This window comes from Ziziphus jujuba, chromosome 11 (assembly GCF_031755915.1).
Source record: "Ziziphus jujuba cultivar Dongzao chromosome 11, ASM3175591v1".
Classification (NCBI taxonomy): Eukaryota; Viridiplantae; Streptophyta; class Magnoliopsida; order Rosales; family Rhamnaceae; genus Ziziphus; species Ziziphus jujuba.
The window spans coordinates 4,127,045-4,199,133 of record NC_083389.1 but is presented as its reverse complement, the minus strand read 5'-3'; the positions used below and the strand labels follow the sequence as shown (position 1 = coordinate 4,199,133).

The 72,089-nt window shown below is 34.6% G+C and overlaps 6 pseudogenes; 2 read left to right on the top strand and 4 right to left on the bottom strand.

Annotated features, from left to right (window-relative positions):
- Window positions 1-17,602: 17,602 nt before the first annotated feature.
- LOC132799865 (acetyl-coenzyme A carboxylase carboxyl transferase subunit beta, chloroplastic-like) lies at window positions 17,603-19,169 on the bottom strand (annotated as a pseudogene).
- A 9,214-nt stretch (window positions 19,170-28,383) lies between these two features.
- Window positions 28,384-29,148, bottom strand: LOC125420211 (small ribosomal subunit protein uS2c-like; annotated as a pseudogene).
- A 217-nt stretch (window positions 29,149-29,365) lies between these two features.
- On the bottom strand, window positions 29,366-34,943 carry LOC125420209 (DNA-directed RNA polymerase subunit beta''-like; annotated as a pseudogene).
- LOC132799943 (DNA-directed RNA polymerase subunit beta''-like) lies at window positions 34,944-37,781 on the bottom strand (annotated as a pseudogene).
- Window positions 37,782-39,481: 1,700 nt separating this feature from the next.
- Window positions 39,482-41,048, top strand: LOC132799942 (large ribosomal subunit protein uL2cz/uL2cy-like; annotated as a pseudogene).
- A 29,127-nt stretch (window positions 41,049-70,175) lies between these two features.
- On the top strand, window positions 70,176-71,614 carry LOC125419371 (large ribosomal subunit protein uL2cy-like; annotated as a pseudogene).
- The last annotated feature ends 475 nt before the right edge of the window (window positions 71,615-72,089 follow it).

The window sequence follows — 72,089 nt, the reverse complement described above, 5'->3', positions numbered from 1 at the left end:
AATAAATTCAAATATGAACAAGAATGAAAGAGAACAAAAATATAGAAAAGTGTTGGTTGTTGTTATTGTAATTCAAGTTTTGTATCAAATCCTTTCACTAATTTTAATCCAGATAATTTAAGCACCCAAAATTCAAATATCCAACAAAATAATTCTCCATAAAATCAAAATATCACAAATCAAATCTCCAAATCAAACAAGTTCCCAAACTCAAATTTCAGCACCCAATTCAACAAACCCGAAATGTTTTTTTTTTCAGCTTTACCTCTTCTTTTTTTTTTTTTTTTCTTTTTCACTCACAGAACATAAACAACTGAAGTAGCAAGAAAAATCACCAAAATTGCAATTCCAACTCCAAAACAAACACCAAACCCATGACCTCCCAATAAAAAATTCAAATGTGCGATTTGTTTTTTTTTTTTTTTTTCAATGTTGCCGTGAACTTTTTGTTTTTTTTTTAATAGATGAATGAAAATATTCAAGACTAAAATAGCAAAGAAAAATTAACAATAACCAAATTAAAAGAACAATGATGAAAGACAACCAACAAACTAGGAACAAAAAATACATTAAAACTAGGAAATCCTAATTCAACTAGGAATGAATTTTTTTTTTTTTTTTTAAAGATGCAGAACGTGTATGGGATGGATGCAACCTTAACCTAATGCTAAAATTGTAGAATAAGATAAAAACAAATAAAGCAAATAAAGATAGATGAAACTTGAACAAAATTTGGCTCTGATACCAAACGATACGAACCTAGGACGACCCGCTCCTAAACCCGTATTATGTTAGTCCGGATCTAATTATGTTCAAGTTCTAATGGTCACCTCAACCCCTAACCAGCCTATGATTAGAAATCTTTGTATATAATGAAGATGCCACAATAGGTCATGGATGTCCTGTTTATAAGTCAAACTAAAACACTCATTCACTAATGGTGTTTAGGTGTTCAAAGAGAACAAAGAGAATTCATTCTCACAATTAATTATCTGTATAAAATTCAAGCTTGATTTCTCTTTCAAAATAAGCCTTTAAATAGGCTAAGATTACAAAGCAAAAACCCTAAAAAAATTTAATTCAAAACCGGACTCAAAGTGTGGAGAAAACAAAAGCAGAGAAAAGGAAAGTGCCTAATTTTTCCTAGTTTCCTAAACTAATTTGGATTAATTAATTCCTTTATTTTGAATTAGGAATTAATTAATTTACAATTGAAATACTAAAATGATAACTTTCCTAAACTTATTTTTTCAACAAATAAATAAAACAAAATCCAATTAAAAGACTAATTTCCTTAAACAAAAAGTCAAAATCAAATTAGGAAACTAAAATACTAGCTTTTTGACTAAGTTTACTTGACCATTCTTTGACCAATTTGAGCTTCAAATCAACTTCAATATGCTTTGTAGGATGCCAAATAATCTGACCATGAAGTCCCACACGTTGCCTTTGCTTGGAAGAAAGAGAAAAAGCCAACTCAGCAAAATACAGTAAAGCCTGCACAAAATACAGTAAAAAATAGGCCAAATTTGAAGCTGTCCGTACAACCCCTTTCTGAATGCCTTTGAAGCTGAATTGACTTGATTCCATATCCTACTAGACATATGTATTGAATCCATAAAGATTTGGAACCATTTCATGCTGCTCGGTGTCCATATTTGCACCAAAATCGCTACCCAGGTCCGTATCGGCTTCCACCACTTGGATGCTTAGGATAGGTCTTGGCTCTTCGGATATGGACAAGCCCTTTTGAGTATGAATTATTCCCTGGATAAAAGCAGCAATATTTTCCTTAAACTTCTTAGTTTGAGCCTTAGTGATCGACCTGCTCCTAAACCCATATTATATTAGCCCGGATCTAATTATGTCCAAGTTCTAATGGTCACCTTAACCCCTAACCAACCTGTGATTAGAAACCTTGATATATAATGAAGACGCCACAATAGGTGATGGAAATTCTATTGATAAGTCAAAACCAAAACACTCATTCACAAATGGTGTTTTAGGTGTTCAAAAGAAAAAAGAGAATTCAATCTCACAAATACTTTTCTGTATAAAATTCAAGCTTTTTTTTTATTGAAGAATAAGCCTTTAAATAGGCTATAAAGCCATGAAATAAAACCCTAAAAACAAAGGGAAAATCGGCTATACAAACTAGTTTCTCATGGTGGCCGAAATTCTAACTCCTTTACTAATTTAATTTGGATTAATTAATTCCTTTATTTTGAATTAGGAATTAATTAATTTACAATGAAAATAATAAAATATTAACTTTCCTAAACTTATTGTTCCAGAAAATAAAAAAAAAACTAAAAAGTAATGGTAATTTCCTAAAACAAAATGTAGAATCAAATTAGGAAACTATAATACTAGCTTTTTGACTATGTTGACTTTGACCAATCTTTGACCAAATTGAGCTCCAAATCAGCTTCAATATGCTTTCTAGGATGCAAAATAAGCTGAATATGAAGTCCCACACGTTGCCCATGCTTGGAAGAGGAAGAAAAAGCTAACTCAGCAAAATATAGTAAAGTCAGCACAAAATACAGTAAAAAACAGGTCAAATTTGAAGCTGTCTGTACAATCCCTTTTTGAATGCCTATGAAGCTGGATTGACCTGATTCCATATTCTCTTAGACATATGTATTGAATCCATAAAGAGTTGGAACCATTCCATGCTGCCCGTTGTCCATATTTGCACCAAAATTGCTACCCGGGTCCGTATCGGCTTCCACCACTTGGATGCTTAGAATAGGCTTTGTATCTTCAAGTATGGAAAAGCTCCATTGAGATTGATTACCTCCTGTATAAATGCTCCCAGGTTGTCCTTAAATCTCTTAATTTGAGCTCTTGTGATTGGCCTAGTCTTCATCCGTGTCGGGTCAACACCCCAGCGGGTTATCGGTTGAGCGGGCTCAGGCAGAATCACATCATTGCCCTCCTCTTGAAAAGGATTTGTCCCCAAATCAATATCATCACCTGTAGCAAAAGGAGTTAAATCAGCAACATGAAATGCAGTACTAACACTATACTCACCTATTAAATTAAGTTTGTAGGTATTATCGTTAATCCGCTCCAAAACTTGAAAAAGTCCATCCATAGGCAGCATGAGCTTTGACTTTCTTTGTTTAGGAAACCTTTCCTTTTGTAAGTGCAACCAAACCGATTCTCCTAGGTCAAACAGTATTATAACAAAATCTAGAAATACATGCTCATTAGGGTAAAAATTACACTTTTTAAAGTTAGCAAACAATATTTCCCAAATTTTCAAATTTCCACTAAGTAAAGCTCTCAACAATGCAGAGAAAGTTCTATGCAACAAAAACATTTTTATATAAGTATCTTTAAAATTCATGACCAGCAATGATTTCTTTTTCATAATCATTTCATTAACATCACCAAAGCTGACATAAAAATTTATATTTTTCATCTTTTTTCTTTCTTTTCCTTTCTCACTCATGGATTCATTGAATTTTGCATCTCTCTCAGCTTTTGCTCCAATTTTCTTACTCTCGGATTTGTTTAATTTTTTCCACTCCACTTGGGTTTTATAGGACTTACCTTGGACAGCAAGCTCACCTTTCTCCTTTTGAATGGATGGTGGAACCGTTGGTGCCATACTAGCCTTCTCCTTGAGCCTCTCGGCTTCCCTCATTTGTTGCATTTGAAGTTGATCGCTAAATACTTCCTTTAGAGTTAATGGCTCCAGCTTAAACTTTTTCCCTTCAAATTTAAATACAATGCTATTCTCTCTACCATAATGGATAGCATCTCTATCAAATTTCCATGGCCTACCTAGCAAAATATGACCCACATGCATAGGAACAACATCACACAATACAACATCCACATATGTATCAATGCTGAATTTTACTTTGGCTTGTTTATTTACTTTATCTCACCACTATCATTTAGCCATTGTAATCTATATGGTTCTGGATGTTTAATAGTTGTTAATCCTAATTTATCAACTACCATGCTACTAATTACATTTGCACAACTTCCACTATCTATAATCATACTACATATGTTACCCTGAATTTCACATCGGGTGTGGAAGATGTTTTCTCTTTGAATTTGTTCCTCATCTTTGTATATAGTAAGGACCCTCCTTGTAACCATGCTCAAGCCATCCCTTGAAGGTTTGAGTGTTTTAGGTTCCTCATCTTTGACTTCTCAATCTTCAATTTCAGTTTCAGCGTCACTCTCTTCACTTTTGGATTCTAGTTCGCCGTTACCTTCCAACACCATAATCCTCCTATTCAGGCATTGGCTAGTGATGTGTCATTGTCCCTGGCACTTAAAACGCACAATTTCATGAGTTTTAGAAGGCTTAGGGTCATATTTACCTTCACTTTTGTGTGCTTGGACAGACTCGGTTCTAGTATCTCTCCTTGGCCAATTTGAACTTTCTTCTCGCACTTTTGGCTTTGGGTTGTTTTCAAAGGTAGGATTGTTTCTCCAGCCACTTGGAATCGATCTTCCACTGTTGGAAACTCCTCCTAACCACGAGCATACACCCGTCCTCTTGAATTGATGCTCCAATTTAATAGCCACATGCAACATCGCCTCCAATTCCACATATTGTTGCAATTCTAGTTGGTTGGCTATCTCAAGATTCAAGCCACCAAGAAATCTTGCCATGGTTGTGCATCTATCCTCAGTCATGTTGAACCTCATCATAAGCATCTCCATCTCCTTGTAATAATCCTCCACGGACATACTTCCTTGAGATAGGGATTGAAGCCTTTGATGCAGTAACCTATGATAATGTGATGGATTGACTTGAATTCCTTTTTGAATTCCTTTGAAGCTGGATTGACTTGATTCCATATCCTCTTAGACATATGTATTGAATCCATAAAGAGTTGGAACCATTTCATGCTACCCGTTGTCCATATTTGCACCAAAATTGCTACTTGGGTCCGTATCGGCTTCCATCACTTGGATGCTTAGAATAGGCTTTGTATCTTCATGTATGGACAGGCTCCGTTGAGATTGATTACCCCCTGTATAAATTGATACGAACCTAGGACAACCTGCTCCTAAACCCGTATTATATTAGCCCGGATCTTAATTAAGTTCAAGTTCTAATGGAATGGACCTCAACCCCTAACCAACCTGTGGTTAGAAACCTTGGTATAATGTAGACGCCACAATAGGGGATGGAAAACCTATTGATAAGTCAAGCTAAAACAACCAATTCTCTAATGGTGTTTTAGGTGTTCTCAAAGAACGAAGATATAATTAATCTCATAAGTGTTTTCTTAATCAAATCAAAGTTGTATTCTTAATGAAAAATAAGCTGTTAAATAGGTTACAAAGCCACAAAATAAAACCCTAAAACATAAAGAAAACCGGCCACCACACATAAAGAAACCTAGTTGGCCGAAACTATACTTCCTTTCCTAATCTAAGTTTGATTAATTAATTCCTTTATATTAAATTAGGAATTAATTAATTTACAATGGAAAGAATAAAATAAAAACCTTCCTAAAGTTATTTGTCCAGAAAATAAATAAATAAAAGCCAAAAAATAATGGTAGTTTCCTAAAACAAAAAGTAAAAACAAATTAGGAAACTAAAAATGCTAGCCTTTTGATCAAGTTGACTTTGATCAATCTTTGACTTCTTTCAGCTCCAAATCAGCTTCTAGATGCTTTTTAGGATGCCAAATAAGCTGAATATGAAGTCCCACACGTTGCCCATGCTTGGAAAAATAAGAAAAGGCTAATACAGTAAAATACAGTAAAGTCAGCAAGCAATACAGCAAATTCGGCCAAATTGTTGATGCTGTCCATAAAATCCCTTTTTGATTGCATTTGAGGCTGATTTAACTTGATTCCATGACCTCTTAGGCATATGCATTGAATCCATAAAGATTTGGAACCATTTCATGCTGCCCGTTGTCCATATTTGTGATGGAATTTGGTGTAGGTTTATGTTGTTGTACCCTAGAGCACAATCATTCAAGGTGTTAGTCAAGAATGATTGTTGTTGGTTCTTGGTTCTTGATTTTATTTTTTTGGGTTTGTTAACTTTTTTTCTGGTTTTAATGGAGGTTTCGGGTTCTTGAGAAGGTTGTTAGCTTTTAGGAAAAAGAAGAAAACAAAATGTAGTAGTTGAGAGAGGGAGAGCCAAAAATGTTGTTTTTCAAAATCTGTTTTTTTAATATTTTCTTTCTCAACGTTTTTCATTACAATTTTCATACTTTTAAATACATCAAAAAGACAATAAGGCATGCTTCCATATTGAGCAATAAATACAAAAGCATTAAAAGTAACCAACCAAGCCAAACTACCTCAACTAACTCTAATCAATGTGCTGGCCATGCAAGAAACGTTCTTTAATGGGCAGTTAAGCTTGTCTAAGGCATTTGAATTTGAAACCCAGCTCCATTTGACTTGAAAATTGGAGGGAAGCCTTTTTGAATATTAAAATATGTTCTAGCCTAAAACAAGATAAACCAAAGTCCATTTACCCATTCAAAAGTAATCAAACCCGAGGCAGTTTTGCCCAGTTTCCTGGGCAACAAAACTGCACAAGGGTCAGATTGTTTTGGGCTTAACTCAGCCTTCCCAGCTCCAAATTGGGCCATTCGTTTTTCTACTGCTTCATCTCCATATCTACTTTATTGTATCCAAAATTTAGATCAAAATCCAAAACCTATTTCAAAAGGCATCCAAGGAAGTGGACTTATGTTGCTGGAAATACAATTCCAGCAACTAGACAAAAAGGCCTTAAGCTATATAACAAGCTTAGGGCATTACAAAAAGGATATTGTTCTTAAATATTAGAAGATAAAATAAAATGCATAAACATAAATAATGTTTGGTCTTTGATGTTGCAAAACAAAGAGTGCAAGTGTAACCGAACTACCTTGCACATTGTGGCAAGATCACCAAATTTCAACACTCCTCCTTGGTGTTCTTGCTTGAAATATTTTGAAGCTTCCTCAAGGTCTCAAATCTTGCTTTTGGAAATTGCTTGGTGAAGAAATCTGCAAGGTTATCTTAGGTCTTGATATATTCCAAGCTTACTACTCCATTTTTTTCAAACTCCCTCAAAGAGTGATACTTCACCGATATGTGTTTTGTCCTTCCATCTTGAACGGGGTTCTTGGCTATTGATATGGCTGAAGTGTTATCACATTTGATGATGGTTGAACCCTCTTGAGGATAACCAAGGTCCTCCAATCATTTCCTAAGCCAAATGCATTGATTTGTACATGAAGAGCAAGCAATGTACTCGGCTTTGGCGGTGCTTTGAGCGGTTATTGCTTGCTTATTTGCATTCCATGAGAATAGTCCACTACCAAGTGAGAAAAGATACCCCAAAGTGCTCTTCATATCATCCAAGCATCCAGCCCAATCACTATCCGAGTAGGCCATTAATCTCATCACATCTTGCCTATCATACCATACTCCAAAGTCTTGTGTTCCTTTTAAGTATCTAAGAATTCTTTTGGCACCTACAAAATGGTTTTGGGATGGTGCTTGCATATATCTAGACAAAACACATGTGGCATGCATAATATCTGGTCTTGATGAACATACATAGAGCAAACTTCCTATCGTGCTTCTATATAGGGTCGGGTTTACCTTTGGTGTGCCATCCTCCTTCTTGTATTTGTCTCCTTGGCTCATTGGTGTTGACATTGGCTTGCATTCATCAAGGTTGAACTTTTTCAAAAGATCTTTGATGTATTTCTCTTGAGATATGAAAATACCCCTAGAGCATTCCATCACTTCCACTCCAAGGAAGTAATTCATTTCACCAAGGCTTGACATGTCAAACTCCTTTTCAAGTTCATTTTTCAAAACTTCCACATTCTTTTCATTTTCACCCATGACCAACAAATCATCCACATAGAGTGAGATAACAATCATGCCTTCTTCATTCTTTATGTATAGTGTTCGCTCATTTGGACTCCTCCTAAAACCTTGGTAGGTCAAGTAACCATCAATCTTGCCATACCAAGCCTTAGGTGCTTGCTTTAACCCGTAAAGTGCCTTGTGTAGATGGTAGACTTTGTCCTCATGTCCTTGAACAATGAAGCCCTCGGGTTGCTTGACATAAACCTCCTCTTGAAGCACACCATTCAAGAACGCTGACTTTACATCAAGGTGGTACACCTTCCATGACATTGAGGCCGAGATGGATAGGATGAGCCTTATGGTCTCCATTCTTGCAACCGGTGCAAACGTCTCTCCATAATCTACACCCGCTTGTTGTGCATAGCCTTTTGCCACAAGCCTTGCCTTATGCTTGCATATTGTTCCATCCGGGTTGAACTTGGTCCTAAAGATCCACTTTACACCAATTGGTTTCTTGTTTCTAGGTTTAGAAACCAAAGACCAAGTTCCATTCTTTTCTATCATATCCATTTCGGTTTGCATGGTCTCCGTCCACTCTTTCTTTTGCATAGCTTCTTGAGCATTGGTAGGATCACTCAAGGCAACATTGCACCTTTCATATATTTCGGACAATGGCCTTTCTCCTTTAACACCATCTCCAATCTCGAATTCAGCTCCAATGGTCTTAAGTGCATCCTCCTCATCATTTTCATTTTCTTCATTGTCATTGTCATTGATTTCTTCTTCTACATCATCCAACCGAGCATTATCTTCATGGACAAGAAGCTCCTCCTTTGTCCAATCCCAAACAGCATCTTCATCAATCCTCACATCCCTTGTTACCACAAGTTTCTTGGTTTCCAAGTTGAAAACCCTAAAACCTTTGGTAACCTCACTAAAGCTGACCAAGATGCCCACATTTGCCCTGTTGTCAAGCTTGTCTCTCATGTGTGGATGAACATGAAGAAAACAAACACTTCCAAAGATTTTTATGTTGTCCAAAGATGGTTTTTCTCCATACCATATCTCGTAGGGTGTCTTGGACTCATTGGCTTTGGTGTATGCTCGGTTTTGGATGTAGCTAGCCGTGTATATGGCTTTGGCCCAAAACTTCTTTGGCATGTTCTTCTCATGTATCATGCACCTTGCCATCTCCATCAAGGTCCTATTTTTCCTCTCACAAACACCATTTTGTTGTGGTGTGTATGGTGTTATGAATTGATGCACCATTCCATTTTCTTTGCAAAAATCCTCCATAGCCAAGCTTGTATATTCTCCACCATTGTCGATTCTCAAGCACTTCATCTTTGCATTACTTTGGGTTTCCACCATCTTCTTGAATTCCATGAACTTCTCAAGCACTTGTGACTTGGTTGTTAGAAAATATACCCATCACATCCTTGAGTAGTCATCAATGACGGTTAGGAAGTATTTACATCCTCCAATTGATGACAAACTCATCGGTCCACACACATCCGAATGGACTAGCTCAAGATTCTCCTTAGCTCTCCATGAACCAGCTTTATGGAACGGAAGTTGTGTGGATTTCCTTAGTTGGCATACATCACATAGGCTTCTCACCTCCTCAATCTTTGGCATGTCCTTCACAATGGCACTGGTGTTTTTCATGGCACCATAGCTAGAATGCCCAAACCTTTTATGCCAAAGTTGAGAAATGGACTCCACTTTGGTTTTTAAGGTTTGTTCATTCTTAACTACGTCCAATCTATAGCTTTGGTCCTTCAATGGTACCTTGAATAGCTCATTACCACAAGCATCATATATAATACATCCATCTTTTGCAAAATTTAAAGCAAAGCCTCTTTCTACCAATTGTGCTACACTAAGCAAGTTTTCACATAAACTAGGAATATATAGCACATCTTTTATAATTTTGGTACCTTCTTTGGTGTTCAAACACACATCTCTTTTGCCTTCTACTTCCATGAACCGGCCATCACCAATCTTCACTTTGGTTTTGTAGTTTCGGTCAAGCTCCATAAAGCCATCCTTTTGGAAACTCATGTGGTGTGAGCAACCACTATCCACAAGCCAACCAAGACCACTACTTGTGGCCTTAAGGCATGTGGCCACAAATAGGTTCTCGGCTTCTTCATTAACCACATTGGCTTGTTGTCTCCTTTTCTTGCATACTTTGGCAATGTGGCCTTTTCCTCCACATCTTTCAGAAGATGCATCCAGCCTCCAAAAACACTTGGATGGTGGATGTCCAAGCTTTTTGCAATGAGGGTAAGGTGGATGCCCTCCTCGGTTTTGATGGCTTTTTTGTTGTTGTTGTTGATTCCATCCACTTTTGTTGTTGTTTGTGTTGTTGTTAGTTGTAAAACCGGTTTGGTTGGTGTTGTTGCTCTTCCTTCCTTTATTATTCTTTTTGTTGCCGTGGCCACCATAGAATGCACTCTCTATGGTCTCCTCCTTTCTAATGGCTCTCCTTTGTTCGGTTACTTGAAGAGCATTGATGAGCTCACTCAAGGTTATTTCACTAAGATTTCTAGATTCTTCAAGGGAGAAAATCTTAGCTTCAAACCTTTCGGGTAAGCTCACCAATACTTTCTCTACTACCATTTGATCGGTTAATTGCTCACCAAGGACCCGAATTTGATTTACCACTTTGAGCATCCTTTCTGTGAAATCCTTGACAAGCTCATTCTCCTTCATCTTCAAAGTCTCAAACTCTATTCTTAGGTTTAAAACTTGCATTTGCATAGTTCTAGTATTTCCATAGAACTCCTCTTGAAGCTTTATCCAAACCTCTCTAGCACCTGTGCATGACATTATCCTTGTAAAAATGGATCACTCATGGAGGAGTGCAAGGCAGTGAGGGCCTTGAACCCCTTGGCAACTTCGGCCTCATATGCATTTCTTTGAGCTTGGGTTGCATTAGCTCTCAACTCTTCCACTACATAACCTTCTTCTATGACTTCCCATAAACCAAAGGCTTGAAGGTAGGCTTTCATTTTTATACTCCAAATGGAATAGTTTTAGCCTTCAAACTTAGGTGGTGTTGGGGTTGCAAAGGATTGTGAGGCCATTTGAAAAAATGGTTTTTGAAAAGTTTTGAAAAATGGACACAAGAACAAGCTCTCAAGTGGTGGTGTTTTGGTGAGTTTCAACTAGTCTTTTTAGGAGGTTTTGGTTTCGGTTGGAAGGCTTTAGGTGGGGGATCCTCTCACAAAAAAAATGGTCTAATGGTCTAGGTTGAAAGCTCACAAGGTCCTAAGAAATTACACTATGCTCTGATACCATGATGGAATTTGGTGTAGGTTTATGTTGCTGTACCCTATAGCACAATCATTCAAGGTATTAGTCAAGAATGATTGTTGTTGGTTCTTGGTTCTTGATTTTATTTTTTTGGGTTTGTTAAGGTTTTGTTTCTGGTTTTAATGGAGGTTTAGGGTTCTTGAGAAGGTTGTTAGCTTTTGTGAAGAAGAAGAAAACAAAATGTAGTAGTTGAGAGAGATTGAGCCAAAAATGTTGTTTTTCAAAATCTATTTTTATAATATTTTCTTTCTCAACGTTTTTCATTACAATTTTCATACTTTTAAATACATCAAAAAGACAATAAGGCATGCTGCCATATTGAGCAATAAATACAAAAGCATTAAAAGTAACCAACCAAGCCAAACTACCTCAACTAACTGTAATCAATGTGCTGGGCATGCAAGAAACCTTCTTTAATGGGCAGTTCAGCTTGTCTAAGGCATTTGAATTTGAAAATGAGCTCCATTTGATTTGAAAATTGGAGGGAAGCCTTTTTGAATATTAAACTATGTTATAGCCAAAAATCAGATGAAACAAAGTCCATTTACCCATTCAAAAATAATCAAACCCGAGGCAATTTTGCCCAGTTTTCTGGGCAACAACACTGCACAAGGGTCAGATTGTTTTGGGCTTAACTCAGCCTTCCCAGCTCCAAATTGGGCTATTCTGTTTGCTGCTTCTTCCTCTGCATATCCAAAATTCAGATCCAAATCCCAAACCTACTTCAAACGGCATCCAAAGAAGTGGACTTATGTTGCTGGAAATACAATTCCAACAACTACACAAAAAAGACCTTAAGCTAGATAATGAGCTTAGGGCATTACAAAAATGATATTGTTCTTAAACATTACAAGATAAAATAAAATGCATAAACATAAATAATGTTTGGTCTTTGATGTTGCAAAACAAAGAGTGCAAGTGTAACCAAACTACCTTGCACATTGTGGCAAGATCACCACATTTCAACAATTTGCACCAAAACTGCTACTCAGGTCCGTATCGGCTTCCACCACTTGGATGCTTAGAATAGGATTTGTATCTTCAAGTATGGACAAGCTCTGTTAAGATTGATTACCCCCTGTATAAATACTCCGAGGTTGTCCTTAAATCTCTTAATTTGAGCTCTTGTGATTGGCTTAGTCTTCATCCATGTCGGGTCAGTACCCCAGTAGGTTATCGGTTGAGCGGGCTCAGGCGTAATCACATCATTCCCCTCCTCTTGAAAAGGATTTGTCCTCAAATCAACACCATCACCTGCAGAGAAAGAGAACAAATTAGCAACATTAAATGCAGCACTCATGTTATACTCACCTAGTAAATCAAGCTTGTAGACATTCTTGTTATTCCGCTCCAAAACTTGAAAAAGTCCATCCATAGGCAGCATGAGCTATGACTTTCTTTGTTTGCGAAACCTTGCCTTTCATAAGTGCAACCAAACCAATTATCCTAGGTCAAACATTATTACAAAAAAATCTGGAAATACATGCTCATTATGGTGAAAATTACACTTTTTAAAGTTAGCAAACAATATTTCCCAAATTTTCAAATTTCCACTACGTAAAGTTCTCAACAATGCAGAGAAAGTTCTAAGCAACAAAAAAAAAATTTATATAAGTATTTTTAAAATTCATAACCAGCAATGGTTTCTTACCCAAGATAGCTTTATTAACATCCCCAAAACTCAAATAAAATTTTTTACTTTTTCTTTCTTTTCCTTTCTCTCTCTTGGTTTTCTCATCATTTCTCTCGGGTTTGCCACTTTCATTCCCCTCTCTTTCAGTTTTTCCTTGATCTTTCCACTCAATATGAGTCTTAGAAACCTTACCTTGATCAGCAACCTCATTCTTACCTTCTTGAAAGAATGGTGAAGCCGTTGATGCCATACGTACGCTTTCCTTGAGCTTTTCTGCTTCTCTCCTTTGTTGCATTTGTAATTGGTTATTGTAAACCTCTTTCGGAGATAATGGTTCCAGCTTGACCTTCTTCCCATTAAACCTGAAAACAATACTATTATCTCGATCAAATTTCCATGGCCTACCTAATAGTATATGTCCAGCAATCATGGGTACAATATCACATAAAACTATATCCTCATATCTTCCTATATTAAATTTTATTTTGGCTTGTTTGTTTACTTTCATCTCACCACTATCATTAAGCCATTCTAATCTATATGGTTCAGGATGTTTTATTGTTTTTAAGCCCAATTTATCAACTACAAGGTTACTTATTACATTAGTACAACTCCCACTATCTACAATCATGCTACAAATTTGACCTTGTATTTCACAACGAGTGTGGAAGATGCTCTCTCGTTGAATTTGTTCTTCATCCTTGTAAACAGCAAGTACCCTCCTTTAGACCAAATTTAGCTCAACATTTGATGTGTTTAATGGTTTGGTCTTATCATCAAGTCCTTCATCTGCTTGTTCGATTTCAGTCTCACTAGCCTCACTTTCGGATTCAACCTCTCCATTACACCTAATTACCATTATCCTTCTATTCGGGCATTGGCTGCCTATGTGTCCTCTTTCTTGGCACTTGAAACAAATAATTTCTCTTGACTTTTGAGGTTTAGGTTCAGATTTTACCTCACCTTTAATGGCTTGGGCAGATTCAGTTTTAAATTCTCTTCTCGGCCGGTTGGTAACTTCTTCACCAAGCTTCGGCTTCAGCTTGCTTTCATAAGTGGAATTGTTTTTCCAGCCATTTGAACTTGTCCTTCCACTGCTAGAAACTACTCCAAACCGTGTGCTAACACCCCTCCTCTTGAATTGGTTCTCAAGCTTAATTGCTACATGCAACATCTCCTCTAATTCCAAGTATTGTTGATTCAACCTGGTTGGCAATGTCACGGTTTAACCCTTCAAGAAATCTTGCCATTGTTGCCTCCCTATCCTCATTCATATTCAGCCTCATCATGAGCATCTCCATCTCTTTGTAATAATCCTCCATGGACCTAGTTCCTTGAGATAAAGATAGAAGCCTTTGATGCAGCAACCTATGGTAATGGGATGGCACAAACCGTTTCCTCATGGCTCCTTTCATTAAATCATCACCAACTCTCCTTCGAGTATTTTGCTCATTAGTCCACCATTGGAGTGCGTAATGACCAAACTCCATTGCTGCCATCTTCACCTTCTTGGCCTCCGAATAATGATGACAATCGAAAATCATCTCCATTCTTTCTTCCCATTCCAAATATGCTTCCGGATCACTTTTACCCATGAATGGTGGGATGTTTACCTTGATGTTGCCAAGATCATCATCTTCATTCCTTGCTGGTCTCCCATGGATTAGCCTTTCTTGAGGTTCAAAAATGTCATCAAACCCTTCATCCAAGTCATTTCCATAGTTACTTCCCCCGAATTCCTCTCTTAGTCACCCTCGGCCTCCTAGACCTTGACCTCCCTGAGCATCTAACCTTATGTTGGGCACTCCTTGGGATGTTTCTAACCTGTCCATCTTTTGATTTAACTGCTCAAATTGGGCATTTATCCGCTGTAATTGCTCCAATATAGCCCTCATGTCCGTTTGCTCACCACTCCCGGTAGCTCGTGGATCACCATGAAATCCTACGGACTCTTCTTCATTAATTCTCAGTGGTGTGTCTCCTCTTCTTATTCTAGAATCTGCCATGTTAGTAAAATACTGCAAAAATAAAATAAATCCTCACAATATTCACTCCCTCACGTGTTTCACTCAAATAAAGTCTCGATACTCGTGTTTGCACACTAGCTTCGGCTTTTACTCTCTTTTAAGCTCACACTCTCTTGTCTTTTTCCTCTCCATGAATTATCTCAAAGTTCTAATTAAAAAACCCAGAAAACAGCAATTAGATCACAAGTATGTCTTAATTTAACTTATCAACAAAACAGTAGCAAAAAGTAGGCAATACCGAAAGAACTCAACAAAACCTAGTTTTCATCTTTTCTAGGCAAAATAAAGCGAATTAATGGGAAAATTTTGGAATTTTGAAGAACTGGACCATATGGTAATAGATTATGAGTTCAAGAATAAAATTCTAGAAAAATAAACTCAAATACGAACAAGAATCAAATTGAATAAAAATATAGAAAAGTTGTTGGTTGTTGTTCTTTGTAATTCAAGTTTTTGTATCAAATCGTTTAACTAATTTTAATCCAAGTAATTTAGCACTCAAACTCAAATATCCAGCAGCAAAAATAACTCTCCAAATACTCCAAATATGGAATAAATAACCAACAAGGCAGCAGTTAAAAGAAATTTCCAGCAACAAACTTCAACACCAATTTTCAACAAACTGATATATATGTATATATATTTTTTATATTCAGCCTTCTTCTTTTTTTTTTCTTTTTCTTTTTTTCCTTCTTTTTACTCACAGACCATAAAACAATTGCAGTAGCAAAGATAAACACCAAAAATTGCAATTCCTCACCAAAAATCCACCAAACCCGTGGCCTCCAACAAAAACAAAAGTGTAGTTTCTTTTTTTTTTTTTAATATCTGTTTGAATTTTCTTTTCTTTTCTTTTTTTTTTAATATATGAATGAAAATATTGAAGACTAAAACAGCAAAGAAAAATCAACAAAAACCAAAATTAACAAGAACAATGATTAAAAAAAAAACAACCAATAAACTAGGAAACAAAAATACGATAAAACTAGGAAATCCTAATTCAACTAGGAATCAATTTTATTTTATTTTTAAATGCAGAACGTGTATGATGATAGAAGCAACCTTAACCTAATGCTAAAATTGCAGAATAACACAAAAACAAATAAAGCAAAAAAAGATAGATCAAACCTGGACAAAACTAGGCTCTGATACCAAATGATACGAACCTAGGACGACCTGCTCCTAAACCCGTATTATATTAGCCTGGATCTTAATTAAGTTCAAGTTCTAATGGAATTGACCTCCACCCCTAACCAACCTATGGTTAGAAACCTTGGTATAATGTAGACGCCACAATAGGGGATGGAAAACCTATCGATAAGTCAAGCTAAAACAACCAATTCTCTAATGGTGTTTTAGGTGTTCTCAAATAACAAAGAGATAATTAATCTCACAAGTATTTTCTCAATCAAATCAAAGTTGTATTCTTATTGAAAAATAAGTCTTTAAATAGGCTACAAAGCCATGAAATAAAACCCTAAAACATAAAGAAAACCGGCCACCACACATAAAGAAACCTAGTTGGCCGAAACTATACTTCCTTTCCTAAATTTATTTTTAAATAATAAAAGCCAAAAAGTAATGGTAGTTTCCTAAAACAAAAATTAAAAACAAATTAGGAAACTAAAAATGCTAGCCTTTTGATCAAGTTGACTTTGATCAATCTTTGACCTCTTTCAGCTCTAAATCAGCTTCTAGATGCTTTTTAGAATGCCAAATAAGCTGAATATGAAGTCCCACACATTGCCCATGCTTGGAAAAATAAGAAAAGTCTAATACAGTAAAATATAGTAAAGCTAGCAAGCAATACAGCAAATTCGGCCAAATTGTTGATGCTGTCCGTACAATCCCTTTTTGATTGTATTTGAGGCTGCTTTAACTTGATTCCATGACCTCTTAGGCATATGTATTGAATCCATAAAGATTTGGAACCATTTCATGCTGCCCGTTGTCCATATTTGCACCAAAACTGCTACCCGGGTCCGCATCGGCTTACACCACTTGGATGCTTAGAATAGGCTTTGTATCTTCAAGTATGGACAAGCTCTGTTGAGATTGATTACCCCCTGTATAAATGCTCCCAGGTTGTCATTAAGTCTCTTAATTTGAGCTCTTGTGATTGGCCTAGTCTTCATCCGTGTCGGGTCAGTACCCCAGCAGGTTATCGGTTGAGCGGGCTCGGGCGAAATCACATCACTAAGTACTTATATAATATAATTAATGTAAATCAAAAGTGTAAATATGTAAATAAAATAAGTAAATAAATTGGGTTATTCATCTTTCTACATGCAATATATGTATGATAATTCACTTTTTTATTATTTTCTTTATTCTTCATTTTTGGTTTTCCCCTCACGAAAAAATTCATTATAATACGATCCGACAAAAGAGATTCTTAGTAAAAATCGGGGATTTTTTAGGGATATAGAAAGATGCAGGACCCCCTCATCCAATTTCATGGACGAAAGAGACAGAATTTGCTCTTTTTATTTTGTTTGAGTGAGATTTCCTGACCTGATTAGTAATCAGGGCTATCAATAAAAAAAAAAGTATCCGCATGTATTTTTTTTCCCATTCAATATTATGTTACCAAAGAAAAATCCATTCTTGAAAATTTGACTTTGCTTCCTAGAAACTAAATAACTACTTGGTTACCACAAAACAAGTAATAAATTTTTGAATTTATTAAATTTAATAATTTATTGAATATTAAATTAAGGATAAAATTAAGGATAAAGATATATGGCTCTCCTTAATTTTATTTTTGATTTCATTTTTTTATTCAAAGGAAAGAAAGCATGTAGCTAAAATAACTCGCTCTTAACACCTTTTAAAGGATTACGTTGTATGATTGGATCAAATAAGCACTTATGGAATAAATATTCAGCCGCTTGTGCACCCTCGGGTATTGTCTTATTCAATGTTTGTTCAATTACTCTTTTACCCACAAATGCAATGTAGGCATTTGGTTCAACAACAATGACATCTCCCAACATACCAAAACTAGCTGACACCCCACCCGTAGGAGGAGATGAAAGGATTGATACATAGAATAACTTATTATTTGATTGATAATAATATATAGTAGAAGATATTTTAGCCATTTGCATCAAGCTCAAACTTCCTTCTTGCATACCTACTCCTCCAAAAGCACACACTAGAATAAGAGGTAAAAATTTATTGGTAGCATGCTCAATCAAACATGTGATTTTCTCACCCACTACCAATCCCATACTACCCCCCATACACTAAAAATCCATGACCCCGATTGCTATAGGAATACCATTTAGTCAACCTATGCTTGTTTGAACAACATCAGTTAATCCTGTCGTTCTTTGATTAAAATCAATACAATCTTTATAAGGTTCATCCTACGAATGAAATTTTATGGGATCCTTAGAGACCATGTCTTCATTCAGAGGCTCCCACGTACCTAGATCAACGAACTTTCTATATGAACTAGTCATTTTCAAATGGCATCCACAATGTTCACAAATATTCATTTGAAGTTTAAAAAATTTCTTATAATTTAATCCATAACAATTTTCGCATTGCACCCATAAATATTTGTATTTTTTAGTTATCTCTAAATCACTTTTTCTGTCTCTTATTTCAGCTAGAGCTTTCTTTAATTTGTTTTCTTTTAAAATTTTATTTACTTTTAATTTGTTTTCTTTTACTTGAGTTAGAGCTTTCTCTAAATCCCTTTTTCTTTTTCTTATCTCTGTTAGAGCTCTCACGAACTCTCTTTTTCTTAGAGTTTTTGCATTATCATCTGTACTGGTTCGTATACTGGAACTTCCACTTTTACTACTCTTATCGCTTTCACCACGAATGTAAATATAAATGTAACTATCAATGGAATTGACACCACTACTTAAAATATAATGCTCAGTACTGATTTGAGAACAAACATAACTGTCAATGCAATTAATAATGTGATTATTCCAACTATATTTAGTATCATACATGTAACGATAATAGTGAGGATTGTCACTTTTAGATATAGAATTCGCATAACTATAAAAAGAACTTTTTGGAAAAGAATGATCGGTGTCGGTCTCAAAAATTTTGATTTTCAATATCAACATATATGGAATAATGGTCCCTATTACTATCCCTAAAGAAAGAAGTTTCATCAGATATGAAATTTCGAATGTACCTCCTGACACCCACTAAATTATCAACATTACTATAACTATTAATTCCATTAGGAATTTTTTTATTCATATGATCTATAATCGGATCTTTATTTACACGGGTATTTTCATTTTCAAAAGGACCACCAAAACTATCCATTGATTTACTTAACCCACACCTATATTCTAACCCTCTCCTAAACAACATCGAATCGAAACGACATTTTTCCATAGAGCTTTCTTGCCGCTATTTACATGAAAATACAATAAATGAATAGTCATTTGATAAAAATCATTTGAATATTTCGATTAGAATTTAGAATCAGAATAAGCATATAAATCCAATCGGTAGGATTATTAATTAGTAACAAGTAGATATTGAAAAAAAAAAGTGATTATCCCTTGCAAGAATCCATAATATCTCTTCTCTATATATGATAAAATAGGATGAAATCTTTTTTCAATTCAAAATAATTGAAAAATGCTTTTTTTATATTATAAATAGCAAGTAGCGGGTTCTTCCATGTTGTGTCAAATTCACATCAGAAAAAGAAAAAGTTTTTTCTCGTATGAATATGAAGAACCCTTTTTTGTAAAATCTGGCCTACTGATCAATTTCTATTCCAACATAGAATGAAAAGGACAATATATAGGATGGGTAGAAGAAATTGTGATACTCGACTCGATCCATGATCTAAAACGGCAAGTATGATAATATATAAACAAGATATAATAATATTTAAAATAAAAATATAATTACAAAAATGATAATTAAAATACATAATATAAAAAATAAAAAGATGCACCTATCCTAAGGATCCATAGGATTAATTGTGGATCCAATACAACAATAGAAATGTTTAAGTTGTTTCGCCTTATATTTTGTATTTAAGATCTTGTATATCTAGATGGGTCTGTATCTATCAAAAGTTGATAAAATCTTTGTATTTGGCTAAATCCTTTTACTAAAAGATTAGGTTGAGTTTAATTTCAATTACAATTAAGAGAATGAACAGCAAGTAATTAGTGGATTACAAAGTATCCATTGCTTTGAATTCAAATTTGAACTCCTTCCATACTTCACAAGCAGCAGCTGGTTCATGACTCCATTTACTAGCCTCACGAATAATCTCATTACCCTCACGAGCAAGATCACATCCCTCATTACGAGCTTGTACACATGCTTCTAAAGCTACTCCATTAGCTACGGCACCGAGCGCAATTCCCCAATGGTTTCCTAAAGTTCTTCCTCTGAACTGTAGTATGGAATCATCTCTAAAGATCTTGGTTAGAGCGGGCATATGCCAAACATGAATACCGCCTAAAGCCATAGGGATAACACGTGCCAGAGAGACCTAATGATATGAACCTAGGACGACCTGCTCCTAAACCCATATTATATTAGCCCGGATCTCAATTAAGTTCAAGTTCTAATGGAATGGACCCTAACCCCTAACCAACTTGTGGTTAGAAACCTTGGTATAATGTAGACTCCACAATAGGGGATGGAAAACCTATTGATAAGTCAAGCTAAAACAACTAATTCTGTAATGGTGTTTTAGGTGTTCTCAAATAACAAAGAGATAATTAATCTCACAAGTATTTTTTAATCAAATCAAGGTTTTTTTTTCTTATTGAAAAAATAAGCCTTTAAATAGGCTTTGAAAGAAACAAAATAAACCCTAGAAACCCTAGGAAAAACCTGCCACACACATAAAGAAACCTAGTTAGCCGAAACTATACTTCCTTTCCTAATCTAAGTTTGATTAATTAATTCCTTTATATTAAATTAGGAATTAATTAATTTACAATGGAAAGAATAAAATAAAAACATTCCTCAAGTTATTTGTCCAGAAAATAAATAAATAAAAAACCCAAAAAGAAATAAAATCAATCGCAAATTAGGTAACGAGTTGACTTTGACATCTAGGCTGAATTATGTCTTCAACCGAGCTAACTTATGTCTGCCTGATGTCCAAGCTAACTTATGGCCTATCCTAGCTAACTGATGTCTGCCCGAGCTAAGTTGTGTCTGGCCGAGCCAGCTGGTGTCTGTCCGAGCTAAGTTACATCCGATGTCCGAAGTCTGAGATCAGATGTCCGAGGCAAGGCTCCGATGTCCGAGGCAAGGGTCCGGTATAAAATGTCCGGTGTATGGGTATCCGATGTATCAGCCTCCACCACTTGGATACTTAAAATAGGTCTTTTATCTTCAGGTATGGACAAGCCCTTTTGAGAATGAATTACTTTTTAGATAAAGGCAGCAAGGTTATCCTTAACCCTCTTAGCTTGAGCCCTAGTGATAGGTCCAGTCTTCATCCGTATCGGATCAGTACCCCAACGAGTTGTCGGTGGTGTGAGCTCGGGCGGGTTCGCATCATTCCCCTCCTCTTGAAAAGGATTTTTCCTCAAATCGAAGTCATCACCTACAGCAAAAGGAGATAAATCAGCAACATTAAAGGTGGCACTAACACTATACTCACCCGGTAAATCAAGTTTGTAGGCATTGTCGTTTATCCTCTCCAAAACTTGAAAAGGACCATCGCCTTAAATGCAGCCACACCCAATCTCCAGGTTCAAACACTGTTGATTTTCAGCCTTGATTAGCCACCTTTGCATATTGCTCGGTCCTCCTCTCAATATTTGCTCGTGTCTTCTCATGAATCTGCTTTGCAAAATTAGCTTTTTGTTTTCCATCTAGATTAGCACGCTCACTTAAAGGTAAAGGTGTTAAATCTAATGGAGTAAAAGGATTAAAACCATAAACAATTTCAAATGGAGTAAATTTAGTTGCTGAATGTAAAGACCTATTATATGCAAATTCAACATGAGGCAAACATTCTTCCCAAGTTCTTAAAATTCTAGTAATTAATGCTCTTAACAATGCAGACAAGGTTCTATTTACTACTTCGATTTTTCCATCAGTTTGTGGATGACAAGTAGTTGAAAATAAAAGCTTAGTATCTAATTTAGCCCACAAAGTTTTCCAAAAATAGCTTATGAACTTAGCATCCCTATCTGAAACAATAGTTCTTGCCATTCCATGCAATCTCACAATTTCCTTGAAAAATAAATTAGCAATATTGGATGCATCATCAGTTTTATTAAATGCAATAAAATGTGCCATCTTAGAAAACCTATCTACTACAACAAATATTGAATCCTTACCTGTCCTTGACCTAGGCAACCCAAGAATAAAATCCATAGACAAATCTACCCAAACACCCAAGAATATGCATCAATGTTGATTTTGTTTTTCGGCACTTTAAACATCTTTCACAAATTCTCTCAACATCTCTCCTCATGTTAGGCTAATAAAAATATTCTTGTAGCAAGGATAAAGTTTTTAAAACACCAAAATGACCCATTAAACCACCCCCATGTCCTTCCCGAACCAATAATTCCCTAATACTACAATTAAGCACACAAAGTTTGTTTTCCTTAAACAAATATCCCTCAAATATGTAAAATTTATTAAATCCATGTTTCAAACAGGTTCTAAAGATTTCTGCAAAGTCACTATCATGCTTATAAAGTCCTTTCAATTGTTTAAATCCAAGCAATCTAGCATCTAAGGTAGAAAAGAGTACATACCTTTGGGATAATGCATCGGCAACCACATTTTCTTTACCTTTTTTGTAGCGGATCACATATGGAAAGGTTTCAATAAATTCAATCCACTTGGCATGCCTTTGGTTGAGCTTTCCTTGACCCTTGATATGCTTCAAAGACTTATAATCCGTATGAATCATAAACTCCTTTGGCATGAGATAATGCTGCCACGTCTCCAAAGCCTTCACCAAAGCATACATCTCCTTGTCATAAGTCGGGTAGTTTAGGGAAGCTCCATTTAATTTTTCACTAAAGTGGGCTATGGGTCTTTCTTCTTGCATTAAGACAGCTCCAATACCTACACTCGAAGCATCACACTCAATTTCAAATGTCTTAGAAAAATTTGGCAAAACTAACAAAGGTGTATTGCACAATTTTTCTTTCAACAAATTAAAAGATTTTTCCTGTACTTCCCCCCATTTAAAGCCGACATTCTTCTTAACAACTTCATTCAATGGTGCTGCTATGGTACTAAAATCCTTGACAAATCTTCTATAAAAGCTTGCCAAGCCATGAAAGCTCCTCACTTGGGTGATAAAAGTAGGAACCGGCCACTCTTGAATTGCTTTCACCTTAGCTTGGTCAACTTTGATTCCTGCAGCACTTACTACAAATCCTAGAAACACAAGCTCATCTTTTCAAAATTCACATTTTTTAATGTTAGCAAACAATCTTTCCTTTCTAAGAACTTGTAAAACTTGCCTAAGTTGCTCCATATGGTCATCCAAATTTCGGCTATATATTAGAATGTCATCAAAATAAACAACCACAAATTTACCAATAAATGGACGCATTACATGATTCATGAGCCTCATGAAACTACTAGGTGTATTCGGTTTGTCCATCAGTTTGTAGATGACAAGTAGTTGAAAATAAAAGCTTAGTACCTAACTTAGCCCACAAAATTTTCCAACAGTAACTTAAGAACTTAGCATCCCTATCCAAAACAATAGTCCTAGGCATTCCATGTAACCTCACAATTTTTTTGAAAAATAAATTAGCTACATTAGATGCATCATCAGTTTTATTACATGCAATAAAATGTGTAATCTTAGAAAATCTGTTTACAATAACAAAAATTGAATCCTTACCTATCCTTGACCTAGGCAAACCAAGAATAAAATCCATAGACAAATCTACCCAAGGATGTGAAGGAATCAGCAAAGGTTGGTACAATCCGTGCGGCTTCAATGTGGACTTAGTCTTTCGCCATTTCAAACACCTTTCACATATTTTCTCAACATCTCTCTTCATGTCTGCCAATAAAAATGTTCTTACAATAAGGATAAAGTTTTAAAAACACCAAAATGTCCCATTAAACCACCCCCATGACCTTCCCGAACTAATAACTCCCTAATGCTACATAGGCACAAAAAGTTTGTTTTCCTTAAACAAATATCCCTCAAATATGTAATATTTATTAAATCCATGTTTGTAACAGGTTCTAAATATTTCTCCAAAGTCACTATCATGCTCATAAATTTCCTTTAATTGTTCAAAATCCAGCAATCTAGCATCTAAGGTAGAAAAGAGAACATACCTTCGGGATAATGCATCGACAACCACATTTTCCATACCTTTCTTGTAGCAGATCACATATGGAAAAGTTTCAATAAATTCAGTCCACTTGGCATACCTTCAGTTGAGCATTCCTTGGCCTTTAATGTGCTTCAAAGATTCATGATCCATATGAACATGAATTCTATTGGCATGAGATAATGCTGCCATGTTTCTAAAGTCTTCACCAAATCATACATCTCCTTGTCTTATGTCAGGTAGTTTAATGTAGCTCCATTTAATTTCTCACTAAAATAGGCTATAGGCCTTCCTTCTTGCATTAATATAACTCCAATACCTACACCCGAAGCATCACATTCAATTTCAAAAGTCTTAGAAAAATTTGGCAAAACTAATAAAGGTGCATTACATAATTTTTGTTTCAACAAATTAAAAGATTTTTCTTATACTTCCCCCCATTTAAAGCCAACATTCTTCTTTACAACTTCATTCAAAAGTGCTGCGATGGTGCTAAACTCCTTGACAAATCTCTGATAAAAACTTGCCAAACCATGAAAGCTCCTCACTTAGGTGATAGATAGGTGATAGATGTTGGTGTTGGCCACTCCTTGATTGTTTGAACTTTAGATTGGTCAACTTTAATTCCTGCAGCATTTACTACAAATCCTAGGAAAACAAGCTCATCTTTGCAAAAGTCACACTTTTTCATGTTAGCAAACAACCTTTCTCTCCTAGGAACATTTAAAACTTGCCTACGATGGTCTACATGTTCATCTAAGTTTCGGCTATACATTAAAATGTCATCAAAGTACACAACCACAAATTTGCCAATAAATGGACGCATAACGTGATTCACAAGCCTCATAAAAGTACTAGGTGCATTAGTTAAACCAAAAGGCATGACTAACCATTCATACATCCCATATTTAGTTTTAAATACGGTTTTCCATTCATCACCTTCTTTCATCCTAATTTGATGGTATCCACTCCTAAGATCAATTTTAGTGAATAAGCACGCACCATGCAATTCATCAAGCATATCATCTAATCTAGGAATTGGATGTCTATATTTGATGGTGATATTATTTATAGCCCTACAATCGATGCACATTCTCCAAGAACCATCTTTTTTAGGTACTAATAAAATAGGAACAGCACATGGACTTATACTCTCACGAATATAGCCTTTCTCAAGTAACTCACTTACCTGTTTTTGTAGCTCATTTGTTTCTATATGCAGGTCTATATAAAATAATTCTCACGAACAAAGAGAATTCAGTCTCAAAATAATTTTCTATATAAAATTCAAGCTTGATTTCTCATTGAAAATAAGCCTTTAAATAGGCTTTGAATGAACAAAATAAAACCCTAAAAGGATTAGGAAATTTCAGCCAACATAGAATCCAATTAGGAAATTGCCTAATTTCACATCCTTTCCTAATGTAATTTGGATTAATTAATTCCCTTATTTTGAAGTAGCAATTAATTAATTTGCAATGAAAATAATAAAATAATAACTTTCCTAACTTATTTTCCAGCAAATAAATAAATAAAAACCCAAAAAGTCAAACGCAAATTCGAAAATGAGTTGACTAGTTTGACAACTGAGCTGACTTATGTTTGATGTCCGAGCTAACTTATGTGTGTCTGATGTCCGAGCTAACTTATGTCTGATGTTCGATGTTTGAAATCTTAGGTCAGATGTCCGATGTATGGGTGTCCGGTATAAAATGTCTGATGTATGGGTGTCCGATGTACCAGCCTCCACCACTTGGATGCTTAAAACATGTCTTTTATTTTCAGGTATGGACAAGCCCTTTTGAGAATGAATTACTTCTAGATAAAGGCAGTAAGGTTGTCCTTAAACCTCTTAGCTTGAGCCCTAGTGATTGGCCTAGTTTTCATCCATATCAGGTCAGTACCCTAGCGAGTTGTCGATTGTACGAGCTTGAGCGGATTCGCATCCCACTCCTTTTTCCAAAATAAGTCAATACACCAAAGACTACACTTAGATTTTTTGGATTTGTTGCTAAAATATCGGTATTAAACCCAAAACTCACAGTGAATGGCCAATAACCCAAGGAAAGGATAGAATCAGTTACATTTTTCATATGATCTCCACTTTCTTATTCTTATAGATAAATTAATTATCTATATTTTTTTATTCTATAATTTTTCTAAATTAAATAGGAATAAGGTAAAAGTTTAAACAAAGGGATTCGCAAATAAAAGTGCTAATGCAACAACCAGTCCACAAATTGTTAAAGCTTCCATAAAAGCCAAGCTAAGCAATAAAGTACATCATATTTTTTGCTATGCTTCTGGCTGTCTAGCGATCCCCTGCACAGCTTGGCCCACGGCAGTACCTTGCCCAACCCTAGGTCCAATAGAAGCAAGCCCAACAGCCAATCCAGCAACAATAACAGAAGCGGCAGAAATCAATGGATTATGGCGGATTATGGCTTACTTATTCTATCGCTAAGATTTATCCATTCAAAGTCACTAAAAACCATGAATTGAAATAATAATATTCTTGAAGCAATAGAACTGCTTCAATATTTTCCTATACATGTAATTTTTAATTTGTACGACTTTTGTTCGGCCAGTTCTTTCTTTTATATTTTTTTTTTCAGCTCCATTCTTTGAATTCTTTGCTCTTTTTTTAGATTTAAATTCATTCAATGTTCAAAAAAAATTACAGTCAAAATGGAAGTACTTATATTGGAATCCTTATCTAAATAGTGGAATCCTTATCGAAATCCATAACATAATAGTAGGGCAAATTAAATATATCTTTAATTCATATACCTAGTTAATATTGAATATCACATATACATGTCTTTCCCCCATAACATAAACCAACTATTCGTATCTTAGATTCAGTCAGATTCTAGCATCACTCTTTGAAACATACATCAGAATTGTCTTATAACAATTAGATTACATACATCTAGTTCAACCCCCGATACTCCTCTAATCAACCCCATTTTATTTATCATTATCTCCCATGAGTACAATCAATTTAACTGACAAATTCGTTAGTCATAATCATTGCATAGAAATATTAGGATTGAGTTTGTCGAAGTTCATGTAATTTATTATTTATTAATTTTTTTGGGTCAATCGGTGAATTGAATGAAATATCAATAGAAAGGGAGTATTCATTGTCGAGTGGTATAAATCGACCAGAAAAGAATTTGAGGAAAAAGATCTTTTAGATCTCTTTCCTTTTTTTTTTTTTTTTTTTTACAATTCCTTAACTTAATATTGTAACATTCTTTTTACTATTACTCTAGATCGTATATACTTTGTTCTTATTTCGATCTTATTTGTATATTTTTCTTCTTTAAGTTAAGTGGATTACTTTGAGACATATAGACATGCCGTCATGCTAAGCTAAAAAAAGACTATGTCGAAAACTAATCAATGATGACCTTCCATGGATTCGCCTATATAAGCTGCAACTAAGGTTGCAAAAATAAGAGCTTGAATGCCACTTGTAAATAATCCAAGGAACATGACAGGTACAGGAGCCACTAAAGGCACTAAAGAAACAAGAACAACAACTATTAATTCATCGACTAATATATTTTCGAAAATTCAAAAACTAAGCGATAAGGATTTTGTGAAATCTTCTAAAATGTTAATGGGCAAAAGGATTAGGGTTGGTTGACTGTATTTACCGAAATAACCTAATCCCTTTTTTGAAAGGCCCCCATATAAATATGCTATTGACGTGAGTAAAGCTAAAGCAACAATAGTGTTTATATCATTTGTGGCCACGGCTAACTCCCCATGAGGTAACTGTATGATTTTCCAGGATAAAAAAGCCCCTGACAAATTCAAAAAGAAAAAGAAATAAAAACATAGTTCCAATAAATAGAACCCGGGGACCATATTCTTCTCCAATCCGCGTTTTGCTCACATCCTGAATGAATTCAAGGACATATTCAAAGAAATTTTGACTATCAATCGGAATGGTTTGTGGATTATGAACAGCTATAATGGCTTAACCTAATAAGATAGCAAGTACGACCCAAGAAGTAGTAAGTACTAGGCCATGGACTTGAAAACTTCCTATTTGCCAATAGAAATGTTGGCCTACTTCCACATCGAATAGATCGTATAACTCTTTTAGTGTGTTGATGGAACATAATAAAACACTCATATTAACCTTTGAAAGAAGTAGAACTTTAAAAGGAATTATTTTGATTCAACCATCTCATTTTTTATTTGCATACTTGCATTGGATATTTTGAACACCTACTAATCGCATAATATCCTCGATTATTTTTAACTCTTTTGTACGAGTCAGAAATAGTAACCGATTCAATAAATCTATTCTATGGAGTTCCAAAAATAATTTACTTATCTTATTATTAATCAAGAATTTCGTATATAGCTAGAACGGCCCTCACAAATAGCAAATACTAATTTGTTAAGAATTAATCGAATTGAAGCTATAGCGTCATTATTTGTCAGAATTGAAATATCTGCTAGATCTGGGTCACAATTTGTATTGTTGGAATGCCCAAAGTCATACATTCGCGAAAAGTTATAGATTCTTCTTGCTGATCAACAATTATTACAATATCGGATAATCCAGTCATATATTTAATCTCTTCGGGATATGTTTGCAAGTGAGATAATTGTCTCTTCAACATAGCCGCATCCCTTTTTAGAAGACGATTGAGTCTCCCTATCTTTTGTTCCATTATCAAGTCCCTGAATTTGTGAAGTCTCGTTTCTGTAGTATACCAATTCGTTAACATACCATCAAGCCATTTTTTATGAACATAATGACACCGAGCCTTTATTGCAGCCCGTGCTACTTAATCTAATACTTTATTTTTGGTACCAACAATTAAGAATTGTTTTCCCCTACTTGCAGCATCAAAAACTAAATCACAAGCTTCTACCAAAAACCAAGAAGTTATGGTAAGATTTGTAATATGAATACCTTTACACCTTGCAGAAATATAAGGTGCCATTCGAGGATTCCATTTCCTTGTACCATGACCAAAATGAACTCCTGCTCCCATCATCTCTTCCAAATTGATGTTCCACTATCTTCTTGTCATTTCTCCCCACACTTCTTCTGTTTTTTATTTTTTCGTTGAAAAAAAAAAAAGAGAAGTTAGAAATAAATAATTGTTCCAACGGAACCTTCTCTTCTATCGAAGATTGGACATTGATACACGATCCAGACCATTCATTTCTTTCTATTCGATATTATCTTTATTTCTATTACCAAATTAAACGACCACAACACAAATAGAAAAAAGGATGAATTTTCTTTTAGGAACCATCAAATCCTAGAAATTATTGTTCTGATATATCATGTAAATTCTTTGAAATACAAAAATCAAATAATTCTCTGTGGTCCAACAAAATGTCATTCATTTCCCACTTGAATAAATTCTTCTTTTCCATTTCCAAAGGAATGTTGTGATGTTGCCTTGAACGATGCACTAATCTTTTGAATTCGGTCCCAAGGGTATCATCCCCCCTAGAAAAACATTCTCTTTCAAACCATTCAACCAATCGATACGACCACGTAGAGCAGCTTTGCTAAAACGCGAGCAGTTTCTTGAAAACTCACTTCGGATGTGAAACTATGAGAATTTAAAGACGCTTTCATTATTACTAATAATATGGCTCTGTAACACATCACTTCTTCTAAAGCACAACCTGTTCATTATGCTCTCAACAATCCAATTAGTTCTCCCGGTGAAAAAACATTAGATATTCCATATTCTGAAATCAGCACTTTTGATGTTATTTGATAATAATTTCTATATGTCTATTATGGATCTGCACCCCCGGGATCAATAAACCTTTTTGATCTTATTAACCAAAGAGATATGACTTTGCACTATAGTTAGCTCAGCACCAATCAAGAATCCCCAAGGAATTCTAAGAACTCTTGTTATATGTTCGTTCCAGCTTTCAACCCTCTTTTCTAGGTTCATCGATATTGAATCAATCGAATGCACTTCTAACACTTGTTCCTCTTTTGGAAGACCCTGTGTTATATCACCAGATCTTGATTTTTCATATATAAATGTAACTAATGTGTCTCCTAATGTGAATCCACCCGAGACTGTTCGACCGACAACCCGCTGAGGTGCTGACCCAATACAAATGAAGGTGGGACCGATCACTAGGGCCCAAGCCAAGAATTTCAAGGACAACCTTGCTGTCTTCATACAAGGAATAAGTCATAGTCAAGATGGGTTGGCCATATCTAAAGAACCAAGGCCTGTTTTACTCATACAAGCAATAGAAGCCGATACGGACCCGGGTAACGGTTTTGGTACATTTTTGGAGTTCGGGAAGCATAAAATGGTTCCAATGATTTATGGGTTCAATACATATGCCTAAGAGGTCATGGAATCAAGTTAAAAGCAGCCTCAAATGCAATCAAAAAGGGCTTGTACGGACAGCATCAACAATTTGGGCGAATTTGCTGTATTGCTTGCTGGCTTTACTGTATTTTACTGCATTAGCCTTTTCTTATTTTTCCAAGCATGGGCAACGTGTGGGACTTCATATTCAGCTTATTTGGCATCCTGTCCCCTCCTGTTGAAAAGGATTTGTCCTCAAATCGAAGTCATCACCTGCAGCAAAAGGAGATAAATCAGCAACATTAAAGGTGGCACTAACACTATACTCACCCGATAGATCAAGTTTGTAGGAATTGTCGTTTATCCTCTCCAAAACTTGAAAAGGTCCATCACCCCTCGACATGAGTTTTGATTTCCTTTGTTCGAGAAATCTTTCTTTCCTTAAATACAGCCACACCCAATCTCCAGGTTCAAACACCATTGATTTTCGGCCTTGATTAGCCACCCTTGCATATTGCTCGGTCCTCCTCTCAATGTTTGCGCGTGTCTTCTCATGAATCTGCTTTACAAAATCAGCTTTTTATTTTCCATCTAGATTAGCACGCTCACTTAAAAGCAAAGGTGTTAAATCTAATGGAGTCAAAGGATTAAAACCATAAACAATTTCAAATGGAGTAAATTTAGTTGCTGAATGTAAAGACCTATTATATGCAAATTCAACATGTGGCAAACATTCTTCTTAAGTCCTTAAATTTCTACTAATTAATGCTCTCAACAATGCAGACAAGGTTCTATTTACTACTTCGGTTTGTCCATCAGTTTGTGGATGACAAGTAGTTGAAAATAAAAGCTTATCACCTAATTTAGCCCACAATGCTTTCCAAAAATAGCTTAAGAACTTAGCATCCCTATCCGACACAATAGTTCTTGGCATTCCATGCAATCTCACAATTTCCTTGAAAAATAAATTAGCAATATTGGATGCATCATCAGTTTTGTTACATGCAATAAAATGTGCCATTTTAGAAAACCTATCTGCTACAACAAATATTGAATCCTTACCTGTCCTTGACCTAGGCAACCCAAGAATAAAATCCATAGACAAATCTACCCAAGGATAGGTAGGGATCGGCAAAGGCTTATACAATCCATGCGGTTTCAATGTTGATTTTGTTTTTCGGCACTTCAAACATCTTTCACAAATTCTCTCAACATCTCTCCTCATGTTAGGCTAATAAAAATGTTCTTGCAGCAAGGATAAAGTTTTTAAAACACCAAAATGGACCATTAAACCACCCCCATGTCCTTCCCGAACCAATAATTCCCTAATACTACAATTAGGCACACGAAGTTTGTTTTCCTTAAACAAATATCCCTCAAATATGTAAAATTTATCAAATCCATGTTTCAAACAGGTTCTAAAAATTTCTCCAAAGTCACTATCATGCTCATAAAGTTCTTTCACTTGTTTAAATCCAAGCAATCTAGCATTTAAGGTAGAAAAGAGCACATACCTTCGGGATAATGCATCAACAACCACATTTTCCTTACCTTTTTTGTAGTGGATCACATATGGAAATGTTTCAATAAATTCAATCCACTTAGCATGCCTTCGGTTGAGCTATCATTGACCCTTGATATGCTTCAAAGACTCATGATCTGTATGAATCACAAACTCCTTTGGCATGAGATAATGCAACCACGTCTCCAAAGCCCTCACCAAAGCATACATCTCCTTGTCATAAGTCGGGTAGTTTAGGGCAGCTCCACTTAATTGTTCACTAAAGTAGGCTATGGGTCTTCCTTCTTGCATTAAGACAGCTCCAATATCTACACCCGAAGCATCACACTCAATTTCAAAAGTCTTAGACAAATTTGGCAAAACTAATAAAGGTGCATTACACAAATTTTCTTTCAACAAATTAAAAGATTTTTCTTGTACTTCCCCCCATTTGAAACCAACATTCTTCTTAACAACTTCATTCAATGGTGCTGCTATGGTACTAAAATCCTTGACAAATCTTCTGTAAAAGCTTGCCAAGCCATGAAAGCTCCTCACTTGGGTGATAGAAGTAGGAACCGGCCACTTTTGAATTGCTTTCACCTTAGCTTGGTCAACTTTGATTCCTGTAGCACTTACTACAAAACCTAGAAACACAAGCTCTTCTTTGTAAAATTCACATTTTTTAATGTTAGCAAACAATCTTTCCTTTCTAAGAACTTGCAAAACTTGCCAAAGTTGATCCACATGGTCATCCAAATTTCGGCTATATATTAGAATGTCATCAAAATAAACAATCACAAATTTTCCAATAAATGGACGCATTACATGATTCATAAGCCTCATGAAAGTACTAGGTGCATTGGATAATCCAAAAGCCATAACTAACCATTCATACAGTCTATATTTGGTTTTGAATGCAGTTTTCCATTCATCACCTTCTTTCATCCTAATTTGGTGATAACCACTCCTAACATCAATTTTTGTAAACATGCAAGCACCATGCAACTCATCAAGCATATCATCTAATCTAGGAATGGGATGTCTATATTTGATGGTAATGTTATTTATATCCCTACAATCAACACACATTCTCCAAGAACCATCCTTTTTAGGTACCAACAAAACAGGAACAGCACATGGAATTAAACTCTCACGAATGTATCCTTTATCAAGCAAATCACTTACCTGTTTTGGCAGCTCCTTTGTTTCTTCAGGATTGCTCCTATAAGCTGGTCTATTTGGTATGGCAGCCCCTGGAGCAAAGTCAATTTGATGTTCTATCCCTCGAATAGGTGGTAGTCCACTTGGAATCTCATTTGGGAAGACATCTCCAAATTCCTTCAAAAGAGAAATCATTGAACTTGGCAATTCAAGTTCTTCAAAGTTAGTTTGATCATTAAAATAATTTTCTTTGTAAAGCATGACCAGCAAGGTTTCTTACACTCAATAACCTTATTAATATCCCCTAAACTCAAATAAAAATTGCTACTTAACCTTTCCTTTCTTTCTTTTTCTTTTTTTCCCTTGGATTGGCGCAAACCTTCGGATTCCTCTTCCTTCTCCAACCTCGCGGGTTTGCCACTTCCTTTTCCCTCTTTTTCGGTTTTCCCTTGATCTTTCCACTCAATATGAACCTTAGAAACCTTACCTTGGTCAGCAACCTCAATCTTACCTTCTTGAAAGGACGGTGAAGCCGTTGGTGCCATACTTGCTTTTTCCTTAAGCTTTCCGGCTTCTCTCCTTTGTTGCATTTGTAATTGGTCTTTGTAAACCTCTTTAGGAGATAATGGTTCCAGCTTGACCTTCTTCCCTTTAAACCTAAAAACAATACTATTTTCTCGACGAAAATGAGTAGCATCTTTATCAAATTGCCATGGTCTACCTAATAGTATATGTCCAGCAATCATGGGTACAATATCACATAAAACTACATCCTCATATCTACCTATATTAAATTTTACTTTGGCTTGTTTGTTTACTTTCATCTCACCACTATCATTAAGCCATTGTAATCTATAAGGTTCAGGATGTTTTATTGTTTTCAAGCCTAATTTATCAACTACAAGATTACTTATCACATTAGTACAACTCCCACTATCTATAATCATGCTACAAATTTTACCTTGTATTTCGAAGCGAGTGTGGAAGATGTTTTCTCTTTGTATCTGCTCTTCAACTTTGTAGACAGCAAGTACTCTCCTTGAAACCAAGCTCAACTTATTTGGCATCCTAAAAAGCATCTAGAAGCTGATTTGAAGCTCAAAGAGGTCAAAGATTGATCAAATTCGACTTGATAAAAAAGCTAGCATTTTTAGTTTCCTAATTTGTTTTTACTTTTTGTTTTAGGAAACTACCATTACTTTTAGGTTTTTATTTATTTATTTTCTGGATAAATAACTTTAGCAAGGTTTTTATTTTATTATTTCCATTGTAAATTAATTAATTCCTAATTCAAAATAAAGGAATTAATTAATCAAATTTAGTTTAGGAAACTTAATTTAGGATATATTAGAATTCAATCAAGTTTCCTAATTCCTATAGGAGTCCGGTTTTGAATTAATTTTTTAGGGTTTTTTTCTTTGTAATCTTAGCCTATTTAAAGGCTTATTTTTCAATATGAAAAAAACATTGATTTGATTAAGAAAATACTTGTGAGATTAATTATCCCTTTGTTCTTTGTGAACACCTAAAACACCATTAGAGAATTGGTTGTTTTAGCATGACTTATCAATAGGTTTTCCATCCCCTACTGTGGCATCTACATTCTACCAAGGTTTCTAACCACAGGTTGGTTAGGGGTTGAGGTCATTCCATTAGAACTTGAACTTAATTAAAGATCTGGGCTAATATAATACGAGTTTACGAGCAGGTCGTCCTAGGTTCGTATCATCTCCTTTGCAAAGTATTTCTCCATAATGTCCATGAACAGTTGCTCCTGGAGTGGCCAAATAAGGCTCGCCGATCTTATTATTACAGAGTCAATTTGAACATTTATAACTTTGCTCGATTTTAGGTATGGCCCTTTTTAAAATGTAATTGTCAATTTAAGAGGCTGTTCCATTTGAAAACAATTAATCGATGGCAAAATTATCAAAGACTGAGATTCCTTACTTTTATTCAACAATGTACAAATAGTTCCTTGATTTTTGTTATTGTTGAATCCTTTCCTTGGAATAAATATAATAAAATGGATTGGTATAGTTTGACCTATCATCAGAGATCAATCATGAATCTAACAGATCATTCGTTTTTCTGATATACGAAATATGGGATTTCATTAAGTTGATCTTAAGAAATCTCAAATCAGACCATTTGTCCTTACTTTAACAAAGGAAGCATTGGCCTCTTCAATAGAAGAAGTTTTTTTATCTTGGTCCCAGTTCAACACTAAACAAGTCCAAACTAATTGAATATGCTTGTGCTAGAAATTCCCCAAATTGGTTTGCCGTTTCCATAAAGAATATAATTTACAGCTCTAGGTTCTAGATTATCACTTTCATGCAATGGGTCCCAGGGGAAAAGTGTTTCTAAATTTATACCGTTGGCTATTTCATATATGATTACGTGCCGAACCAGAATAACATATTTTTTCTTTGTAGGTATGATCCATTGGACACAGATCCAATTTTTCAATTTTTTTGATTTCTTACATTTTTTTTAATCATTCCAGGCGGTATCAAGATGCCATTGTGTCGAAATATCTTATCCATCTGTACAGCAAAATGGATATCTCCATAAAAGATTTTAAGTTCAATCTTTTTTTTTCCTGTCTCCACTCATACCAATATGCCTACTCAACTTCTTATATTTAAAGTGATTCATGTATCTACTCCAAAGATATTATTGTTCCATACAATTATGGAAGAAGATTCGGGTAAAATATGCACTTCCTCGGGAATGAAAAAAAAATCGATTTACTTCCATGTGGTATTTTGGCTTAAATTCTTTGACTCCTTGATACTCAAGCAAATCCTATTTTTTTTTTAGGATTGAATACATCCCTATCATCCCATATTTAGTAATTCCTAAAATTTTCTTCTGTATTGAGGATCATCAATATAAGCAACAATATATTTCTACAAAAAATACCATTTATCAATATTTCAATCGAAATAGTGAGATGAGGCAATAGTTCTTTCTCTCATTTTTGAATCCACTGGAATGGAATAATGAATCTATTTCATCCTCTCTTTGCCAATAAAAATAAATCAGAATTCTTATGTAGAATAGAAGGAAATATGAAATTACAATGACCTTTATATACGATTTGATTAATTTCTGAATAATCAGAAATGATACTTTCTTTTTTACCAGAAAGACCCAAACTAAAGAATTTGTGTTTTACTTGATCATTATTTATTTGATTTCCTAAAAGGCTAGAAAATATTTTTCCTTCAATAGAAATAAAATGAACATTTGTTTGATCTTGATCTTTGTGGAGTGAAAGGGGGACAACACTGGATCGGCACGAACTCCTGACAATATCCATAAATGACTTCTTTTCGGTAAGAGATGGACATTACTATATGTAAATTCTGGTGCATGGTATACATTAGTACTCCAGTGCATTTCTCTTTCTGAGTCAGAATAAATATTTTTTTGAATATTTTCTTTAAAATTTAAAGTGTATGTTCCCATGGGAATTTTAGCAATAACTTGTTTGGATTCTACATATTGATCATTTGGAACTAAAATAAAACTTTTTGGTTATATACACGTCTATATAACATAGAAAAGCGAGATGCCTATGATGTGTACTTGTAGGATGCACCAAATCCTCATTGAATTTTATTTTTCCATTAGAAGGGGCTTGTACATGTTCTGCAATACCCCTTGTGAATACCTTACCTATATGAAAAGTTTTTAATGTTAGTTGAGTGCCTAGTTCCCTAATAGATTGACTAGCAATAATACCTATAACTTCTCCCAATTCGACTAGGTCGCCATGAGTAGGGCTTTGACCATAACATAATCGGTAGATCCAAGACATGCTCTTACATGCAAAAGGAGTTTGGATAGATGTTGGTTGTATTTGAAAGGTTATCGATTGAAAAGTCCAATCCCAATATCTTGATTTACGATGGTAATACATCGAGGGCCTATATATATATATCGTATGTTAATACACGACCAATCAATGCATGGATAAAAATTCTTTCCGGCATCATCCCATTGGAAGGACTCATAAAAATACCTTGGGCGATGCCACAATCTGTTCTATGTACAGTAATGTGTGGAATTGCTTCAAAAAGTCTGCGTGTAAGATAGTCAGCATTCGATGTTCGTACAATAGTATCCACAACTCCTTTGCGGACTTTATAACAAGAAATGTTATGTTCTGTTAAAGAAAGTCCTTCACATAAATTGGTCTGGATAGGTAAATCAATCATATATCCTTATGGATCCGACATTAAACCTCTCATACCTACTAATTGGTACTTGAGATACATTTCCTCTAGCCACCGAAAAGGACATTATATGGATTGGATTAAAAGGGCCAATCATCCTAAACTTAGGATTCATTTTTCTTGTTGTAAATAGTCACTTGTAGCATACCATATCTCAATAGATTGTCGTAATTTTTCCACCGTGTGTACATTCCCATAAAGATAGTGTTTTTTAAAAATCAAACCTTGTTGTTCAGCATCTTGGACTAGCCATCCCTTAGAAGGTGTTGTTAAAAGATCATCAATTCCTAACGAAATGGATGTAATCCTAGAGTCTTTACTTGATCTAGGATGTGTGATGTATATGGCATTCCAAAGTGGTCTATTAATCTACTAATAAGCCATTTAATGGTAGTTCCATCTATCACTTTATTGTGAAAGGCCAGAATAGCCCATTCTGCCATAAGTACCTCCATATTCCGCTGAGTGGGGTTCGCCAATGGGTTTGAGTCAATGATTAGAAAACTTCCTTTTTTCCGTAGAAATTCAGGAACTATGGTCCTACTTGAACCGGGGAGACCTGAATTCACACGGGGAGACCTGAATTGACACTGGTGTCATAGAATTACTTAGCTTAGATACCATATTATTGGTATCATATGAGCAAGCTAGGCAAAATCCTTGTATAGCTTCTTTGTTTTCTCGATAAAGAGAAATATGGCCAACAATGGTTCGAGCGTATATACAAAAAATTCCTTTTTTTATGCTTCTTACTATTAGATAGGGCCCATAAATCTCATGATAAGTACCCAAAGGTTCATAATGAACTTCAAGGGGAGCTTCCGTTGAAGTAATAACACATTGATCTAGTTGCCACCAGAGCCATAAAGGACTATCTAAATGGATTCTTTTCTACCGATAAGCTCCAATTACATCATAGGAATTACAAAAATGGGGTTTCACCTCTTCCTCAGAGAAAGACAATCAAACAATCCCAGTCATGGTCCTTGTGGATCGGATCATCTATAGAATATACAAAAAGAAGCTCCAGATATTTTCTATCTTCCTTTTTGAATGAGATCTCAATTCCAGCGACAGTTTCATTAGATATCTTACAACTAGAATCCTTTTTTTTCCCGATCCAATTCCTCCACCACCATGAACCCCAGTTAGATTCAGGCATGATACACTTTTTAGTTATTAGGAGAACCTAAGTACTTTCTTTCGGATCCAAGAAATAGCTCCTAGAGATCGTTTTTCCTTTTGGAAGATACAGGAGTGAAACAATCAACCTATTGATATTGGAAGACCTAAAAGATTCTTGCAATGTATCCGTTTTGGGTCCAACAAAGTTCACAGGTATAGGATGAGGCCCTGTCAAATAGAAATTTTTTCTTTTGACCATCTTTCAATTGTTAATACGATATATAAGGACCACTGCTACAAATAGTAGTACACCTTTGATCGTGAAATATTGATTGCTTGTTGAACCCTGTAAACGTGAATTGTGCGAAAGTAGGATACTCTAATTTCGGGAGTCCAAGACTTTATGAAACGTTCTTGATTGAAAAAAATGTGAATGAAAGATCCCACTGAATTGAATTGGGTCGATGAATCTAAGAAATCGTGAGAATTCTTGATCTCTCTCAATATCTCTCTTAATTCGAAAATCCAGGATTTGAAGGTATGTCCTTTCATTGAGTCCTCCTAAATTGCATTGATTTATCCTAAAGATTTCATTTGAATTGGAATTTGGTTATTCACCATGTACGAGGATCCCCGCTAAGCATCCATGGCTGAATGGTTAAATTACCCAACTCATAATTGGCGAATTCGTAGGTTCAATTTCGACCGAATGCACACCAATGGGACCCTCCAATAAAATAAGTCTATTGGAATTGGCTCTGTATCAATGGAATCTCATCATCCATACATAATGAATTGATGTGGCATATTCATATCATAACATATGAATAGTAAGAACTAGCATTCTTATTGAGACTAGAACTCATAAGGAAGAAAATAGATTTATGGATGGAATCAAATATCCAGTATTTACATACAAAAGTATTTGATTATTGTTGAAAAATCAATATACTTCAAATGTCGAATCAGGATCAACTATGACAAAAATTAGTATTGGGTCAAACTATTATTTGGTATCAAGGTAATAGTTATGAATAGTCATCGACTCCTGGGAAAGGGTAGAAGAATGGGACTTATTATGGGATATATAACGCATTACAGATGTATGATCATTACACTTCAACTGGGTTATTCTATTCCACTTGTTAGAAAGAAAATAACTTAAATACTTAATAGCATGGCGATACATTTATTCTACCCCGAGCACATGCAAAGGAGCCATAGACGGTCAAGTGAAATCCAAGCCACGAAATAATTTGGTTTATGGTTAGCATCATTGTGGTCAAGGTCATAATGCTAGAGGAATCATTACCGCAGGGCATAGAGGGGGAGGTCCTAAGAATTTATATTGTAAAATCGATTTTTGACGGAATGAAAAAGACATATATGGTAGAATCATAACTATAGAATACGATCCTAATTGAAATGCATACATTTGTCTCATACACTATGGGGATGATGAGAAAAGATATATTTTACATCCTAGAGGGGCTATAATTGAAGATCCCATTGTTTCTGGTACAGAAGTTCATATAAAAATGGGAAATGCCCTACCTTTAAGCGCGGTTTGAAATATTGATTTACATAATTGGAAGTAATCAATTAGGTTTACGATGAAACCTAGAAATCAATCATTAATCCAATTTGAATGCCTCTACAGGATAGACTTCAACAGAAAACTAAATAGTAACGGCAGCAAGTGATTGAGTTCAGTAGTTCCTCATATAAAATTATTGATTCTAGATATATAGTAATATAGAGAAGAAAAAATTGTTACAAGCATCGAAAGAATCATAAGTGCCCTTTGTTTCAAAGAAAGGAGGACAGGTTATTCACATTTCATTTGATGGTCAGAGGCAAATTGAAAGCTTAGCAATGGTGATTCTAAGGATTCCCGGGGGGAAAAATAGAGATGTCTCCTACGTTACCCGTAATATGTTGATGTATCAATGTAATTTCATAGAGTCATTCGGTTTTAATGCTACATGAAGAACATAAGCCAGATGAAGGAACAGGAAGACCTAGGATGTAGAAGATCATAACATGAGCGATTCCGCAGATTTTGATTCCTATATATCCATTCATGTGGTGCTTCATTATATGGTATATATAAGAATTATACAATATATATAAGATCCATCTGTATAGATATCATCATCTACATCTAGAAAGCCATATGCTTTGGAAGAACTTGTACAATTTAGGAAGAGGTTTTGATTGATCAAAAAGAAGAATCTACTTCAACCGATATGCCCTTAGGCACGGCCATACATAACATAGAAATCACAATTGGAAAGGGTGGACAATCAGCTAGAGTAGCAAGTGCTGTAGCGAAACTGATTGCAAAATTTAGGAAATCGGCCACATTAAAATTACCATTTGGGGAGGTCCATTTGATACCCAAAAACTGCTTAGCAACAGTCAGACAAGTGGGGAATGTTGGGGTGAACTAGAAACGTTTGGGTAGAGCTGGATCGAAATGTTAGCTAGATAAGCGTCCTATTGTAAGAGGAGTAGTTATGAACCCTGTAGACCATCCCCATGGGGGTGGTGAAGGGAGGGCCCCAGTTGGTAAAAAAAAACCCACAACCCCTTAGGGTAATCCTGCACTTGGAAGAAGAAGTAGAAAATGGAATAACTATAGTGATAATTTGATTCTTCGGCGTTGTAGTAAATAGAATCTATTTCTTCGTCTTTACAAAAAAAAAAAAAAAAGGAGTAATTAATTGTGACATGTTCACTAAAAAAAAAATCCTTTTGTAGCAAATCATTTATTAAGAAAAATAAATACGCTTAACACAAAAGCATAAAAAGAAATAATGGTCACTTGGCCTTGAGTGTCTACCATTATACCGGCAATGATCGGGCATACTATTGCTATCCATAATGGAAAGGAGCATTTGCCAATTTATATAAAAGATTGTATGGTAGGACATAAATTGTGAGAATTTTCACCTACTCTAAGTTTTCGAGGACATGCAAAAAATGATAACAGATCTCGTCGTTAATAATTTTTTAATAAATACAAAAAGTGAATATAGATACTTATTGTTCATTAGTGAGAGGTAAACCTTATGAGAAAGAAAAAAAAGATGGACCGATATATAGAAGAATACACTATACGTGAATTTATAGATAAGTCTACTCATAAAGTACAAAGAGTAATTGATCATATTCATGGGCATTCTTATGAAGAAACACTTCTGATACTTGAACTCATGCCCTATCGAGCATGTTCCCCCATTTTAAAATTGGTTTCTTTTGCAGCAGCACATGCTAATCACAATAGAGGTTTCACCAAAACAAAGCTAAAAATTAGTACAGCGGAAGTCAACGAAGGCATTACTATGAAAAAACTAAAACCTCAAGCTCGGGGATGAGGTTATCCAATAAAACAACCCACTTGTCATATAACTATTGTACTGAAACATACAGCTATACATTATTATACATACTATTTAAAGAACAAAATTATCTTGAAGAATTTTAAGGTCAAATGACAACATTTTTTTATAATAAAAAAAACAAATAAACTGAATATGAAGTCCCACACGTTGCCCATGCTTGGAAAAATAAGAAAAGGCTAATACAGTAAAATACAGTAAAGCCAGCAAGCAATACAGCAAATTCGGCCAAATTGTTGATGCTGTCCGTACAAGCCCTTTTTGATTGCATTTGAGGCTGCTTTTACTTGATTCCATGACCTCTTAGGCATATGTATTGAACCCATAAAGCATTGGAACCATTTCATACTTCCCGGCCTCCAAAAATGTATCAAATCGTCACCCGGGTCCGTATCGGCTTCCACCACTTGGATGCTTAGAATAGGCTTTGTATCTTCAAGTATTGACAAACTATATTGAGATTGATTACACCTTGTATAAATACTCCCAGGTTGTCCTTAAATCTCTTAATTTGAGCTCTTGTGATTGGCCTAGTCTTCATCCGTGTCGAGTCAGGACCACAGCGGGTTATCGGTGGAGCGGGCTCGGGCGGAATCACATCAGATGGGAATGATAGAACCTGTGAATACATAAGATTCTATTGAAAACGAATCTTAATGATTCATTGGGTAGGATGGCGGAACGAACCAGAAACCAATTCATTTATTCTGAAAGGTCATGTTATAGACTAATCCTACAACTGAATATTTAAAGAGTAAATATCCGCCCACGAAAATTTTGATTCTATTGGATTTCTATATTTTAGTCGATCTGATATGATAATAAAAAGTAAAACAAAACAAAGATTCGTTATAACCTTATAACAAAATGACTTTATCTATACTATTATCTCTAAATGTATCTTTAAATAAAAATTCTCTATAAATCAAATCCATGTTTAGTTATATATCAAAATAAGATATACAAATTTCTAATAAATTAGATGAAATTTCAAAAAATCTCATGAATCAATATATTTTTTCAGTATATTATTCATTAAATACATAAATATAAATATAACTACATAGATATTATTTTTTAATCATTTTAGTCACGAGGAGCTAGATGAGAAGAAACTTTCATGTCCAGTTCTGTAGTAGAGATGGAATTAATAAATAACCATCAACTATAACCCCAAAATAACCAGATTCCTTAAACATCATAGAGGAAGAATGAAAGGAATATCTTATCTAGGTCATCGTATTTTCTATGATAGATATGCTCTTCAAGCGCTTGAACCAGCTTGGATTGCATCTCAACAAAATGAAGCCAGTCGATGAGCAATGACACGAAATGTCCACCGCGGTGGGAAAGTATGGGTATGTGTATTTCCAGAAAAACCAGTTACAATAAGGCCTATAGAGACCCGCATGGGTTCGGGGAAAGGATCTCCCAAATATTGGGTAGCTATCGTCAAACCTGGTAGAATACTTTATGAAATGAGTGGAGTAGCACAAAATATAGCTAGAAGGGCTATTTCACTAGCGGCATCAAAAATGCCTCTACGAACTCAATTCATTATTTCGGTATAGGAACGTAAAACCAAAAGAAAATGTTTTTTAGATGGAAAAAAAAAAACAATTGCAGGTTTCCTTTTTTGTTTTGAATAAACAACATTTCTTTTTTAATTTTTTTACTTCGCCCTTTATCTTAATTGAAAAACAGATAAAAAAATGATTCTACCCCAAAGCCATTTGAATGTAGTGGATAACAGCATAGCTCAAGAATTAATGTGTATTCGAATCATAGAAGCTAGTAATCTGTGATATGCTCATATTGATGAAGTTATTGGTGCTATAATCAAGGAAGCAGTACCAAATACACCTCCAGAATGACCAGGAGTGATCAGACCTATAATTGTACGTACTTGTAAAGAGCTTGATATGAACCTAGGACGACCTGTGCTTAAACCTGTATTATATTAGCCCAAATCTAATTATGTTCAAGTTCTAATAGTCACCTTGACCCCTAACTAACCTGTGATTAGAAACGTTAGTATATAATTAAGATGCCACAATAGGTGATGGAAGGCCTATTGATAAGTCAAACTAAAACACTCATTCACTAAAGGTGTTTTAGGTGTTCAAAAGAACAAAGCGAGATTCAATCTCACAAAATAAATTCTCAATATTATTAATGGTGTGTTCTCCCTAAAAAATAAGCCCTTTTATAGGCTAATAGAAAACAAAATAAAACCCTAAAAAAGAGAGGGAAAACTGGCCATGCTTGTTGTTTCCTAATGTGACCAAATTTTCTCTCTCCTTTCCTAATCTAATTTTAATTAATTAGTGATACGAACCTAGGATGACCTGCTTTTAAACCCGTATTATATTAGTCTTGATCTAATTATGTTCAAGTTCTAATGGTCACTTTGACCCCTAACCAACCTATGATTAGAAACCTTGGTATATAATGAAGATGCCACAATAGATGATGGAAGTCCTATTGATAAATCAAACTAAAACACTTACTCTCTAATAGTGTTTTAGGTGTTCAAAAGAACAAAGAGAATTCAATCTCACAAATAATTTTCTGTATAAAATTCAAACTTTTTTTTATTGAAAAATAAGCCTTTAAATAGGCTACAAAGCCATGAAATAAAACCCTAAAAACAAAGGGAAAATCGGCCATACAAAGTAGTTTCCTATGGTGGCCGAAATTCTCACTCCTTTCCTAATTTAATTTGGCTTAATTAATTTTTTTTATTTTGAATTAGGAATTAATTAATTTACAATGAAAATAATAAAATAATAACTTTCCTAAGCTTATTGTTCCAGAAAATAAATAAATAAAAAGTAAAAAGTAATGATAATTTCCTAAAACAAAAAGTAGAATCAAATTAGGAAACTATAATACTAGCTTTTTGACTAAGTTGACTTTGACCAATCTTTGACCAAATTGAGCTCCAAAGCAGCTTCAATATGCCTTTTAGGATGTAACATAAGCTGAATATGAAGTCCCACACGTTGCCCATGCTTGGAAGAGGAAGAAAAACCCAACTCAGCAAAATACAGTAAAGCTAGCACAAAATACAGTAAAAAAAAGACCAAATTTGAAGCTGTCCGTACAATGCCTTTTTGAATGCCTTTGAAGCTGGCTTGACTTGATTCCATATCCTCTTACACATATGTATTGAATCCATAAATACTTGGAACCATTTCATGCTGCCCTTTGTCCATATTTGCACCACAACTGCTACCTGGGTCCGTATCGGCTTCCACCACTTGGATGCTTAGAATAGGCTTTGTATCTTCAAGTATGGACAAGCTCCATTGAGATTGATTACCCCCTGTATAAATGCTCCCAGTTTGTCATTAAATCTCCTAATTTGAGCTCTTGTGATTGGCCTAGTCTTCATCCGTGTCGGGTCAGCACCCCAGCGGGTTATCGGTTGAGCAGGCTCGGGCGGAATCACATCAATTAGTTCCTTCATTTTGAATTAGGAATTAAATAATTTACAAAGAAATAATAAAAATAATAAATTTCCTAAACTTATTTGTCTGGTAAAGAAACAAATAAAACCCAAAATCTAAAGATAATTTCCCAAAACAAAAAGTAGAAATCAAATTAAGAAACTAAAATACTTTCTTTTTGACTAAGTTGACTTTGACCAATCTAAGCTCCAAATCAGCTTCCATATGCTTTTTTGGATGCCAATAAGGATTTCCATGGAGCCCCACATGTTGTCCTTGCTTGGAGGAAAGAGAAAAAGCCAAGTCAGTAAAATACAGTAAAGTTAGCGGGTAATACAGCAAAACCGCCCAATTTGTCATGCCATGCACACAGCCCCTTTTTGGTTGCCTTTGAAGCTGCCTTGGCTTGATTCCATGACCTCTTAGACATATATATTGGATCCATGAAGCATTGGAACTATTTCATGCTGTCCGGACTCCATAAATGCACCAAAACCACTACCTAGGTTTGTATCGGCTTCCACCAGTTATATTCTCAAAATAGGTCTTGGGTCTTTGGTATGAACAAGCCCCCATATGAATGAACTACTCCCTAGATAAAGGCAGAAAGGTTGTCCTTAAATCTCTTAGCTTAAGCCCTAGTGATCGGTCCGGTCTTCATGCGTATCGGGTTAGCACCCCAGCGGGTTATTGGTTGTGCGGGTTCTGGCGAATTTGCATCAGAACTCAAGCATGAGAATGGTATGATCATATGATATGTTGACAATGCTGTGGTAGTTATTGATCAAGAAGGAAATCGAAAAGGAACTCAAATTTTTGGCGCTATCGCCATGGAATTAAGACAGTTAAATTTCGCTAAAATAGTTTCATTAGCACCTGAAGTATTATAAGAAGAGACCATAACAAAATTAATATAATTAATATAGTTATCATATTTAACTGAGTATTTAATTTAAATTGATTAAGATTATTTAGTAAATGAAGATTTATTATTAGTAGTAGATTGGTTGTGTCTCACATATATGCCTTTAAGAATTCATAATTAAAAAAAAAAAAAAAAGAGAAACAGAAAAAGAGCATGTTGATTATATCCAAATTCAACTACAACAATAATCTAAGTTTATCATGAATAAAGACACTATAGATGACATAATAAGCTCTATACAAAATGCTGACATGAATAAAAAAGGAACAGTTTGAATACCATCTACTAACATTACTAAAAACATTGTTAAAATCCTTTTACGCGAAGGTTTTATTGAAAACAAGGGGAAACATCAAGAAAACAACATGGATTTTTTGGTTTAACCATACGACATAGAAGGAATAGGAAAGGACCATATAAAGCTATTTTAAATTTAAAATAGATCAGTGAACTCGGTCTATGAATATATTCTAACTATCAATAAATTCCTAGAATTTTAGGCAGAATGGGATTTGTAATTCTTTCTACTTCTCGGGGTATAATGATAGACAAAGGGGCTTCGATTAGAAGAAATTGGTGGAGAACTTTTTTGTTATATATGGTAATCCTTTTAATGTGCGAATTATATGCAGAACTTTCATATTTGTGGGAAAAAAAAAAGAGAGAGGGCGGTTTTCTAATATCACCCCTCCCATATTAGTTGATAGCTCAAGGAGTTTGACATAAAATGAAAGAAAAAAAGGATTCATAAAGGTTGAATTATTGCATGACTACCTAATGGTATAGTCTGAATTCGTTTAGATAATGAAAATCTGATTCTAGAATATGTTTAAGGAATGATTATAAGTAGTTTTTTTATATGTATACGGTGAGGAAATTGAAGCAAAAGTAAAGTAAGTTGATGCGAATCCGCCCGAACCCGTACAATCGACAACCCGCTGGGGTGCCGATCCGTTACGGATGAAGGTGGGACCGATCACTAGAGCCCTAGCCAAGACGTTCAAGGACAATCTTTCTGTCTTTATACAAGGAATAAGTCATAGTCAAGAGGGTTTGGCCATATCTAAAGAACCAAGGCTTGTTTTACTCATACAAGCAATAGAAGCCAAAACGGACCTGGGTGATTGTTTTGGTACATTTTTGGAGTCCGGGAAGCATGAAATGGTTCCAATGCTTTATGGGTTCAATACATATGCCTAAGAGGTCATGGAATCAAGTTAAATCAGCCTCAAATGCAATCAAAAAGGGCTTGTACGGACAGCATCAACAATTTGGGCGAATTTGCTGTATTCCTTGCTGGCTTTACTGTATTTTACTGTATTAGCATTTTCTTATTTTTCCAAGCATGGGCAACGTGTGGGACTTCATATTCAGATTATTTGGCATCCTAAAAAGCATCTATAAGCTGATTTGAAGCTCAAAGAGGTCAAAGATTGATCAAAGTCAACTTGATCAAAAGGCTAGCATTTTTAGTTTCCTAATTTGTTTTTACTTTTTGTTTTAGGAAACTACCATTACGTTTTGGCTTTTATTTATTTATTTTCTGGAAAAATAACTTTAGGAAGGTTTTTATTTTATTCTTTCCATTGTAAATTAATTAATTCCTAATTTAATATAAAGGAATTAATTAATCAAACTTAGATTAGGAAAGGAGTGAGAATTTCGGCCACCATAGAACTCTTCATTGTGTGGCCAGTTTTTCCTAGGATTTTTAGGGTTTATTTTATTTCTTTCAAAGCCTATTTAAAAGCTTATTTTTCAATATGAATACAATTTTGATTCGATTGAGAAAATACTTGTGAGATTAATTATCTCTTTGTTCTTTGAGAACACCTAAAACACCATTAGAGAATTGGTTGTTTTAGCTTGATTTATCAATAGGTTTTCCATCCCCTATTGTGGCGTCTACATTATAGCAAGGTTTCTAACCACAGGTTGGTTAGGGGTTGAGGTCCATTCCATTAGAACTTGAACTTAATTGAGATCTAGGCTAACATAATACGGGTTTAGGAGTAGGTCGTCCTAGGTTCGTATCATAAGTCGTCATGATTCGATTAGCAGATGTATAGTTTATGGACTCCGAAAAAGGATTCTAATGATTAGATGGTTTTTTCAATTTCAATGTTCATTTTTGGAGTATAAAATTCAAAGTTAAAAATTTCAAGCAATTTATTTTCTTCCAATAAAGAAAGTTAGAACTAAGCTACGGAATGATAAATATAAAAATAAAGCCTCTGTGCATAAAATGTATGAAAAATGTCGACTGATATGTAGGCGGGGATGAATTATAGTAATTTCTTCCAACCCGAGACATAAACAAAGACAAGGATAATCTTTCTAAACAAAAAAAGACTCTATAAATCTAAAGGAACCGTTGTACAGATATAGAAATAAAAATAAAGGATTTGTTTTGACATGAAATGGACATATCCATATAACTCTGACTTATATTTATGAGATGATAAAGTATGGCAAAACCTATACCAAGAACTGGTTCATGTAAGAATAGACTTATTGGTTCATGTAAAAATGAGCGTAGAATACCAAAGGGAGTTATTCATGTTCAAACAAGTTTCAACAATATTATTGTGACTATTATAGATGTAAGGGGTCGGGTAATTTCGTGGTCTTCCACCGGTACTTATGGATTCAAGGGTACAAGATGAGGGATGCCATTTACCGCTCAAACCACAATGGGAAATGCTATTCGGACAGTAGTGGATCAAGTTATGCAACAAGCAAAAGTCATCATAAAAGGTCCCGGTCTTGGAAGAGATGCGGCATTAAAAGCTATTCGTAGAAGTGGTATGCTATTAAGTTTCATACGAGATGTAACCCCTATGGCACATAGTGGCTATAGACCTCCTAAAACAAGACGTGTACAAAAATAAACATTGAAGATATTTCAAGAGAAATAAATAATTCAATGATCTGATCAAATAATATTACTATGGTTCATGAGAAGGTAACAGTATCTACTCAAACACTGCAGTGGAAGTGTGTTGAATCACGAGTAGACAATAAGGGTCTTTATTATGGACGCTTTACTCTGGCTCCACTTATGAAAGGCCAAGCTGATACAATAGGCATTGCGATGCGATGAGCTTTACTTAGAGAAATAGAAGGAACATGTATCACATGCATAAAATTTGATAAAATACCACGTGAATGTTCTACCATAGTGGGTGTTCAAGAATCTGTACATGAAATTTTAATAAATTTGAAAGAAATTGTATTGAAAAGTAATCTTTATGGAACACGTGATGCGTCTATTTGTGTCAAAGGTCCCCGATATGTAAATGCTCAAGACATCATCTTACCACCTTTGGTGGAAATCATTGATAATACACAGCCTATAGCGAACCTAACGGAAATTAATTTGTGTACTGAATTACAACTCGAAAGGCATCGCGGGTATTGTATAAAAACACCAAATAACTTTCAAGACAAAAATTATCCTATAGATGCTGTATTCATGCCTGTTCGAAATGCGAATCATAGTATTCATTCTTATGCGAATGGGAATGAAAAACAAGAGATACTTTTTCTCAAAATATGGTCAAATGGAAGTTTAACTCCTAAAAAAGCACTTCATAAGGCTTCCTAGACTTTGATGATTTATTTATTCCCTTTTTACATGCAGAAGAAGAAAATTTCCATTTAGAAAAAAACCAACACAAAGTTACTTTACCCCTTTTTACTTTTCATGATAGATTAGCTAAACCACATAAAAATCAAAACAAAATAGCATTGAAATCTATTGTTATTGACCAATTAAAATTGCACCCAGGGTCCAATATACATACAATATTAGACCTTTTGAATAACAATGAAGAAGACCTTAAGAAAATGAAACATTTTCGCATAAAAGATATAAACCATATTTTGGACATTCTAGAAACAGAAAAGCATTTCGTATAAATTTTAATGGATTATTTCTTTTTTTTTTATAAAACAATTTTAGAAAAAAAGATAAAAATGAGTTCTAAATCTTTAGCACTTTCCATTTACCTGGAATAAATCCAACACTGAATTGAATAAATAAATGTATCTAGGCAGAATTCACTTTGAAGCGACTATTCCCAAGATACACACACAGTGTTTTTTTTTTTTTTTTTTTTTTTTACAATTGAATCAATTTAAAAAAGACCTAAAGTTGTGAATTTATCAATAGGTAATGTTGCTCCAATACCCAACCAAAGGGCTACAGCGATACCAATCAAAAAGACAGTTGTCGCTACTGAATGAAGAAATGGGTTTTGGAATTTATTAACATTCTCCAAAAAGGGTACTGTTAATAACCCCACAGGTAAGGAAACCATTAAAAGAATCCCCAATAATTTATTGGGCACCGTACAAAGAATTTGAAATATGGGAAAGAAGTACCATTCAGGCAATATCTCCAAAGGACATACAAATGGATCCGCGGGTTCACCAATCATTGATGGTTCTAGAACTGCTAAACCTATGTTAAGTGATATATATAGAAGATACCCCGGGATTATGTCATATCCCTTCACTTATTCTTTCTACTGGATCTCACAGAGCCTATTCATACATGACATGATCAAGTTTGATCATAATGCAGATTATCTGACATATAGTGCAACTTGTCAGATATATTTGGTCATATGGTATTTCCCCGTTCTTTTACCCGATCGAGATATCCTTTCTTTCACCGAATAAAGGTTGATTGAATCATCAAAAATTTGAAGCATGGAATACAATGAAGTGCAATTCAATCTTTTTTTTAGGGAGGGGTATACAAATTAATATTCTTAATGATAATAATTTATAATTTATGGTTGGCTTGGTTAGACCAAAAAAATGAAATGTAATATTAATATACCGGCTTCATTTAGGAATAAAACCAATTGGTAATATATCTATGGTTACAACTTATATCATATTCTATTTATAAAGATTTTCCACTTATAATATATAATAATGATCTCAAGCTATTAATCAATCGAGTAATGTGATGGATGCAATGAAAATTTACTATTTGGTGGGAGACATGGAATAAATAAATAAATAAAGGAAGTCATAGCAAAAAGATGTGGTATTGGGGCATTTGTCCTATATGTACAAATCCAAATCGGGCAGATCTTTACTCAGAGAATAGCATAAACCTAAAAAAAGTTGAAGAAGACTGTTCAGGAGCAAGAAAATTACATCGTGATTTAGATTGGATCCTGATGAAACAATACATCAATGAGAAGTTAGTACAATAAGTTTAGTGAATTATTTTTATTTATAGGTTTTTAATTTATATATAAACTAAAAAGACCCTGCTATGAATATAAAAAAAGTAAGAAAGCTAGAATCTACACATCGATTCCTTTTTTTTTTTTTCACAATTTGTGTTGAACCGTATGCATCAAAAGGCGCATGTACGGTTCCTAAGGGATACAATTTTATCCTAATCAACCGAATTTATTGAGAAAGATTACTTTTTTTAGGTGAACCGGTTGACAATAAGATCTTGAATCAACTTATTAGTCTTATGGCATATCTCAGTATAGAGGATGATACCAAAGATCTGTATTTGTTTATAAACTCTTATGGCGGGTGGCTAATACCCGAAGTAGCTATTTATGATACTGTGCAATTCGTACGACCAGATATACAGGCAGTATGCACGGGATTAGTCGCTTCAATGGCATCTTTTATTCTGAATGGAGGAGAAATTACCAAATGTCTAGCATTCCATCACGTTTGGCACCAATGAGTTTTTTATTGGATTTGAGAGAAAAAACAAAGACTATGCCTTTGCGCTATAGGAAATATGAATATTAAGTAATAATAGCATGGCACTTCGAATTCGATATAAAAAGAAAAATTTTCAAAATGCTTACATTATGTATCGAAAGAGTAGTATGAGATAAAGAAAAGGTATTTCCAATTTTATCTGATCTAGTAGGAGACCTATTTTAGCGTCATGAACTTTTTTGTTTTCACACCGAAGATAACAATATTTATGTTATGAAAGAATACGAAAATAAAAAAAAAATACATAAATAAGTGAAAAAACAAATCCTATTTATTTGTATTGAAAAAAAAGGAAACTTTGGGATTGCTAAATAATACACGAAATAACAAAGCAACGAAGCCATCATGGGTTTCTTTTAACTACTCCAAAAGGAAGGGTGGTTAGTGGATCATTTACCTATGTGAATTTGACAGACTCTATATATGTATATATTTTCTATTTTTTTTTCTTTCTATTTCCTCGATGTAAGGTAAAAAAAGGTAAAAGTGAATTCCATTGTAGAACCGTATGCAATGCACAAAAGATGCCTGTACGGTTGTTCAATTCTATCTTTTTTTTCATACCATTTATTTTATTATTCTTTATCTCTTCGACTTTCATCATGCAAGATAGAGGAACTATCTATTATGTTATATTATCACAGTAATGATGCATCAACCTACTAGTGCTTTTTATGAGGCACAGATGGGAGAATTTGTCCTGGAAGCGGAAGAACTACTGAAGCTGCGTGAAACCATCACAAAGGTTTATGTACAAAAAGTAGGCAAACCTTTATGGGTTGTTTCTGAAAACATGGAAAGAGATATTTTTATGTCAGCAACAGAAGCCTAAGCTCATGGAATTGTTGATCGTGTAGCGGTTAAAAAGTAAAATAAAAACTAAAACTAATAGAATAGGGGTTTCATGCAAATTTTTAATTTGCGATTTTATCATCTTACCGGGTTTAATATTTTATTAATTAATAATTAATATATTAATGTATATAAATTAATCCATTAATGTATAAATGATTCATAATCATCCGGCTAGGATTGATCTAAACCATCTCATTATGTATATGATTCAACATGCCAACTATTAGACAACTTATCAGAAACACAAGACAGTCAATAAAAAATGACACGAAATCTCCTGCTCTTTGAGGATGTCCTTAACGACGAGGAACATGTACTAGGGTGTATGTGCGACTCGTTCAGATAATGTGCTAGGCCAAAAGAAAGAAAACAATTGATCCAGTATTAGCGATCAGGACCAATGAATAGGATAGAATGACTATCTAAAACTTAAAAAGGTAAATCTAAAAATAAAAAAGATCTATCATATCTTTCTATTGTGTTATCAAATTTATGGTTTTCATTGGTACCAAACCCAATCATTTCAATTTTTAATTTATGATGAGAAACAATTCCCCATTGGTAGAAAATGGTATCCATTAAGCAGAGAAATCCAATTTAAAAGGCAGAAAGGTTATGCCTTTATTCTTGACTCTTGCAAGAACATACTAATAGGGTCAGCTACTCAGATAATCTTCATAATTAAATACCGTTACTGTATCGGTGTGTTTCGTTGTGAAAGACCTATTGCTAGATAATTATGGATAGAGCCAAAGAGTGTGAACTATACAAGTTAACAATAACATTCATTAAATGAAAGAAGGGGCTCCGATGTATAGAAAGGACCTCATCGTTTACGAAGAAACCATAGAAACGATGGAACCCACTATACCCATTTATATTTACTACTTTTTGATTCACTATGTTTTTTTTATACTAGGTATCAAAAAAATTTATTATTTTGAGGTGAAAGCCTATAAAAAGAATCATGGTCGGGAAGGTTATAGTAGCAAAAGCCATTGGAATTTTGTTTTATACATTGGAAGAATCCGTTTTTTTATTAATAAGCTAGGAAAGGTGTAGAAAATAACTGAAAGAAAAGAAAGCAATTAGTTATTCATCAAAGTTTCATATATTCAATCACTAGAATTAAAGGGGGATATATAGCTCGAAGACATAGAACAAAAATTCATTTATTTGCCTTAAGCTTTCGAGGGCCTCATTCAATACTTACTCGGACTATTACTCAATGGAAAATAAGAGCTTTGGTTTCAGCTCATCAGCATAGAGTTAGGCAGAAAAGAGATTTTCAGTGTTGATGGATCACTCGGATAAATGTAAAAGTCGAGACAATAATTTATACTATAGTTATTGTAGACTAATACACAATCTGTACAATGGGCAGTTGCTTTTTAATCATAAAATACTTGCACAAATAGCTATATTAAATAAGAATTGTTTTTATATGATTTCTAATGAGATCATAAAATAAGCAGAATGGAAGGAATCCGTTGGAATGTTTTAAATGGAGTTCCCTAGAGAATGAACTCCGGGAAGGTACAGTAGAAATTAGTATGATAAAATATCATTATAATAATAATAATAAGAAATATAATGATCTCTAACTATATTTAATTTACACTTTATAATAAATACCAATCACTGTACAGTATTTCATTTAAGTATCTTGTGTAATATTGTTGCTACAGCCATCACATTTCCGTTTATAAAAAAATAAAAAATAAAAAAAATAAAAAAGAAAAAAGAAAAAGAAAAGAAGGAGAGGGATTAGTCACAGATATTTAATTGTATCTCTAATCTTCATCACACCCTCCCCCACTAACTAGAATTAAAAAAAAAAAAAGGAAATATCAACAAATCTGAAAATAAATGATTGTTCTCTATCAATAAACCTGCTAAAGACCTGAATCATAGAATACTTACTACTGATGCCACGGAGAGGTATCCTTTTAGATCTCGCATTGAAAATCCTCCTTCTTTATTCGTTATTGTAATTTTATTCTAAAATGTATTACATAATGGTAATACATATATGACCCAATGTGTATATGTAGTTAACGACTTACCACTTGTATTTGTATGTAGAATCCCTAATTTAAATTGAAATGTACAACTTGAAATGTACAATGATTAAGTACATTAGTCAGTATAGTAGATAGTCGATATTCCTTTTCTTAAAACAAAAAAATAAGTCCCTTTTTACTTCTACCTGAGAATTCCCAAAATATATTCAATTTTTTTTTTTTTTTTTTACTTTATGGCAGGTTTTATCTTTATTTAATACGCATATGATATAAGTCTTTTATTATTATATGTTATATGATATATGAGACAAAAAAGAAGAAATAGCAAGATAGTTTGAGTATATTAATGGAAGAAATAAAGATGTGGAAAACAAGACAGAGATTCTCTATAATGACACTATATGACAATTGAAAAGGATGTAGCACAGCTTGGTAGCACGTTTGTTTTGGGTACAAAATATCACGAGTTCAAATCCGGTCATCCCTACTTATTACTTGTGGGCAATCACGAGGGATAAATTGAAATTGATTATATTTAATTTTATTATATTTTTTATGATAGTATATACATGCAAGACAAATTGGGTCACAAAATTATTTTTGTGATAATAAAGCGCTCTTAATTCAGTTTGATAGAATGTGGGTTTCTAAAACCCGATGTCGTAGGTTCAAATCCTACAAAGCGTGATTCCATTCTTGTGATTTGTTCAGTTGAAAATTACACTAAAATACTTGAACAACAATCTTAATCTGACCTCCTATAGATTAACGAAAAAGAAAGTAGGAGGTTAATAAAAAAAAGCAAAGATGCTAATTAATCAAAGGTCCAATTGATCACCACGTCTGTATTGTAAATAGGTAGTTATGAAAAATCCAGCCAAAGTAATAGGAATTAGATCTAAGACAATTCCAAATAGAAAAACTTCAATCATTTCGATTTCTTTGAACAGAGAAAATATATCTACTATATCCTTAAATATTAATCTGTATTACCCATGAATCTCAATGACCAAGAATTGGAAACTAGCCGGTTAAGGAACGATAAAATATATGAACTACCACATAAGGGTTTTTTTTTTTTTTTTTTTTAAGAATGGTTCGTGCAATTAATTTCAAATAAGTCGTATCTTGTTTAGATCAATAAATAGAGCTGAGGTTACAGTCAAAGCTGCTAGTAGAAAACCGAAATAACTAGTTATAGTAAGCATGAAGAGGATAAATTTAAATACAATATGTTTTTTTTATACATATGTTTATAAAGAACTTCTCTAATTTTCCATTTTTGAAAGATACGAGGATAAGCAAAAATACCAATTGAAAAGATAAGTTCAATTGAAAGTTTTTGATTCAGTAATTATTATAATTATAAACAGTAGTGACAAAAATAGAGTTAACATAGGTAAGAAATCAATTCATCATCCGGGACACCTACCCATCCTAAAAGTTGGAATCAATAGATTCCTTTAGTAACTTTTGAGTCAAGTAAACGAGTAACTAATAGAATAGTAATCAGAATACTAATAACCAATATCTATCTTTAGTATATAGATATAGAATATTATTAATATTAAAGTAATAAACTTTGTTTTAGAACTTCATTCAAAAGATGAAACTTTTGTTGAATGACTATGGAAAAAAAAATGAGAAAATAATTTGTAGTTTGATCTTTTTTTTTTTATTGTATTGACGAATCCATTTTTTTTTAGAACGATAAATGACCTTATCTTATAATGAAAATGCATTTTATTTATATTTACTTGAAATTGAAATTGAACTTATTAGATTTAGTAGTAGGTTCATTCACATAGTATCTCGAATGAAAAGAAAAAAAGTCTCGTATGATCAGATCACTCAAATGGGGTTTTACATTTTGTCTTTCCATATTACACATCCCCATCCTTGTAATTAGATCAAGAATGACCCCTTCTTTTGGGTCTAATACAACATCAATGTGTATATCATGAGTATTTGTTTTCATTTTTACTTTGTTCTTTCATTAAATACTATCTAATATCGTTACTTATTACTGGATGACTAACCAATTCTTTAAAATGAAAAAAAAAAAATCCAACAAAAAACATTTTCTCCAACCAAAAAAGTATTTTTTTAAATCGAATGTCTAATAGAATCTTGAGAATATGATAATCTCCTTCATATATTATTGGAAACCAAGAAACCATCAGATTCACATTTTACCTAGTCCTCAACTTCAAGCCCAAAGCCAATAATAAAGAAAACCCTTATATTACCAGCTTTACTGTATAATTCTACATGTAGAAGCAACAAGAAAAAGAAGAAAGAAATTATCTAACACTTCATTTCGATATGGATTTTGAAATTTCATTGCTGTGTTAGAAGAATGATAGTTATACTGATTCGGTATACTCTAAAGACACCATTGGTACAATATTGACAATCTCACAAAGAAAAGATTCGATTTTAGTAAATGGAAATTTACTGATTTCAACTTTTAAGGAACCAATCCCCCTTTGACTGTAGAAGAATATGCGGAGCTTAACATGTTTGGAAGCATAGGAGAATGTTCTTTTGCTAATATTATTACCAGTATTCGATACTAGGTCATTCATAGCATTACTATACATTCCCAAGTCATTGCGGGTTGGCTATTCGTCAGCACCGGTTTAGCTTACGATGTATTTGGAAGCCCTCATGCAAATGAGTATTTTACAGAGAGCCGACAAGGAATTCCATTAATAACTGGCCATTTTGATCCTTTGGAAGAACTTGATGAATTTAGTAAATCTTTGACTATAGATAGAACCTATCCAATTTTTACAATGCGATGGTTAGCTATTCACGGACTAGCTGTACCTACCGTTTCTTTTTGGGGGTCAATATCAACAATGCAATTCATGCAATGATAAATATAATCCGAATCATAGAGCTGCGAAACAATCAAACCCTAACAAACAAAGTGTAGAATTGAATCGTACCAATCTTTACTGGGGGTTATTACTCATTTTTGTACTTGCTGTTTTATTTTCCAATTAGTTCTTCAATTAAAAGAAAAAAAGAGAATAGTAAAAATATAGTATGAATTCTCTTATCTCATTCAGAAGGATATAATCTTATAATTATCTATGGCTGTTTATGTCTCTAGCATGACCCCTTGATGAAATGTGGAGGAAAGTAGGAAAAATGGCCGATACTAGCGAAATGATTCATCTTTGGCTAATAGGTACTATAACTGGTATTCTTGTGATCGGTTTAATCAGTATTTTCTTTTATGGTTCATATTCTGGATTAGGTTTATCCCTTTATTAATCGGATGAACCGAGTTGTAGACATGACATGAAAGCATGAGAACTCAACAATGCCCCCTTAAATCAGACAAAGAAATAGGGGGTAGGCCTGTTGAGTTATGAATAATCATAATAGTTTATTCATTTAAATGGTAAAAAAAATGGATCACTTTTTCCAAGTTTTGAAAAACTCCATTTCATTTTTTTATGATGTTTTTGGAAAACTCACTTCATTACTTGATTCAGAACATCTACTCCTCGATAGTATCCGGTGATACTTTCAAAAATCATGAATGATCACTCTATTTCCTCTTTTTGGACAACACAAGCACAATTATATCTATTTTTTTTTAATAAGTTTTCTAAGTTCATTGAAGAAGTTCTATTTGCTCACTAAAGTTTCCTATATTTTTTGTTTGTCTACTATACTACTTATGTTACTCTCATTTCTTTTATACTTTGGTTTCTATTCTACGCTTATTTGTCTCCTACTTTTTAGTATCCAATCGAATAGAATACTATTGTTTCATTCTATGACATTGAAATCTGAAAATATTGACATAATCCTACTGCTACAATTTGGATTGAAAAAACAAAGAAATAAAGAAGAGGGGAGTAAACTAAAATAGTCTTCTTCACAGTATACACACTAGAAGTGCAGTCCAAGTAATTCAATTCCCGAACACGAATAGAAAAAATATAAAAAAACAATAAACTTTTCAAAACTTTTTTTGATCATCCATACTTACATAACATAATTGGTGACAAAAGTTGGATTCCTTTTAAAGATTGGTGTGGATAAATCTTCAGATCTAGAAATTCATTTTGGACAATTGATCATTCTCAAACTGTTTCTTTTTAAAAACCAAAAATATTTATGCCAAAATAACAGATGCCAAGAAGAGCAAAAGTCTTTGGACACGTAATGCATCTTGAAGTACTATTTCGCCATCCCCCTTATCAAATCCACCCACATTAGGATTGCTCATTACTGGTTGATCAAGTTTGGTGGATTCTCCCTCTAAAACAAGAAGTTCTGGTCCTGGAGAGATAATATCAACCACTTGACATCCATCCGATGCATCCACTATGGTGATTTCATATTCCCTTTTTTCCTTTCATATGATTTTGCTTACTATACCCGATGCTGTAGCATTATAAACATTATTGTTACTCTTGCTTCCGTCGTGATAAATCTAACCTCGTCCCTTGTTGGCGCCTATGCATATGGGATATTTTAAGAAGTGCACATCTTTCTTAGTAGCGAGGTCCGGAGAAAGAATAGGAAAGGTGATTTCACTATATTTCTGACCAGGAACAAGACCTATCACAAAAATATATATTTTTTTAGTGGGATGATAGCTCTAAAAAGATAGGTTGTCTATCTTTTCATTAATCTTGGGTGAAATACGATCGAGAAGGGCTAATTTAAACCCCTCATGTAAAATAAGAATAGCCCCTATGTTCAAAGCTCCTTTTTTACCATTAGCAAGAACTTGTTTCAGTTGCAGATCATAAGGAATTCGAACAACTGCTTCAAATACAGTATGAGGAAGTACCGTTCATGGAACCTTAATATCCATGGGCTTATTGGCTAAATGGCAATTGGCACATACCATACGGCTGGCCCTTTCTCGTGGATTTTGATAAACCTGCTATGCAAAAATGGGATATGCATTTGAAATGGGTGCCCAAGTTATTATATATATCATGAGCAAGACAGAAATATATTGAGTAATCTCTTCCTTTATCAAAGAAAAGGCATTTCAAGTTTGTATGGTAAAATCATTGATCCCGAAATTTTCTACAATTAGATAAGTAGCTAGTATATAGTTCCATATCTACGATTCTACTATTTACTAAAAAAATTTTACTGGAACATTAAAGGAAGCACCCATATGGGTAGAAAGAATAAGTACAATTTTGAATGGGTTGCTTATGTACAAAGTAACAAGCATTATAATTGAATCGATCAATCATTTGTCAGTCATTCATTGAATGATAAATGACTAGAAGTGATGGAGATACATGATTTAAATAATGAAAGATCCAATATTTAGAAATGTTATCTAAAATGATTGGAAAAGTAGAAACAAGACCTAATATAATTTGATCATTATGAGCAAATCCAAAATCTTTGTAGATAGAGCCAATCATTAGTTCCCAACCATGTGGTGAATAATCCTATACATAAATCAGTTAATAAAAGAATAGAAAACCCATTTATTGTGTCACTTAAGTTATATAGGAATTATTGAACCCAAGAGTTAAGAATAACAAGTTCATCATTACCTAGAATAGAATAACCACTTAGAATAATGAAAGAGATTATATTTGTCGAGAAATGAAAAAAGGTATCCATACGATTCTCATTGTGCATTTTGATCAATTGGATCGTTTCTTTGTAGATACCACGGTGAGGCTTTGGTAAATGTGTTTACGGGTATTCCTTTATCATTTCATCCAAGAGGGAGAGTTCTTCTAATTCTATGAATTCTTTTAGAATACTTTTTTCTTGAATATCATTCAAACAAATTTCGGAGTGTCTAGTATGCTACCAATTAGTAACCCAAGATTCCATACTTTTATTAAATGAGAGAGACATCCACCAAGGCAAAAATACTATAAATGAAAGATATATAAGGGAAATGAATGCTTTCTTTTTTGCCATTTTTTCATCTTGGCATTTTTAAATGAACTCGCCTCATTTGTCGACTTAATACTACTATTTCTATTTCTATCAAGCATCGGTTCTCTTACATTAAAAGTTATAGAGCCCATGAATCTATTTCCTATTTTTTTATTTGCGATTCAATAAACTGGTTAGTCCATGAATTTAGAAAGAATATAGAAACACAATACCGAAATGCAATAAGAAATAATGCACTTCAAATTCGAAAAAAAAAAAAAAGCAATTTTGTTTTATGACTATTCCTTATTCGTTTGCATTTAGCTCGAATGAGCGTTTTGAAGAAAATTCAGTTAAGTTGTGCTATATAAAAAAAAAAGGATTCTTGAGTTTTCATTTTTTCCCTCTTGCTAAGAAAGTTGTCATTCTTCATTTTTTATTTCAAAATACTTCAATTGGTATACGCAAGAAATAGGCCAACTTGGCAGCTTTTTGCTTAATTTCTCGTATTGTCAAATTCTCATAGTACAAGTCAAGGGTATGGATCCTTGGCCTCCAATTTCCATATAAAGGGCACGACGAGCATAAATACCTTCTTTAACTTCTATTCTAATGGACTGAATGTCTTTCATAAGGAATCGGAGGAAGCTGCTATAATTTTTTCCAAGAAATCCCCAACGAAAAATACACACTATTCCTTCTTTGATATCCAATCGATCATAACCACTACTTATATTCCACGAAATTGTGCACCACAAATAGGAACAAAAAAAAGGCTTGTGACTCTATAGAAAGAATCATGATCCCTTGTGGAAAAAAAAGTTTTGCTAAGAGGGAACTAAGGATATAAAATTCTTACCAAAATAACTGGAAGTTCCAACCAATAAAAATCCTAATGAACCTAAAAAAAGGATAAAAGCCTAGTAGAAATTACTCATTTTTTGAGATCCCGCTATAAGTTATATCCATATACGGTCTGATCGCCAACTCATACTATACTAGATCTAGTTACATTTGATTGGAATTGGGGAATAACCCAAAAAAATTTACTTTCATTTTTTGTTTCTGAAGTAACTTTCATCAACTAGCACTGTTATGATGTGAACTTTTAGGAGAAATTCATCGAATTGCCTAGATCTAAACTAAAATACGAACATCCCATTCATATGATATCTTGTAGATATGCACATACATATATCGACTTTACATTTCAAAAATTCATCCTGATATCGATCCATTTGAAAATAACTCTAATTCAGTTACTCATATATCATGTTTACACATTCATACGAGCTTATGCTCAGAAGAAGCCACACATTATACCACATTCTAATAAATAGATAACTCTGCTATGATTCACGTACGTTTGGAAAAAAAAAATTAGATAAGATTTTGCCCCATCATATTTAACATTTTTTTTTTTTTTGGAACATGAAGAGATAAAGAAACCATTGCAATTGCAGGAAAAATTAAGCCCACTAAAGGCACAAAAATAGAGGGTAAGGTGGTAAGAATTATCATACAATGGGTACCTCGATTTAATATTTGATTTGCACCTGTTATTTATTGTTATATTAATCTTTTAACCTGTTATAAAGATATCTTATAATTCATATAATAATTATACTATTATACTGAGCATACCTAAGTGAGTATATACACTAATTAATATTAATTATTAATAAAGGGTATATAATGTATATATACTAAGATATAATAAAATAAGATAATAAAATAAGGATCTAATAAGGAGTCTATAATACAAGGGTCTATAGACTGATATATATATTTTTAATATATTTAATGTATATTTAATATATATTAAATAAATAAATAAAATATTATAAGTCTGTAGAGTATATAATATACTAGAATATACTAAGTACGTATATAATATAATTAATGTACATCAAAAGTGTAAATATGTAAATAAAATAAGTAAATAAATGGGCTTATTCATCTTTCTACATGCAATATGTGTATGATAATTCACTTTTTTATTATGTTCATTATTTATTTTTATTATTCTTCATTTTTGTCTTTCCTTTTGTTAAAAAATTCATTAGGATATGATCCAACAAAAGAGATTCTTAGTAAAATCGGGGATTCTCAAAGGATATAGAAAGATGCAAGACCCCCTTGTCTAATTTTATGGACGAAAAAGATAGAATTCGCTATTTTTATTTTGTTTCGTAGAGATTTTCTGACAGCCTATCGATAAAAAAAAAAAAGTATCCGCATGATTCTTTTTTCAATTTAATCTTATGATACCCAAAAAAAAAATCCATTCTTTGAATTTTGACTTTGCTTCCTATAAACTAAATAACTACTTGGTTACCACAAAACAAGTAATAAATTTTTAAATTTATTAAATCTAATAATTTATTAAATATTAAATAAAGGATAAAATTAAGGATAAGGATATATGGCTATCCTTACTTTATTTTTGATTTCATTTTTTTATTCAAAGGAAAGAAAGCATGAAGCTGAAATAACCCATTTAGTGTAACACCCCGTCCCAAATCACACCATAATCCGTGCACGTTGACCGAGGTTGACCGTTGATCGAGGGGTCAAAAGTTCACTTTTTGTCCCAGTTGGAATTTCTAGTTGACTAGGGTACCGTGGCGAACTGCATGATGGCCCGAGTTCGTAGACTAGTAGCACGTCGAAAACGAAGCTACGGTTTGAAAGTTATGGGCAAAACAAGTCTAGGAGCAAACAGTCCAAAAGGTTCTAGAAGTTGACTCTTTCTTGTTATGTAATTTTGTTTTGACTCTTGTATGGTTGTAAAGTACTCGTCGATACGAGTTCATAGACTAGTGGCACGCTTAAATCGGACATTTGGTTAAAAACTTATGGATGTTTGAAGTTTGCCGGATACCGTAATATTTTATTATATATGGCTTAAATGCACAGTAACACCACGTGTCATCACCTGATTGGTCCACGTGGATGAACAGTGTCACCACGGTGGCTTTTATTTGGCAATAACACCGGGGAGGAGAGAGAGAGAGAGAAAACCGATCGGCCGCCGGAATCGTCCAATTTTCCGGCCGACTTTTGCTACACACACCGGCCAGACGGAAGTGGCTTCCCATTTCTATCCAAACCCCAAAATCTCACGGCCGTTGATCGCCAGATGCGCCCGGATTGAGGCGGCGAAGCTCGGAGGCGATTTTTCCCTCCACCGCCGGCCACCACCGTTTGCCATATTTCCGGCCATTTTTAGGCCACACGTGCCAGCCACCCCTCACCACCTCCTCAAGTCTGGCCTACCCACCAAATTTCACGGCCACCGAACCTCCTTATTCCTCCCGTAAAACTACAAATTGAATCCACAAATTTACAGCACTTCACAACAATAACGGCAAACCAGTGCATAAATAAAACATAAGTGTCCAAATAGTATACAGATCTTCATGAAGTGCTAATCAACAGAAATACAACAAAGATGAAAGAAATAATACAACTGAAATGAATGAGTACAAAAGTACTTCTTGAAACACGATAGCGGCGGAGAACTGGTTCGCCCCGGAAGAACGTGTACCACCCCTTGCACCTAAGGGAACGGAACTTAAAAACGTGAGATGCTAATCATCTCAATGAGTGACCCTAGCTATTGAACACTTTTTAATAATAATAGTAACAAATAGGGAATTTAATTTAATACCGACAATTAATTAAATATATAAAAATTGGAAATAATAATTTCTCTCAAAACTCTCACTAATCACTCCGTTGGAAATGTTCCCTTTTTAAAACATTTTCACAAAACCCGATATTCGTATTTCCTGAAAACCAAGGGATCAAACAATTTAATACACAATAAATAAATAAATACCCCAAATATAATTAAAACGTACTAAATTATAATAAATAATTTTTTGAACATTTTTGGGGTTTGAAATTTTGTATGAAAAAGTAATATTGACGCACCACACCATATACCGGTGATGCCCTCCGATACCCAGCGTCCTGAGCACCGACTGGCGGGGAGATTAAAGAGAGAAACTTTCAAATGGCACTTCAGCGTCCCAACAATACCGTTGCTGAAACCGTCATCCCGGCCAAGGAGGGGGGGCGGTTGTGGCCAATATCAAACTTGCCTGCCCACGGTCCAATGGCAACTCACGGGAGACATAATACTTGCGCACTAAACCACATATACATACACCAGAACACCAATACTGTATGAGTGCGTCTAAAATAATTATTAAATCAACCGTACCGTTTTCCAAAATTACCATGGGAAATATACCAAATTTTCACACTTACCATCCCACATATTTTCATTCAACAAACCGGTACGAAAACATCGATAACCAACAAAACAATAATTTTTCTCGTAATATGAGGTTCAACAAATAAAATACCATGGGCATAATTATAAAAATTAAACCACCAATTTAAACAAATATTTTCATAAAATATTTAAACCAATTATGCCCAAAAATAATATTTAAAACTACGCACAATTTATTACTGAAAATACCTTGCTCATGCATAATAATTAAAATTAAATCACAATAAAATAATAACTAAACTGCACCACATGAGCATAATTCAAATACCAATTAAACACCAATTAAACATAATTAATTGCGCCAAAATATTTTTTTTTAAAGGTGGGCCACTCACTTTAAGCGCGTATATCAGCTAAGATCCTCCGCAGGATCAACTCCACTACTCGTACACGCACCTAAAACATCCACAGTACACCAACCAAATATATTAATATTTTAATCGGGTAACTCCCAAATGGTACCCGGGGAGCGAACACAAATGACAACTAAAAGTTACGAGTTATATACCGACGAAGCTTGAGTGATGAGCATCACGGATTTGGTCTTACTTTCCAGTGATCGGACTCGAGGTGGCCAGAATCTCGCCGGAAAGCTTTCGGGATTCGACTCCTTAATTCTCCCAAACCTTCGTGAATTGACGGAAAAGGATGCCAGATTTGGATTCAGGAGGTCGGAATCAGTGGACAGGGACCGGCGGTGCAACTGGATACTCGCCGGAACAGTGACTTCCGATGAGCCGCCGCTGTCACCGGCAACCGTCGCCGGAGGCGTTGTGTGCGGTGGTCGTTGGCTCAAATTGTTGGCTCCAACGGGACCGGCGGTGAGGCAAAAGGAGGCTGGACGGCGAAGAAATCGAGATTTGAAGATTTTCGGAGCCTCGCCGAAAAACGCTCCAATCCCGGCGCGTCAGAGGTCCGGTAGCCGTGCAATTTGGTGGGTAGGCCGGACTTGAGGAGGTGGTGAGGGGTGGCTGGTGCGTGTGGCCTAAAAATGGCCAAAAATAGGGCAAACAGCGGTGGCCAGCGGTGGAGGGAAAAATCACCGCTAAGCTTCGCCGCCTCGATCCGGGCGCGTCCGGCGACCAACGGCCGTGAGATTTTGGGGTTTGGCAGGAAATGGGAAGCCGCTACCGTCTGGCCGGCGCATGTAGAAAGAGTCGATAGGAAAATTCGACGATTCCGGCGGCTGGTCAGTTTTCTCTCTCTTTCTCTCTCTCCTCTCTCTTTCTCTCTCCTCCCCGGCGTTATTGCCAAATAAAAGCCACCGTGGTGACACTGTTCATCCACATGGACCAATCAAGTGATGACATGTGGCGTTACTGTGCACTTAAGCCAGATATAATAAAATATTACGGTATCCGTCAAATTTCAAACATCCATAACTTTTTAACCAAATGTCCGATTTAAGCGTGCCGTTAGTCTATGAACTCGTATCGACGAGTACTTTACAACCATACAAGAGTCAAAACAAAATTACACAACAAGAAAAGTCAACTCTCGGCACCTTTTGGACTGTTTGCACCTCGACTTGTTTTGCCCATAACTTTCAAACCGTAGCTCTGTTTTCGACGTGTACTAGTCTACGAACTCGGGGCATCATGCACTTTGCCACGGTACCCTGGTCAACTAGAAATTCAAATTGGGACAAAAAGTCAACTTTTGACCCCCCTGGGTCAACATACACGGATTCCGGTGTGATTTGGGATGGGGTGTTACAACCTCCCCCCCTTATAAAAATTTCATCCTCGAAATTCCACATGTCACTAGAACAGATAAGGGTACTGATCACGCATCTGTGCTTCGGGCTCCCATGTTGCTTCCTCGACTAAATGATTCCGCCATAAAACTTTAATTAGAGGAATAGTTTTGTTGCGTAGCACCCGCTCCTCACGATCCAAAACCTGCACTGGTTGCTCCACATATGAAAGATCTTCCCGTAATTCTATGTCAGGAGTCTCGAGTACGTGTGAGGGGTCTGCAATATACTTCCGTAGCATCGAAACATGAAACCAGAAATCCTCACCATATCCTCGTCGGGGCACTGCATCCCCTCTTCCAAGATTTTCTCCATGTTGGATAGCCAATTCGTGGCTGCAACTGGGCCTTGGCTTCCATCGAAATTCACGGCTCCTAAACGTCGAGCCTGATCCATGGATCGATTACTAGAGCTTGAACCTCCTAAGGCTCGAGTTAGTTGAGAGACCCGATTTCTAAGGCTCGATCTACTCCCTGAACTCTCAGCCGAGCGTTCTCGAGTTCTACGTGTGTCCCGCCTACTCATCGTAGCAAATTCTAAAGAAACAAACAAGAGTTTAGAAACAGGGACACTTAAGCACGATTACAAAAGGAAGAAATTTACGGATGGGCTGTACAGCAATGCACAGTCCCTTAAGATTACAAGAACCTATGCTCTTATACCAACTGTCAAGACCTGCCCAGAATTCCTTCCCCGGAACCCTAGACAAGCCCTGATCCCAGGGAAATACTACCAAACCTTCCAACGGAAAATCCGGCAGCACCTCCCCTAAGGGTAGGACTTACCAAAAATTACCTGCACTGAAAACACACTTCTATACTCATCCCCTTATTCCTCCCGTAAAACTACAAAGTAAATCCACAAATTTACAGCACTTCATAACAATAACGGCAAACCAGTGCATAAATAAAACATAAGTGTCCAAATAGTATACAGAGCTTCATGAAGTGTTAATCAATAGAAATACAAATTGTAATATCCCACATTGGTTGGAAAGGGGAACGAAGCATGGCTTATAAGAGTGTGGATACCTTTCCCTTCAAGAGGCCTTTTTCCTGTGACCCACCGTTGTAATGGGGTCAGGAAGAGCAAAACCGTGCGGGCTGGGCCCAAAGCGGATAATATCTTGATGCGGGTGGTCTGGACTGTTACAGTGGTATCAGAGCTGGACCCAGATCGGTGTGCCAGCGAGGACACTGGGCCCTAAAGAGGGTGGATTGTAAAATCCCACATCAGTTAGAAAGGGGAACGAAGCATGGCTTATAAGCGTGTGGATACCTTTCCCTTCAAGAGGCCTTTTCCTGTTTCCCATCGTTGTAATGGGGTCGGGAAGAGCAAAACCATGTGGGCTGGGCCCAAAGCGGATAATATCTTGATGCGGGTGGTTTGGGCTGTTACATTAGAACGCCTTTTAAAGGATTATGTGGTATGATTGGATCGAATAAGCCCTTACGGAATAAATATTCAACTGCTTATGCACCCTCGAGTACTATTTTATTCAATGTTTGTTCAATTACTCTTTTACCTGTAAATGCAACGCAGGCATTTGGTTCGACAATAATGATATCTCCCAATAAAGAATTCTTTCTTGATTCATCTCTGGAGTTACCTCATTCAACAATTGTTTTTTATCCAATCTGTAGGAATCAATAGAAAAGGCAAATCCCTTGTGATACACCGGATTCGGCTTGGTTATTGATAGAGTGAATAGATCTGCCATTTTTTGTACTTCTGATTCAAGATTGTGATGTAACGTGTATCCCCCCTATTATGGTCATGGAATAGATGAAATAAATCAAAAAATAGATTTTTGTTCAAGAATGAAATCTTATTGGAACTATCCAATTCATCATCCAGAACCATATCTTATTCTGATATGATGAAACAGGATGAATTAAGACAGTATTTTGTAAATACGGATTTATCTTGAATATATTAACCATTTCTTGATCTCCTAGATAGGACAAAAGAAACATCTTATTCTTTCTTCAATAATTTATGATCTCTAGTGGAGCTCTCAATAGGATTCAAACCCAGATGAAGTTTTGACCATCTGTCAGAGAAAAAAGAACTAATGGATCTCCCAAGAAATTCTTCGATTTCTTCCAGAAGTAGATGATTATTCATCTGCTTCTCATGTTCCATGAATATCCAAGACATTGGGGAATATCCAGAAAGGCATTTAGGGAATCGATCTGATTCTATCTCTGTTCATTTCGTTTGAAGAAAAGAAGGATCCCAAAGAATCGATTTTTCTTTTAGTTGTTGTATCTCTCTTTGATTGATCAATGTGTAATATTCTGATTCAGGCATGATAAATTTTTTAGTTATTGGGAGAACCCAGGTTGTCGGATCCAAGAAATAGTTCTCAGAGACCATTTTTCCTTTTGGAAGATACAGGAGTGAAACAATCAACCTATTGATATTGGAAGACCCAAAAGATTCTTCCAATGTATCATTTCTAGGTCCAATAAAATTCATAGGTATACGAAGAAGCCCTATCAAATAGAGATTTTTTTATTTCGACCATTTTTCGATTGTTAATACAATATATAAGGACCGCTACTACAAATAGTGCTACACCATTGATCATGAAATATCGATTGTTGTTGAACCCTGTAAATGTGAATTGTGTGAAAGTAAGATACTCCAAATTTAGGATTCCAAGAGTTTTATAAAACATTTTTTTTGGAAGAAAATGTGAATCAAAGATCCCACTGAATTGAATTGGGTCCATGAATCTAAGAAATAGTGAAAATTCTTGATCTCTCTCAATATCTCTTTTAATTCGAAAATCCAATATTTAAATTGATGTCTTTTCATTGAGTCCTCCTAAATTGCATTTATTTATCCTAAATATTTCATTTGAATTTGAATTTGGTTATTCACCATGTATGAGGATCCTCGCTAAGCATCCATGGCTGAATGGTTAAAGCGCCCAACTCATAATTGGCAAATTCGTAGGTTCAATTCCTACTAGATGCACGTCAATGGGACCCTCCAATAAAATAAGTCTATTGGAATTGGCTTTGTATCAATGGAATCTCATCATCCCTACGTAATGAATTGGTGTGGTATATTCATATCATGGCATATGAACAGTAAGAACTAGCATTCTTATTGAGACTATAACTAATAGGGAAGAAAATAGATTTATGGATGGAATCAAATAAGTAGTATTTACAGACAAAAGTATTTGGTCATTGTTGAAAAATCAATATACTTCTAATGTCGAATCAGGATCAACTAGGACAAAAATAAAGCATTGGGTCGAACTATTCTTTGGTGTCAAGGTAGTAGCTATGAATAGTCATCTACTCCTAGGAAAGGGTAGAATAATGGGACCTATTATGGGACATACAATGCATTACAGACGTATGATCATTATTCCTCAACAGGGTTATTGTATTCCACGTGTTAGAAAGAAAAGAACGTCAATCAAAATACTTAATAACATCACGATACATTTATACAAAACTTCTACCCTGAACACACACAAAGGAACCGTAGACAGTCAGGTGAAATTCAATCCACGAAATAATTTGATCTATGGGCAGCATCGTTGTGGTAAAGGTCGTAATGCTAGAGGAATCATTACCGTAGTGCATAGAAGGGGAGGTCATAACCATCTATACTGTAAAATCAATCTTCGACAGAATGAAAAAGAATATATGATAGAATCGTAACTCTAGAATATGATCCTAATCGAAATGCATACATTTGTCTCATACACTATGGGGATGGTGAGAAAAAATATATTTTACATCCTAGAGGGGATATAATTGGAGATACCATTGTTTCTGGTATAGAAGTTCCTATAAAAATGGGAAATGCCCTACCTTTGAGTGCGGTTTGAACTATCGAATTACGTAATTGGAAGTTACCAATTAGGTTTATGATGAAACCTAGAAATCGATCATTGATCCAATTTGAATACCTCTATAAGATAGACCTCAATAAAAAAACTAAAGAGTAACGGCATCAGGTGATTGAGTTCAGTAGTTCCTCATATAAAATTATTAACTTTAGAGATATAGTAATATGGAGAAGACAAAATTGTTTCAAACACCAACGGAACCAAAAACGCCCTTTGTTTCAAAGAGATGAGGATGGGTTATTCACATTTCAATTGATGGTCAGAGGCAAATTGAAAGCTAAGGAGTGATAATTCTAAGGAGTCCCGGGGGGAAAAATAGAGATGTCTCCTACGTTACCCGTAATATGTGGAAGTATCAATGTAATTTCATAGAGTCATTCGGTCTGAATGCTACATGAAGAACATAAGCCCGATGAAGGAAGAGGAAGACCTAGGATGTAGAAGATCATAACATGAGCGATTCAACAGATTTTGATTCCTATATATCCACTCATGTGGTACTTCATTATATGATATATATAAGAATTATACGATATATATATATAAGATCCATTTGTATAGATATCATCATCCACATCCAGAAAGCCGTATGCTTTGGAAGAAGTTTGTACAATTTAGGAAGGAGTTTTGATTGATCAAAAAGAAGAATCTACTTCAACCATTATGCCCTTAGCTACAGCCATACATAACATAGATATCACACTTGGAAAGGGTGGACAATTAGCTAGAGCAGTAGGTGCTATAGCGAAACTGATTGCAAAAGAGGGGAAATCAACTACATTAAAATTACTTTATGGGGAGGTCCGTTTGATATCCGAAAACTGCTCAGCAACAGTCAAACAAGTGGGGAATGTTGGGGTGAACCATAAAATAGTTAATACCTATAGTATATTTAGTTAATATATATAGCATATATAGTTAATTATTTTAATATTTTAAATATTTTTTTTGCTTTTAATTTAAATATATATATATAGGCAAATGATGGGAATTGAACCGACGCACGGTGGATTCACAATCCACTACCTTGATCCACTTGGCTACATTTTCCCCTATTACAAATTACAAACTTACAAATTATAAACAAATAGGTTATCATTTTTTTTTTCATTCTTCAAACTAAAAGAAGAAAAAATGGAATTGAAACCTTTAAATTTAAATGTAAAATAAAAAATTGCAAAAAGGATATTGAAACTAAAAATTTCGACATAAAAACAGTATGGGTATGTTAAAGTAAAGATAAAGTAAACAAAAAAATTTAAGTAAAACAAAACCTCCTAAAGGAGCAATACCAAACTTCAAAAACTCCTAAAGGAGCAATACGAAACTTCTTGCTAGAACAAGAAATTGATTATTGCTCCTTTATGTTCAATAA